The sequence below is a fragment of the Papaver somniferum genome, chromosome 5 (genome assembly GCF_003573695.1).
Source record: "Papaver somniferum cultivar HN1 chromosome 5, ASM357369v1, whole genome shotgun sequence".
NCBI classification, from domain to species: Eukaryota; Viridiplantae; Streptophyta; class Magnoliopsida; order Ranunculales; family Papaveraceae; genus Papaver; species Papaver somniferum.
Genome location: NC_039362.1, coordinates 190233278 through 190305366, shown reverse-complemented (window position 1 = coordinate 190305366; position 72089 = coordinate 190233278). Strand labels below are relative to the sequence as shown.

Below are 72089 nucleotides of genomic sequence, written 5' to 3'. Positions count from 1 at the left end.
CTTGGAAGGCACTAAAGAATCTCCTTGGTTGGCATACTTATTGACTACAGGAAGAAGTACCCTGATGCGAAATTCCAATTGTTGTACACGAGTTTGCACTCAAGCATACTAAAATTCATATAAAGTGACAGAGCTCTACTCAGATAGTTGCACTTTGGACATCATATTCGGAGTCAAACTAATCACATGGAAAGATTAAGAGATGGATATAGAAAAACATAGATGGTTTTGATGTTTACTAAGTGAACGGCGTTTCCCATATCTGTCTGAAGGCCTCCGCCAAAATGAACCTATCCTAATGGATTGAGATACTAGTCTGACTAATATCAACACACTGGCATATACAAGGGTACCAGTGGTCGATAACCTAACTCTAGGTCAACACAACTGGCATATACAAGGGTACCAGTGGTCGACTTTATTGAATTTATTCCTTTTGGTCAAATGGTCTGGTCTCAATTTCTTTTTTTTTTTTTTTTTTTTTTTTTTTTTTTTTTTTTTTTTTTTTTTTTTTTTTTTTTTTTTTTTTTTTTTTTTTTTTTTTTTTTTTTTTTTTTTTTTTTTTTTTTTTTTTTTTTTTTTTTTTTTTTTCATGGTATCTCAATCACTCTAATTCACCCTAGCATTGGTAACAACTTGAATCGTGGGCCCCACCTATCACTTAGAGAAACATAGTTTAAAAACAAAATAAAATAAAAATAGAAGTGAAAAGGACTCAACGAGATATGGTGAAACTATCATGTTATTTCTAACACCTGAGCTCTGTGCTTTTATGAATAGACTCTTTAGATGTTTCCATCTAATCAGATTGGTTCCTCAAACTTCTACAATCAAAATGCTTCCATCCACTTAGATTAGTTAGTGTAATCCTCAATAAGCATAATTTCTAAGCTCTGGAGTTTATTTATTGCAACTAAAAAGTTTCTCCCATACCCCCAAACTTAAATCTAACATTGTCCTCAATGTTTCTCATGAAAGAACAGTACCAAGAATATAAGTAACATGAGGAAATAGTAAAGAGAGAGTTCGGAAAGATAGTACCTGAGTGAAGTGAAACCAAAAACTGAATAGAAATTATACAACATACAAATCGCCTCGATGGTCAATCAAGGGTAAACAGGGTCCTCCAGAGGGACCTCCTCAACATCACCTGTAGGAAAAGGCTCTAAAAAGGGCTTCAATCGCTGACCGTTAACCTTTGAAGAACTACTACCATCCAGTGTCTCGATCTCAACAGCTCCATGAGGAAAAACAGTACGGACCACAAAAGGACCGGTCCACCGAGAGCGCAGTTTCCCGGGGAATAGATGCAAACGAGTGTCATACAGAAGAACTTTTTGACCTGGAGAAAATGACTTCCGTAATATGTTTCTATCATGCACAAGTTTCATTTTGTTCTTATACTCCTTCGCACTATCGTAAGCATCTATACGAATCTCGTCCAACTCATTGAGCTGGAGTTTCCTATGGGCTCCTGCCTTGTCAAGTGAAAAATTTAGCTGCTTAACAGCCCAATAAGCTCTGTGTTCTAACTCAACAGGTAAGTGACATGCCTTGCCATAAACAAGCCGATAAGGCGACATTCCAATGGGGGTCTTAAACGCAGTACGGTAAGCCCATAAGGCATCAGTAAGCCTAGACGACCAGTCTTTCCGATTAGGATTAACTGTTTTCTCTAATATACGTTTTATCTCCCTATTGGAAACCTCTACCTGACCACTAGTCTGTGGATGATACGGGGTAGCTACTTATGTGTAATACCATATTTCTTCATCAGAAGTCTAAAAGTCCCATTACAAAAGTGCGACCCTCCATCACTAATTATAGCTCGCGGTGTACCAAAACGTGTAAGTATATTATTTTTCAAGAACTCAATCACAACCCTATGGTCATTGGTTTTACACGCAACCGCCTCAATCCACTTAGAGACATAGTCTACGGCGACAAGGATGTATAGGTTACCAAAAGAATTAGGAAACGGACCCATAAAGTCAATACCCCACACATCAAAGACCTCAACAATTAAAATAGGGTTCAAGGGCATCATGTTCCTACGGGAAATGGTTCCTAATTTCTGGCATCGTTCACAAGTAACGCAGTAACTGTGGGAGTCTTTAAACAACGAAGGCCAATAGAATCCACACTGCAATATCTTAGCAGCAGTTTTCTTAGCACTAAAGTGACCCCCACAAGCATGATCATGACAAAAGGAAATAATACTGGACTGGTCACTCTCAGGTATACATCTCCTAATAATCTGGTCTGGAATACTTAAACAAATAAGGATCATCCCAAAAGAAGTGCTTAACCTCAGCTAAAAATCTAGAACGATCTTGTTTACCCCAATGTTGGGGCATTCGACCAGTAACAAGATAGTTCACTATATTCGCATACCAAGGTAATTGGGTAACAAAGAACAATTGTTCATCAGGAAAGCTATCCCTTATAGGAAGGGAATCATCTGGGGAACTAACAACTAGCCTAGACAAGTGATCTGCTACAACATTTTCGGCACCCTTTTTGTCTCTAATGTCTGGAGAAAACTCTTGCAACAACAGAATCCACCTAATCAATCTAGGTTTAGTATCCTTCTTAGACAAAAGATATTTTAAAGCAGCATGATCAGTATATATGATGATCTTAGAACCTAAGAGATAGGGTCTAAACTTGTCTAAGGCAAACACAATGGCTAATAGTTCCTTCTCGGTAGTGGTATAGTTCAACTGGGCATCATTCAGAGTTTTGCTAGCATAGTAAATCACATGAAGTAACTTATTTTCTCGCTGACCTAGCACAACACCAATAGCATAATCTGAAGCATCACACATGATCTCAAAGGGTAGGTTCCAGTTGGGTGCCTGGACTATGGGGGCGGTAGTGAGTAATGACTTAAGCTTCTCAAAAGCCTCTAAACAAGCATCATCAAAAACAAACTTAACATCTTTTGCAAGCAAATTGCAAAGAGGTCTAGACATCAAGCTAAAATCCTTAATGAAACGACGATAAAAACCAGCATGTCCTAAGAATGACCTAATATCTCTTACGGTTTTTGGGACCGGTAAAGTTTTAATAAGGTCAACTTTTGCTCTATCCACCTCTATACCCTTTGAAGATACAATATGCCCTAGAACAATTCCTGAACGAACCATAAAGTGACATTTCTCCCAATTAAGCACTAAATTCTTTTCCTTACACCTAGTCAAAACTAATGACAAATGATGCAAGCACTCATCGAAAGACGAACCAAACACTGAAAAATCATCCATAAAGACCTCTAAGAACCGTTCTACCATGTCAGAAAATATGCTCATCATGCAACGCTGAAAAGTCGCAGGGGCATTACATAGCCCGAAAGGCATGCGTCTATACGCAAAGGTACCAAAGGGACAGGTAAAAGTGGTTTTCTCCTGGTCTTCTGGGGCAATAACGATCTGATTATATCCAGAGTAGCCATCTAAAAAGCAGTAGTGACTATGTCCAGCTAATCTCTCTAGCATCTGGTCGATGAAGGGAAGGGGAAAGTGGTCCTTCCTAGTGACCTTGTTCAATTTCCTATAGTCGATACAAACACGCCAACCCGTGGTCATTCGGGTCGGGATTAACTCATTGTTATTATTCTGGACTACAGTAATACCAGATTTCTTGGGAACAACCTGAACGGGGCTAACCCACTTACTGTCTGAAATAGGGTAGATAATTCCTGCATCTAATAGCTTAAGAACCTCAGTTCGAACTACTTCTTTCATATTGGGGTTTAGTCGACGTTGCATCTCCCTAGAAGGTTTGGTGTCTTCCTCTAAATAAATCTGATGCATACAAACAGTAGGACTTATAACCTTAATGTCTGCTATGGTCCACCCTAAAGCTTCCTTGTTGTTTTGAATGACGGTTACTAGCCTACTTTCTTGATCTCTATCCAAGTCGGAAGAAACAATCACAGGTAAAGTCTCAGACGGGCCTAAAAACACATACTTCAGGGTATCTGGCAATGGTTTTAGGTCCAACTTAGGAGGCTTTTCTAAAGAAGGAACTAGGGTAGACTTAGAAACTGGTAGTGGTTCGAACTTAGGTTTCCATCCATTACTAGTATCTAACAAAGGGGTTGAATCTAACAAAGCATTCACCTCATTAATTACATTATCATCATCAAAATCAATCCCAAAGTGAGCTAGGCATTTTTCTAATGGATCTTCTAACAAAGTGTTTGGTAATGACTCCTCGACTAATGTTCCTATCATGTTCACCTCTTCTATATTCGAGTCATCTAGTTCAGAGGGTAGCTTACTAATATTAAAAATATTCAGCTCAATAGTCATATTACCAAAATACAAATTCATAATACCATTTCGACAGTTAATGATCGCATTGGATGTAGCTAAAAACGGGCGACCTAAAATCACTGGTATTTGGTTCTCTGGGTCAGGGACAGGTTGGGTATCTAGGATAACAAAATCCACTGGATAAATAAACTTGTCAACCTCTATGAGAACATCCTCGATCACACCACGAGGGATTTTAACGGACCTATCAGCTAACTGAAGTGTCATCTGGGTAGGTTTCATCTCACCAAGTCCTAGCTTAAGGTACACATGATATGGAAGTAAATTTACACTGGCTCCTAAGTCAAGCAAAGCTTTCTCAACACGGTACTTACCTATTGTACAAGCAATGGTAGGGGACCCTGGGTCTTTATACTTAGGAGTAGTGGTATTCTGAATAATAGAACTCACATGACTAGCTATGAAGGCTTTCTTCTGGACACTGAGCTTACGCTTTCGCGTACACAAGTCCTTAAGGAACTTGGCATAAGAGGGAATCTGCCTAATTGCATCTAATAATGGAAGGTTGATATTAACCTGCTTAAAAACCTCCAATATATCATTAAAGTTGGACTCCCTCTTAGTCGGAACTAGCAGCTGTGGGAATGGGGCTCTGGGAACAAAGCCGGGCTCAACAGGACCCTCATTGGTCTCCTTGGAGACTCTATCAGTCTCCTCATTTTCTGGCTCAGCAGGGTGAACTACAGCATGTTCACTATCAGGCATGGCAACCTTGTTGTCAACTTTTTTTCCACTCCTAAGGGTTGTGACAGCATTCACATGATTGTACGATTTCTCTCCTTTTGGGTTGGGATCAGTACGACTAGGGAACCTTCCATCTTCTCTCTCACTTATGAACTTAGCTATTTGTCCTACTTGAAGTTCTAATTTGGCAAGACTCTGGGAATTATTCTTCAATTCTTGCCTAGTTTCTTGTTGAAAGCTCATGTGGTTCTTTGTTAGCATTTCATGGTTATTTGCTAACATAGTGAGAGTATCCTCTAAGGTAGAGATCTTTTTCTCGGAAGTGTTTTGAAACTGGGTTTGACCTGAAGAGTTCTTAAAACCAAAACCTGGGGGAGGCTGAGAATTGCTAGACTGGCCTTGACTCTGGCCCTTAGACCAAGAGAAATTAGGATGGTTTCTCCAACCAGGGTTGTAGGTTTCTGAGTATGGGTCAAACTTCTGACGGTTCTCAAACCTAGCATTGTTATATACAGCATGGGCTTGCTCTTCACTAACCTGACCTTCCCAAAATGAATTATCGGGCTCTATTCCACAACTAGAGACTTGAGAGGCTCTATTAGGTTCAACAAGGGACCTATTTTTAGACTGGCCCATTTCCAAAGCTTCTAACCTTCTGGACAAAGCAACAAACTTAGCATCTGACGCAAAACTCGTATCTACCATATTGGTGCTACTTCTATTGACCAAGAGTCTTTTAGGGGGTTCAACACAAGATTCCCACTGTTGGGATTTTTCAGCGATAGCTCCTAAGAAGGTAAAAGCATCATCAGCATTTTTACTAGTGAACTCACCAGCGCACATAGACTCAACCATGGCTTTGGTCGAATAGTCTAATACATCATAAATAATCTGTACAAGTTTCATATTATCAAATCCATGGTGAGGACACTGAGATAGGAGATCATTGAATCGCTCTAAAAACCTATAAAGAGACTCTCCCTCTTGTTGCACACTAGCACTAATTTTTTGCCTAACAGCTGCAGTTTTATGCTTAGGGTAGAATTTCATATAGAAGGCAGCGATAAGTTCCTGCCATGTTTCTATGGATTCAGACGGTAGGTTGTTAAGCCAGGTCTTGGCTTTATCTCTCAAGGAAAAGGGAAACATTTTAAGTTTCAAGACTTCATCAGTAAGGTCTTTTATTCTAATTGTCCCACAGATTTCCTCAAAGTCCCTAATATGGAAATAAGGGTTCTCATCATCTTTTCCTAAGAATATAGGGATCATCTGAAGAATACTAGGTTTTATCTCAAAATTAGCCGTAGTGGCTGGAAATTTAATGCATGAAGCTCGGTTGGTCCTAGTTGGGAACATGTAATCTTTCAAAGTTGCCATCGCTGGCACAACAGAAGTACTAGGGGTACTTTCCTCACGAAGAGACAGATTCTCAAAACTAAAGTTTCCAAAAACAGGGCTCTCCAAAGAAGAGTCTTCGAGCTCCCTGCTTAAATCAGAAGAACTACTAGGTTTTTCGCTAATCAATCGACCTAGAGTATCTCTTTTCCAAGCCCTAACAAAATCGGGCATACACTAAAAAAATTCAAAAAGAAATAAAAATCCTAACAAGAAGGTTCTAGCAATCACACAGCAGGCTGACTCGACTTTACCACAGCAAACCTAAAGATTTCTAGCAAACAACAAGCATGATGGCTCCACTTAGATTGTTTCTAGACCAGCTTCTAATCCTTCGAAAGGGAATTCGTTACAATTTGAGCAAACCCCTCTGGAATCAATCCGAGTTAAAGCAAGTTGAATCGAGGTGAGGGAAGTTCAGTGGAGCTTTGATACCCAAAACCTCACCGATCCAATGCGGCGCAGTCACGCATTCAACTCGCAGAAACCGTCAAGAACTTCGAGGTGTGCTTAAAGAGTAACCAATATTTTTCGAATGATTGTCCTGTTAAGCTCGATACCCTATAGGTCTCTTTCTAGTCCAAATTTTAGGCTTAGGTTCGCTTTAGGTTTCGTTTTCCTAAGGCGGGCAAGAAGGGAGCGGTGATGAAATCCGAACCCTTATCTTATATGGTCCAGTCCTTTCCCTTTACTAGGAATTTAAAAACAGTCCATATTCAAGTCCTCAGCATATATTCACCTTAAGGAGTCCAGTAACCCGCTTGCAGGAGATTCGCGGGTGTTTAGAATTTTACCTCCCGTACCAGACGGGCGAAGAACCGCTGAAGTCGACTCGGGCCACGACTCCTATGCCGTGTGCGAACCCGAGGGGCCGAGACGAAATCGTAATCGTCGTCCTTCCCTGCAAACAGTTTATATTTAAGGGTACCCTTCCGTAGGGTTTAAAAATAAAAATAAAAATGTCCCAAAATTAATGTCCAAAGTCCATAAAAAAAATACAAAAGAAAAGAAAGTCTAATAAAAATTACAAAAAAAAAATGTCTCTCTTTTTTTTTCTCTCTTTTTATCAAAATAAAAAAAAATTCTTCTTCTTTCGCTCCTTTAGCTTTGCTTTTCGCTCCCAAACTTTAAGTAAATCACCACAAGCTTTGGCAAAATTGTCTTTCGCTCCAATCTTCAAAAATCTGCAAGGAAACAAAAAAACCAAAAACGTAAAGAAGAACAAAAATAATAAAAAAAAAAATCTAAAAAAAATGCTAACTAAACACAGGTCCGCGTCGGCGGCGCCAAAAATTTGATGGTTTATCAAAAGTGATTGTAGTAGTGGTAAAAACAGGGTCTTTTCAGACTTGTGAAGAAAACAATTTTTCTAGATTTAAATTAAACAGGCAAATAAATAAAATAGTTCAAACCTTTAGAGAAAATACCAAGACTAGGATTCCACCATTAACCAATTAAATAGTAAATTCTAAATAATATTCATGCAATTCTATCTTTAAAAATAATTCTAATATTTGCCTCAAATATATTTTTGAAGTAATAATTGTAATCACAAAGTATAAAACATCAAAAGTTTTTAAAACCCAGCATGCTTCATCAAAATAATTCACAACTATTCAATAAAAACTAATATTTTAAATTCAATTCCATGCAAATAATCAAATAATAATATTGCAAATAAATAATAAAATTAGAATTATACCAATCAATATGGACCAACGGCTTCCTCCGTCGTCTCGGCTAATGGGTTTAGCTTCTCATCCCAAAGACACACTCACAAGATGAATTCATGGCTAAAATAGGTGTTTTTATTGATGAATATAAGATGAAACAGAAATTTGCAACGCTGTAATGGTGTTACAGCGCCACTGTTACAAAGGGGTATGGTAATTTAAGACTGCTGTAAACGATAACTATCTACTGCTGTGAAACAACAACAGTGGTATGAAAATAAGTCTGCTGAAGAACGACGGACTCTGCGAGTCTGTTCTTCGTGTTCTTCAGAAGCTTTAATGGCAGCAGCAGCGTTGTCTCCTCTATAATTGCTTCTCCTAGGCTCTCATCGACTCTAAACTCTCTCCTAAAGGTTTCTTCCTAAACTCTTCTCAAACTTTTTATGACTTGAAACCACTCTTATATATCCCACAGACCCCAAATATCTCGTATAAATTCCGACTTTTTCTTTTCTTTTTCTTCTCTGCGCTGTTGAGAGAATAATCGCTTCTGTTGAGCTTCTTCACGTGCTGTTAGCTATAAAATAGCTACCAAACTCTTCCCTAGACTTGAATAAGACCATGTACATGTTAATCCAGCGTCAAAGTCCTCCAGAAATCTCTCAAAAATCTTTGAAAGTGCACAACAGGACACGTCTCTCTGTTTTAACTTTGATTGCTTCTCCCGGATATTCTAGCCCAATTAATCCCATGAAATCATCCATACTAGAATTCTATATCCATATCACCTCCAGCCCAATCAATTTCCGGTGTTTAATCTCCCTAAAACAGCTCCAACAATCGGATCAAAATTCAACAGCGATATGCATGGCCTTTCCCGCCAAAAGCCAGTATTTGAAATTTGAAGAAGACCTCCCCCTATCCAGTTCTGGTGTCCCTTTAGCAGCTGCCTGGAAATGGGTCACCCCTTAGTAATTAGGTTACCCCTTATCCAAAGTGAGAGTCCGTATAGTAATTTTCTCCCACGAGCGCAAAAACCACTTTTTTAGCCGATTTCGCCGCAAAAGCTAATTTCTCCGGAAATACCTACAGGGACATAAAAAGCCATAATAAGTACAAAAAATGGGTACTAACACAATATACAATTGGGCTATATTAGACACATAAATGCGTCTATCATCTTCCACTATGTAAACTCCTATATATAGGACCAACCACCAATGTATTGAGAGAGAGATCTTTTTGAGATTTTAGACAAGATATTTAGGAGATAAAAAGATTATTTGCTTCCCAAGTTAGGGTTTTCTCATAACTTTGTACCTTGCTTGAAGATTTTAATGAAAGTTCTTATGATTCTTATGATGATTACTTAGATTGTTCTATAGATTTTACTAAGGGTGTAGTTGTAGGATTTCCTGCAACTACATTTTGGCGCTAGAAATCAGCTCGGAATGATGTACCCTGTTGGTGAATCTACTTAAAAAACAAACTTAAAATTGTTCATAGTTTTTCGTCACCTTGTTAGGAATCTTTGAAAGTTTAGAAGTTTAGATCTCAAAAATTCAATCAAAAGTTTCAATCTCAGAAAAATAATCTTCATTGTTTAAGTTTTAAGTTCTTTGAAGAGAAAATTTTCTTTTATTGTTACAAGAAAGTAAAAGTGGTAAGACAATCATCTACGACAGAACAAGCAATAGCAACTAGAAGGAGTAGAAGGATCGCGTGAAGAAGAAGAAGCGAAATCGCTGAATCATCAAGGATGGGAGAAAGAAAGAATCGAGGAAATCAAGTCCAAACTCCGATTCAACGCGAACCAGTGCAGAATAACACCATCGACTACGATAGAGTAAGTGTTCATACTACACATACAGATTCAACAGAAGAAGATGAGCAAAGAACTGGAGACGCAAGATTAATAGAAGGGAATGAAGAGAATATGACAATCGAGGAACTTCGACAAAGGTTGGTTGCAGAAAGAAAGAGAGAAGACGAAGAACGTGCGAATTTGACGCGTCAAAATAATGAGCTAAGAGAAGAGAACATAAGATTACAGGAGAAAAGATCAAGAAGCACAACACGTGCAAGCTCAAGGTAAAGGACAAGCAGGAGTACGTCAAGACGTATCCAATCTAGTCGAAGAGATACCAGACAAGAACAACCTTTAGATAACATTGTTGACAATTTTCAGGAAGATGATAATATACAGGGCCAACGCGGTGGACATCGCATAGAGCGACAACCAGTTGATGATCGGTACATACAGCAGGGGGATAATTACCGCATGCAAGAGGGTCATAGATGCAATAGACGTGAATAACAAAGTGAACATTATCCCACACACAATAACCAGGATGATGAAGATGATGAAGAACAGGGAAGAATTATATTGCAAGGAAGAGAAATGTTAAGCAATCAACATGATCGCGCAGAGGAAAATGAAAGGAATAATGCCGCTGATTAAATTTTTTGAGAGTCGTTGTTGTAAATAGGATTCGTTTCAGACTTGTGAAGGAAATGGAATTTTTAGATTTAATAAAATTATATATACAAAAATATTAACAATGGGTGAGAGGTACTAGGACTAAGGATTTGGCTGAATTCACTACACAAGGTTCATTTATATATTCTTTGACAATTAAAACTCAATAAAATTAACATGGAATCTGATTTTGCCAAGATAGATTCTTAAAACATTGATTGTAAATCCTAAGCATGATGTATCAAAACACCTAATCTAAGCATACATCATCAAATTAAATAACAACCAATTAGTTCAAATCATATTTCAATTTTAAATTAATGCAAAAGTCATAAAAAAAGAATAAAATAAATTTACCCGTGTATGAAATTCACCCTCCTCCGTCGTCCCAGTGTTGGGTTTAGCTCATCATGATAAAAACACGCTCAAAATATTTATTTATTGCTCAAATGGTGTTTACAATGAAAATAAGAAGAGAAAATGGTGTAAACCGGGTGTTTGCAACGTTTATAATCGTTGCATAATCCGTTACAAAGAACGATACATATGAAATGATGTAGTCTTTGGGAAACTATGACCCACACTCCACTATCGTTGTCCTTGTTGAAGAACGACAGTCTCTTACAGTCTATTGTTCTTCGTGTTCATCTTCATGCAGCAGCAGGAACAGAGTTTTGTTAAACTCTGATTTCGTCTTCTCTAGCTCTCCCTAGCTCCCAAAACTCTCGACACCCCGTCTAGGACTCCCAGGGAACCTATTTAAACCAAAAACACGCGTTGAATCTCCTCCATTAATCCCAAATAATCTTCTTTTACTCGGGATATTTTCTTTCCTTTTTCAAAGAAATACGGGATTTTCTTTCCTTTAATTTCTCTTCCGCGCTTATGTTGATGTGGAACACACTCCAAACAAGTTTCTACAGCATCCCAACTCCATCCAAACACGTACAAACACGCTGAATCCCGTGAACAACTCTTCCATGCACGTATTCCCCTTTTTCCAGCTCGTGGATTGCCTAGCCAATTCAAGCCAATTATGGTCGAACCAAACACCCATACCATCTTTATTATGATATATCACATCTTTCCACAAAGTTTCAGCGATTGAATCGCACAAAATCACGTCCAAATGCAATCGAGAAAATCTTCCAGTGAAGAGCAAATATTTTCCCGCCAAAATATTTTTTTGAATTTGTGAAGAAGGTCACCCCTTATCCAGTGGTCGCCCCCTTATCCGTTGCTGGAGTCCGAATAACACATGTCCCTTGGGGTGCCTTTAGTAGTTTTTCTGGGTTCCTCCGGTGCATTTCTGGGGTGTCTTTAGTACTTTATCCTAGGGTGTAAAACACCACTTTTCGAGCCAATTTCGCCGCAAGAGCTTATTTTTCCAAAAACATCTACAAAAACATAAAATAACACAATAAGTATTTAATCGAGTCTAACAATACAGAACATTGAGAACAAAATAGACACATAAATGCGTCTATCAAATACCCCCAAACTCATTATTTGCTAGTCCTCGAGCAAAACTAATAAAAAATAAATAAAACCGAGTTAATCTCAGGAGGGTTTACCAGAGGTGTGCCCACAAAACCATTACTCCAGACCCTAGATATCTATGCAGAACCTTGAAAGGCACTAAAGAATCTCCTTGGTTGGCATACTTATTGACTACAGGAGGAAGTACCCTGATGCGAAATTCCAATTGTTGTACACGAGTTTGCACTCAAGCATACTCAAATTCATATATAAGTGACAGAGCTCTACTTAGATAGTTTCTGGACATCATAACCGGAGTCAACCAATCACGTGGATTTTTTTCATCTCAGTCACTCTATTTCACCCTAGTAATGGTAAAAAAAAAAAAAAAAGAAGTGATCAGGATTCTTTCGATGTTTCCATCACGAGGATATGGCGAAACTACCATGTTTTATTTTTCTAACACCTGAGCTCTGTGCTTTTATGAATAGACTCTTTAGATGTTTCCATCTAATCAGATTGGTTCCTCAAATCCTACAACCAAAATGCTTCCATCCACTTAGATTAGTTAGTGCCAACCTTAATAAGCATAAATTTCTAGTCTCTGGAGCTTATTTATTGCAACTAAGAACTTTCTCCCATACCCCCAAACTTAAATCTAACATTGTCCTTAAATTTCTAAAGATGAAATTAAAAGCATGAACAAGGAGAAACTGTTACCAATGAAGCAAAAGAGATAAGGAAAGATATTACCGTGTCACATGAATATTGGGTTACCTCCCAAGAAGTGCTAAGTTTAAAGTCTTCAGCCAGACTAAGCAAGGATTAGTCACCACGTAGAATCATATAGTAGTAGCCGGAATAACTATGGGTCATCTGGATCAAAAAGTGTTACCCACAAGAAGAGGAAACTGCAACATACCAAGAAGATACCGAACATACCCTTGCTTAAGACAACTACATCTAGTTGTGGTTCAGGTTCAGGCTCTATAAAAGGGTCTAAATAAAAAGTTTTCATCGGTTGGATTTCCTCAAAGCTAAGATCCGGTTCAGGTATTAGAGTCTGGAAAACTCAACTAAGAACTTAGAAGCACATAACAACAACCTGAATAATTGGGGATCCTCTAAGTCAATTATATTTGACTCACAAAGTTGACCATAATGAGAGTAGTGGTCATTCTTAAGCAAATGTGTCGATTCTAATTTCCTAAAGCATTTAGGTTTAGTCTCACAACTTAATATTCGACACATTTGGAATATAAACGTTCCCACAGTTGGAAGAAAACTATTTGGTGGGAAAACAAAGTCAATTTGGGGATCATAGCCTGGGCAAACCACATCAACCATAGGATGGGTTTCTAACGACTGAACTTCTTCCTGGACAACATTAGGTTCGGGAAAACGAGTATGAAGGTAATTTTGTAAAATTGTCGAGGCAGAGATATCAAGTCCTAAGTGAAGGGACTTTCTGAGAGTTAAAGGTAAGGCACTAGGAAGGTGATAATCACCCCCAAACTTAGAGTTTTCAGTGTCTCTAGATAGACTAGTTACAATCTCCCTAATTTCTGGATCATTAGATTCTTGAAAATGGTCAATTGATTCTTCTAATTTATTATCAGGTAGTGCATCTTTACTCATCTCTACGGGTATATCTTCTTCATCTAATACTATTGTTTCTAAGTCGCTAGAATCTAAAACAGCATTTATGGAATAAACCCATTTCTCTAAACCACTATCGGCTTCGTAATCAAAAGGAAAAACTACATCATCTAAAACGGTGGTATCCCTAATCAAATCCTCGTCCTTTTGAATAGGTGAATAATCATAAAAATTATTTGGATTTGAACTAAAAATAATATAATCATTATAAAGCTCAATTGGATTAATAGATTCCTGATCACTATGCCTACATATTTCAGATTCTTCATTACTACTATCCTCATCATCATAATAGTACAAAGATGATTGAACCTTATCTAAATAAGTAGTGTCTTTTATTCTAGCCTCGTCCTCTAAATTAGGCAAATATTCACTATTGATATCAAGGGTAGAATTAGAAACCCTATTTTGGAAATTTAGATTATTTCGAGCAGCATTAGCCAACTGTTCATTTTCTGCCTCTAGACGTGCCTGAATTTCACTGAGCATAACACTTATACGTTCACCACTCTCGTTTATCATCTCAGAATATCGTGTACACTCTTTTTTTGAACTATTCATTGCAACTAAACATTTATACGTCCTTTCAATCCGTTGTTGGGTCTCTTCTAGAGATGGAACAGGTTCAGAAAAATCATAATCAGGACTAGTTTCCAAAAACGAGTAACCAGTACTACAATGTTCCTGATTTTCTTGCTCGTAAGACCAATTCGCGTGTGGATAGTAATTGGGCTCACCATGGTATGAACCATAACCGTTAAAAGGTTGGCGTTCCCAACTACTATTCCCACCATGGTCATAAAAATGATGATGTCCATATCAAATTCAGATCGATACTCATTGTATTGTCTTCTGTCATACCAGTTCGACATTCTTAATTACAAGGGAATTCTATACAATCACAAATAAGGATGACTCGACCAAATCAAACCTACTGATTTCTAGCAAACAAAAAGCATGATGGCTCCACTTAGATTGTTTTCTAGACCAGCTTCTATTCCTTCGAAAAGGAAGTCGTTACAATTTGAGCACACCCCTCTGGAATCAATCCGAGCTAATGTAAGTTGAATCGAGGCGAGGGAAGCTCAGTGGAGCTTTGATACCCAAAGCCTCACCGGTATTACAAGGCGGCGCAGTCACGCATTCAACTTACAGAAACCATCAAGAACTTTGAAGTATGCTTAAAAAAGTAACCAATATTTTTCGAAAGATTTTCCTACCAAGCTCGTTACCCTATCGGTCTCGTTCTAATCAAAATTTAATCTTGGGTTTGCGTTAGGTTTCGTTTTCCTAAGGTGGGCAAGAAGGGAACGGTGATGAAATCCGAACCCTTATCTTATATGGCCAGTTCTTGCCCTTTACTAGGAAATTAAAGCAGCCGGTTCAGTCCTCAACATATAATCACCTTAAGGCAGACAGTAAACCCGCTGACAGGAGATTCGCGGGTGTTTAGAAGTTTACCTCCCGTACCAGACGGGCGAAGAACCGCTGTAGTCGACTCGGGCCACTGACTCCGGTGTCAGTGTGCGAACCCGAGGGGCCGAGACGATATTGTAATCGTCGTCCTTCCCTGCAAACAGTTTATATTTAAATTTTTTTTTATATAACCCTTCCGTAGGGTTTAAAAATAAAATAAATTGTCCAAAGTCCAGTCCAATGAAAACAAATACAAAAAATAATAATAATAATTACAAAAAAAAATGGAAAGTCTCTTAAAAAAAAAATTCTCTCACTTTATTTTTTTTCTCTCTTTTTTCTTTATTTTTTTGCTTTGTATTTTTTCCTTCTCTTTTAGTTTTAAGCTTTGATTCCAAGGTCTTCAGTATCCAACTTCAAACCTCTAATACAAAGACACAATAAAAGAGACGTAAAAAGAACAAATGGAATAATAAAAAATAATAAAAACCTAAAAATTCTACCTAAGCACAAATCCGCGTCGGCGGCGCCAAAATTTGATAATATTTTTTAATGATGTTGTAGTAATGAGGTTCAAACTCTCGGACTTGTGAAGATTAAATTTAAATATTTGATAAAATTATATATACAAAAATATTAACAAGATGAAGAGAGTTACTGGCACTCGGGATTCCACCAATTCTCACATTCATGCAGTTCAATACTTAATTCCGGACAATTAAAGCTCATAAAATAACAAACATCGACTCTATATCTTTGCCAAGGTTGATTTTATAAAGAATTATATGTAAATCACAAGCATGACGCATCAAAAGTACCTAAGACTAAGCATGCGACATCAAACGAAATCACGAATAATCAAGAAGAAACATAAATCAATTATAATAGTGCAAATGGTCATAAAGAAATTAAATAAAATTACCACATGGGTGAAAAACAGCTTCCTCCGTCGTCCCAGTGATGGGTTCTAGCTCTGCATATTGAAAACACGCTCAAAATTCATTTTTATTGCTCAAATGGTGTTTATAATGAAAAGAAGAAGAGAAAATGGTGTAAATAGGGTGTTTGCAACGTTTATAATCGTTGCATAATCCGTTACAAAGAACGATACATATGAAATGCTGTAGTCTTTGGGAAACTACGACCCACACTCCACTGTCGCTGTCCTTGATGAAGAACGACAGTCTCTTATAGTCTATTGTTCTTCGTGTTCATCTTCATGCAGCAGCAGAAACAGAGTTTTGTTAAACTCTGATTTCGTCTTCTCTAGGTCTCCCTAGTTCCCAAAACTCTCGACACCCCCTCTAGGACTCCCAGGGAACCTATTTAAACCAAAAACACGCGTTGAATCTCCTCCATTAATCCCAAATAATCTTCTTTTACTCGGGATATTTTCTTTCCTTTTTCAAAGAAATACGGGATTTTCTTTCCTTTAATTCCTCTTCCGCGCTTATGTTGATGTGGAACACACTCCAAACAAGTTTCTACAGCATCCCAACTCCATCCAACACGTACAAACACGCTGAATCCCGTGAACAACTCTTCCCTGCACGTATTCCCCTTTTTCCAGCTCGTGGATTGCCTAGCCAATTCAAGCCAATTGTGGTCGAACCAAACACCCATACCATCTTTATTATGATATATCACATCTTTCCACAAAGTTTCAGCGATTGAATCGCACAAAATCACGTCCACATGCAATCGATAAAATCTACCAGTGAAGAGCAAATATTTTCCCGCCAAAATATTTTTTTGAATTTGTGAAGAAGGTCACCCCTTATCCAGTGGTCGCCCCCTTATCCGTTGCTGGAGTCCGAATAACACATGTCCCTTGGGGTGCCTTTAGTAATTTTTCTGGGTTCCTCCGGTGCATTTCTGGGGTGTCTTTAGTACTCTATCCTAGGGTGTAAAACACCACTTTTCGAGCCAATTTCGCCGCAAGAGCTTATTTTTCCAAAAACATCTACAAAAACATAAAATAACATAATAAGTATTTAATCGAGTCTAACAATACAAAACATTGAGAACAAAATAGACACATAAATGCGTCTATCAGCCGCACATATGCATGCAAGGGATGAAAGAGAAAGACGCAGACGAAGAAGAGATGATGCTGAAGTGAGAGAGAGATATAAGAGGCTATGCGTCAAAATAGACATGACAACAGAGTAAGTCAAGCAAGGTTGAAAAGACCCATGCGGCAAGATGCAGACCAAATCATGAGTGGAGAAATCCTTAGAGAATTGGCGGAGGTGAGAGAAATGATGAAAACGCGAAGAGATGGTGGTAGGCGACAATTGGATGAAGCAATAGAGGAAGCGGGAAAAACACCATTCGCTAGACAGATACAACTCGCATTAGTACCGCCTAAATGCAGCCTACCTGTATTTACTAATATCTTTGATGGAAGCACATGTGCAGTGCAGCATATAAGGGCGTATGGTCGATCCCTATTACAGTGGGAGGAAAATGACGCGGTGTTATGTAAATATTTCCCGGCGAGCCTGACAGGGGAATCCTTGCGATGGTTTGAAGGATTGCCAGTAGGAATCATTCGATCATTTCCTCACTTACAAAATATCTTCTTATGACAATACATCAACAATGACATGCTAAGACCAGGTATCGAAAAAGTGTTCAGCTTACGCAGAAGAATAAATGAGAGCTTGCGCAATTTAATCACGCGTTGGAGGAGCATGTGTAGTGAAATGGACGGACGAGTAGACGAGAGAAACCTTATACTAGCCTTCATAAATGCACTTTTTCCTACAGATTTATTGTATATGCAGATCTTCAGAACAAAAGATACAATAACCATGGCGGAGTTACGCGAGTTCCAGGAAGAATACATAGCTCTTGAAGAAAAACAACGAGAAATGGAGTCTTACCCAGTTGCGATAACAAACGCAAATGAAGGGAATGTCAGCCTACTTCCAAGAACAACAAACACTGTTGCAAGTACAGCCTAAGGGAGTCAAGGAAAGAAAGTAATGGAAGAAGAGAAAAAGCTAGTAGCCATGGGCAGTAGAGATCAAGAAGATTTTGAAAGAGAGTATAGAGAAATACATGTCAATAATCGTGGAGGAAATAACAAGATTCAAAGGCTTGATAACCAAACAGAAGTTTATGGAGGGAAAAAGAAATATTATAAGCAAGGCCCAGGAGGCAAAAAAGTGGTTTGGGAGAAGATAAAGATGCCGCATCTAAACACCGCGTTAGACAAAATTTGAGAAGACATCCCAGAGCCACCAAATATGGGAAATGAGCCACCACCAGGGAGAAGAAGTAGAGGTGGAGAACCGCACGAGAGACCATTAGTGGTCAAGTTGGAAATCAACCCAAAAGCAAAAGCTGATGAAGATGCGGAGGATGACGCGAACACATGGGCTATAAATAGAATACTGATAGATCCTGGTAGTTCAGTCGATATACTGTTCTATCACACATACAAGACTATGGGTGGTAGAGATGAGGACCTCATCTCATCTACCTACAAGATTTACGGTTTCAATGGATCGGCCAATAAGCCAAAGGGGGAAATAACGATGCGAATTCCTATAAAGAGTATATCCACAGAAATAGTATTCTACGTTGTAGATGTAGAATCTCCATGTAATGCTTTGATAGGCAGACCATGGTTACATGGTATTCTGGGAGTGGCCTCAACTTTCCACCAATGCATCAAGTTCCCCTTACCTCAAGGTATTGGAGTAATAAGAGGAGATCCAAATGAAGGAAGAACCTGTCATGAGATTGATGTTGACAAATGTGAAGAACGTGTAAACAAGCGAAGAGATTGGAAAAATCAGATACAAAAAGGCAAACAAGGGGAGAGGTTAATGGTAAATGATGTGAACAAAGAAAATGAAATAAGGGAAGCTTCAGTCAAGGAGGCAACAACCACACGAGAGAATAAACACAACAAGTCTGTCAAGAAGAGCGAATTTCAGGAAAGAGAATTACTGCTAAGGCAGAAACCACCATACCAGAGAAATGGTAAAGGAAGCTTGGAGGACGCATGGGATGGACCATATAGGGTCAAGAAATTTGCGGGAAATGGAATGTATGAATTAATAGATGAAAAAGAAGGAAAGCAATCTGGTCAACTTTGGAACCAAGTGTATTTGAAGAAATATGGTCCATGCGGCAGTCATAGCACACCCGAAGAAATAGAATGTATACGAGCAAAGATATTGGAAAGCTTACGCAAACTCAATGAAGCATAGAAGGAGAAATAAATAAACAAGTTATCTCAAATATAAAGTTCTTTAAGAGGTAGTTATTATGTAGGAGAATAAATAAATAAAGAAGATATCAGAATTGTACTAATCAAGAGTATGAACGCAAATGAAAACTTTCTTCTTCTTTATGAAAATCAATTATATCATATCAGAAAAAGGTAAAAATAAGACCTTATAATAAGACCTTAATAGAAGGCAACAGAAGTAACGATTCTAATTAGGGAGGCTAGGCATCCAATTGTGGCGTGCACCCTAGTTCGCATATACAGCAAGAGGCAATGATAATACCTAATGCACGTCATAATTGGGGAAAACCTAGTTAGCATGACTCGGTGGAAAGCTACACCGACCTTGAAACCCGGGTCATGGAGATTTGGGGTGAAACGAAAGACCATCCAGGAGAGGCGCCTTAATCGCGAGATTAAGGTGACAAGGTCTCTTCTAAGGAGTGCAGAAACTCGATCAGGGTGTCGGGGTACACGGTTGAGTCAAGAGTGCCTGGAGCGTCTGGAGCGTACCTGGCCACTCTTGGAAAGTCTTGAATATGATGCACTCGGTCCTCAAGAAACCCCATTTAGGGTGCGGTATCGTAACCACAAACCATATCGGTGGAGGGATAAGAGTCCGCGAAAACAACTGATTGTTGCATCACTGGATGGAAAGAGCCCACCCTAACCCGGTAGGGGTAAGCTTCCTTGAAGGGGCAGTCAGGGGGAATATAAGGACGACACCCTCCATTAGGGAGGTGAATTCTGTCAAAAGATGCAAATATCATGAGGCTTTTTACTCACGGGGGTAATAAGACTTGTCGTATTTGCGTGTTAATACATCCTGAAGAGGCAATGATACAAGAAGATGATAAGGAAAGATCAATGAGTCATTACATGAAAATGTAAAGACCGCCTGCGATTTCGCCGCACATAAGCAAAATCATATCTTAGGAAAAATAAGACCTTTATTTAGGAAGGACAAATAAGACCTCATGAGAAAAATAAAATTGAAACTAATATTGTTTTACAGGAAATAATGAGAGAGCAAGTAACGCACGGATATAATCGCACAATGAAAAAACAAAGGATATTTCTCACAAGGAGAAATAAGAGGATCTATAGACGCGAAATAATAAAACAGAATATAAGTGAGGCAGAAAACAAAGACACATTCGTAAGGCAAGGTAAATAAAAGGTAGTTCAGACATGATATTAAATTATTGAGTTATATAATCGAAGTATGTGAATAAATAAATGATAGATCACCGCATAATGAAATACCCCACAAGGAAGATACACGCATACATGACAAATTTACATATATCCATTTCTATGCATAAATGAAAATTCATACATAGTACTACATAGTATCTGCATAACTCAATCATCCTGTGGCGACTAACAGAGGCAAGAATGGGAATGCAAGCATATAAAGGAGTGTTATTCAACCCCATATGATAGACTCACGCACATGTTATATATTACTATTAATGAATACTGTTATGTAATACCAGATTAACTCCAACTGTTGGAAAGAACAATACTTTGTCTCTTATAAATGCAGGTGTTACCCAAGGAGAATTTAAAAAAAAGAAACCTCAAATACTTAAAGAGTTTACATTGAAGAAAAATTTTCAAAGACTAGGAAGTATTCGATATACAAAGAACTGACAAAGAATTTACAAGCGCGACAAGATAGAAAAGATCTTCAGAAAAAATAGCTATATCCCACCCATGTCATCTTCATTAACCTCCTCAGCTTCAGAACCACTGCCTTCTTCATCAGTCTCTTCATACTCTTCATATTCTCCTTCACTATCGGAGATATCAGAGCTTTCTTCATTAGGAGAAACTTCAGTAAAATTATAATTTGACAGAGGAATGTTATTATCAACGCAGACTTTCTTGACAGCCGTGTCACGGACGCGAACAACATCCTTTCTCAAATTGGAAACATTGACAGTCAGCTTTTTCTTGAGTCTGTGGTACTTAGAATCATGAGCGGAACATCTCGCCTCTAGATTCTCAATTTTCTCAAGATACTTCTTCTCATCGCCTGCGAAAAATAATCAGAAGGTTAACATCACATAAGAATGTCTTTCAGGAAATAAAAAATGGATAAGAGTAATAAACGACCTTCTTTTTTAGAAATAATATCCTTAACCAATGCGACATGATCAGCCTATAAGCTAGCGTTTATGGCTAAATCCTTTCTAGCATTATCAATAACCCTAGCAGACCAATCAAATTCAATATCATTTTCTATAAGTAAACGAGAGCGAAGTGTATTATCTAGCTCTATCAAAGCATTCCTCTCACTGATAGCCTGATCTCTCTCAACTTGGATTTGAAGTTTAACATCATGGAACTCTTTTAAAGCTTTCGCACCCCTAGTGATAGCTTGATCCTTCTCAATAATTAACGCATTCTTTTTCGCCTCCAAGATTCTAATTCTCTCTTTATCCTCCCGAGCACGACGTTGAAAGGTATTATTGGAGGACAACATGGATCTGTGCTCACAGATAAGGATTTCATATTTTGATCTCAACTCTTCAAGGCTAAGGTACTCTACACCACGAGTGGGAAAATTATTTAGAGAAGCATTGAGGTGCTCTAATATAACCTCATTATTAACAAGGAGATTAGACGCCCCGTCAGTTAAGTTTTAAATTTCTGCAAGAGCGGAAATTTAAAAAAAGAACGAAAAGGATGAAAAATAAAGTAGGAGGAAAAGGTACATACCAATTAATTGTTCATTTCTATTGCAAAGTTCTTCCACGCGGCTGGAGTAAGAAGAGTAATCGCCCTTGAGCTTAGTATTTTCTTCTTCCAGAATGCGAATCTTCCTTTGGAGATCAGAAGTGACAGCATGAGACATACGGGCGTACTGCAATAATAAAAGGAAAATGAAAGAATCAATAAAATATACATACCCATATTAAATTAGTAGCGAAGAATGACGCACAGGAAGAAAACTAACCAAAGATCCAAATGAAAAATGAAAATTTGGACTCAATGCAGAGGGAACTCCCCGAAGAGATTCGTGACTCAAACAAGGAGCGTCACATATCTTGACCACCGCTTCATAAGCACGACCCAATGAGGTATTACCAACTCCGTGCAACGTGTCGGAGAAGACACTTGACAACTGTCCCATAGAGGACTCAGACTCGGGGCTATCAGGGAGAAGGAGAGTATCATCTTCAGAATAAGAAGAAGAGGGAGAAGGAGCCTTTCGCTTCTTGGAAGGATTCTTGGAAGAAGATTTAGAAGTGGTCTTCTTGGAGATAATTTTATTCTTACCCTTAGCGCCTCCAGCTGCCACCTACGCGAATAATGAGAGATAAGAAACAGAGGCAACAATATTTTTAAAATTAAACAAAGAGTATTTCTTACTTCATTATCACGCGAAGATGACGCATGAGGCAAATTTTTATTATACTTCTTTGTATGCTTGGCAATCTGAAACCAAAAGAAGTGATAAGAGAAACAAAGAACAAAGGAAGGAGGTAAATAGATAAACAAAGTCAAAGGTAGCATACCACATCAGCTTTCTCAGGCATTTAAACTCCCAAGGATTGTAAGCGGGAAAACCTGCAGGTAAGGGAAGAGTTGAACCATCTTCGTTTCTTCCAGTTATGTAGGGACCCGCCAAAACAATAGGATGCTCCGCCCAACGAGTATCGTGTGATTTACGAGCGGAATTATTAGTAGAATCATGAAAATTGACATCACGCATGATTCTTTCGTCTTCTGCGATACCGTATTTTCACGACAAACGAATACCCCAATTAAATGACTCATTCTTCATAATGACAACATCATAATGATTGAAGAAGTTCTCAACTGTGTAATCCGCAGGGTTGATCTCCCTATGGGCATATTTTGGTTTTCTTACTTCTACTGGATAAATAGATTCTAATCCCGCCGCACGACGAGCATATTCCATAACTATCCTGACACTGTCACCACTCAACTGGAATATGTCGCGCGAGAATCTCGCATCGGATAGAATCTCATAGAATAGAGGAGTTTGAGGATTATAGAGGGGAACAGGAAGACCAGCAAGAAGTTGTCCCACTGAAATAATGATTTTCTGATCGTTCCACTGATCAAGCAAAAACCATTCAGGACCAAGTGTAAAAGAAGGTTCTGATCCAGAAGGGATGGATAGTGAGAAACCGCTTTGACCAAATTCGGCCCTTAATCTTTTGAAGTCTCTATCATTCTTCCAACCAGCTTTAAGAGACATTTTCAGTATGGGAATGAAAGATAATGAAAGATTACTCAAAATGATCAAATCAATTAAGATCAGGATGATCGAGATGATGATAGTGAGGAAAAAGAGTATGAGAACGAAGAAAGTAAAGGAAATATTATGATAAGAATAATGAAAAGAGAAAGCGAAGTAAAAAGCAATAACCAGGTCAAAGTTTCAATAAAAATAGAAGAAACTCATCAGAAGAAGATAAAGGTTACAGAGAAAGAAACAAGAGTAAAAAGAAGAAAGAAGAAGACGTTTAACAGTAAATAAGAGATTTACTCCTGATTCCCAAGAGATCTTTTCTCATTAATGTGTCGATTAAAAATGGACGAACATGAAGAGGTGGTTGTTAGAGACGTGTCAGATAGTAAGCGGTTGAAAAGACACGCGTAAATTGTCATGCCAAAATCACGGGAATGTGTCGGCAGATAAGAACATGAAAAGATGAACGGGTGCGACAAAACAACCTGCTAAGATTTCTCTTGCCGCTCCTTCTTTCATAAAGAACGCAAGAAAAGAGGAAAAATGTAGGGGTAAAATATCGCACACTTGGTTATTAAGAGAAATAGTCTCCTCATTATAATGCGAACGTGATCACACGCAACATAGTCCAGATGACGTCACAAAGTCACGAGTAAGGTGTGAAGAACCATGCAGTGTTAGAAAGCACGTACGAAAAGAGTCGATGTAAGCGTGCGTCAGTGACACACGTCAGATCCGAAAATATGGGCTTTATTAGCTGTCTTCCACTATGTAAACTCCTATATATAGGACCAACCACCATTGTATTAAGAGAGAGATCTTTTTGAAAGTTTAGACAAGAAATTTAGAAGAGAGAAAGATTATTTGCTTCCCAAGTTAGGGTCTTCTCATAACTTTGTACCTTGCTTGAAGATTTTAAAAAAAGTTCTTATGATTTTTATGATGATTACTTAGATTGTTCTATAGATTTTACTAAGGGTATAGTTGTAGGATTTCGTGCGACTACTGGAATTATATATGATTGAAGGTGTCAAAAGGAAAAAAAACAGCCGGGAAGCTACATCTGAATAATTGTGGTATTCAAGCATACTCGAAAATTAAGAAACTATTAGGAAATAATATATGAGAGTCTATATTTAGGAGATATGCACATTAAGTTGTGAGAGTTATATTAGGAAAGTGTCTATGTTTAGAGTTTGATCTTAGTTAGGAAAGTACCTTGAGTGGTCGTCAAGTTTGTGAACAATATAAATAGGTCGTTGAGCCATGAAAGTTAAGACACCGAATTATTATCAATGTAGTCGTTTATGCTTCCGCGTTTATACTCTCCTCTCTCTTGCTCGATCCTTAAAATGGTATCAGAGCAAGGTGAGAGGTAGAGAGAGGAGAGGAAGAAAAGTAGAGAGTTTTCGGTTGAGGGTTTAAATAATGAGTTAAATAAGAAGAAGAAAAAAAAATTGAATAAGCGAGACTATCATCAGAAGAGGAAAAGAATCGTGTTATGTTTGATGATAAGAAGAAGGCGTAACTCTTGGTCTTATGCTGCTGCTGAAGAGTATGTTGCCTGTCAAACCTCTTACAAAATCGTGTGGTTCACCAAATCAGGGGAACGAAACCTTGAGGAGTTTGGGTTTGTTTGAAGCTGTGGTTATGGCCGCGAAAATAGCTAACAAGAAAAGCATGATGCCGTTTAAATTCGAGATGAAAATTGAGTTTAGGGCATGATATTGATGCCGAAAAACATGGCAGATGATTATACTTAGCAGTCTATGGGTTGAAACACAAGATGCTGTCATCAAAAAGTGATGATTGCTGTTGATATAAGAAGAATTCGAAGCCAAAATTGTCACAAAGTTCAGTTCGAGGTTGTTTGGTTTTGAGATCGAGTTCGTGGAGTTGTTTGTTTCCAAGTGGGAACTGAAAAAAGAGGGAGAACCATGCAACCGAGGACGATAAAGAAGTGAAGAAACGGATGAATATGGGTGATGGTTAGCAACAGATGGAAACTCGAAATGGTGCGAGATCAAAGAGGTGTGTGACAAGAATTAGAAGAAGAACTGTTGCTTCTGTGTGATATGAAGAGAATAGAGCTGTGACCGATGGTGATTCATGGGGTTCGAATCTGTTTTGAGAATGCAGAGAAGAACCCTAGTGAAACAACTAAAGAAAATGTTGTGTTGTTGTGGACTCGAGAAGGAGTTTTGGGTCTGATTTTGAAAGCTCTAACATATAGAGAAGTTGATTGCCTCTGTTAGAATTCAGTGATGACTAATGGTTAGAAGATGGATTTCGAAACAAAGAAGAAGTTGAAGGTGATCTGAAGACGGGCTGAAAGCCTGAAAGAAAATATAGAAGAAGAAGACAAGGTGTTTGTTTAAATGCAAACAAGTGTGACAATTATGTCGTAGAGTTGCAAAATATGTCACATATTCAGAAGTGTGGCAAATATGATAGCGCGAAAAATTTGTAACAACAAAATAACAAGAAACAATAGTTACAGCTTGTGGCAGAAGCGTGACGAGAAGAAAGATTGTGAGAGAATCTTGAAAACCAAAGAAGTGTAACAGTTTTCGCAACAAAAGCATGATTGGAACAAAGAAGAATAAAAGAAGAAACAACAAAAATGTTGTGAAGAAAAAAAATCATTAAGATGTGATGAGAGAAAGAACAACAATAGTATGTTAAAATCCTATGAGTTGTAGAGAATAACAAAAATGGGTTAAATTCTAAGGAGTACAGAAGTATTCTACCCAAGAAATCGAAGGGGACCGCAATGTCCTTAAACTACAATTGGGACCGAAATCGTCCTTAAACTACGAAGATGGGACCGAAATGTCCTAAAACTACGAAGAGGACCGAAATGTCCCTAAACTACGAAGATGGGACCGAAATGTCCTAAAACTACGAAGAGGACCGAAATGTCCCTAAACTACGAAGAGGACCGCAATGTCCTTAAATTTCCGAAGAGGACCGAAATGTCCCTAAACTACGAAGGGGACGAAACGTCCTTAAACTACGAAGGGGACCGAAATGTCCTAAAACTACGAAGGGGACCGGAATGTCCTTAAACTTCCATTGGGACCGTAATGTCCTTAAACTTCCGAAGAGCACCATAATGTCCTAAAACTATGATTGGGACCGTAATGTCTTAAAACTTCCGAAGGGGACCGAGATGTCCTAAAACTATGAAGATGGGACCTAGATGTCCTAAAACTACGAAGGGGACCGAGATGTCCTAAAACTATGAAAATGGGACCGAAATGTCCAAAAACTACGAAGAGGACCGTAATGTCCCTAAACTTCCGTAGAGGACCGAAATGTCCCTAAACTACGAAGAGGACCGTAATGTCCTTAAACTTCCGAAGTGGACCGAAATGTCCCTAAACTACGAAGGGGACGAAACGTCCTTAAAATACGAAGGGGACCGAAATGTCCAAAAACTATGATGAGGACCGAAGTTGGAAGATTTTTTTTAAGTGTTAGCAAAAGCTAAGTTTAAATTTCTTTTGTCCAAGATGGGCATTCGTGATCTACATGCTCCATCTTGAGGGAGGGTATTAGGAAATAATATATGAGAGTCTATATTTAGGAGATATGCACATTAAGTTGTGAGAGTTATATTAGGAAAGTGTCTATGTTTAGAGTTTGATCTTAGTTAGGAAAGTACCTTGAGTGGTCGTCAAGTTTGTGAACAATATAAATAGGTCGTTGAGCCATGAAAGTTAAGACACCGAATTATTATCAATGTAGTCGTTTATGCTTCCGCGTTTATACTCTCCTCTCTCTTGCTCGATCCTTAACATGGTATCAGAGCAAGGTGAGAGGTAGAGAGAGGAGAGGAAGAAAAGTAGAGAGTTTTCGGTTTAGGGTTTAAATAATGAGTTAAAGAAGAAGAAGAAAAAAAAAATTGAATAAGCGAGAGGAAGCGAGACTATCATCAGAAGAGGAAGATAATCGTGTTATGTTTGATGATAAGAAGAAGGCGTAACTCTTGGTCTTATGCTGCTGCTGCTGAAGAGTATGTTGCCTGTCAAACCTCTTACAAAATCGTGTGGTTCACCAAATCAGGGGAACGAAACCTTGAGGAGTTTGGGTTTGTTTGAAGCTGTGGTTATGGCCGCGAAAATAGCTAACAAGAGAAGCATGCTGCCGTTTAAATTCGAGATGAAAATTGAGTTTAGGGCATGATATTGATGCCGAAAAACATGGCAGATGATTATACTTAGCAGTCTATGGGTTGAAACACAAGATGCTGTCATCAAAAAGTGATGATTGCTGTTGATATAAGAAGAATTCGAAGCCAAAATTGTCACAAAGTTCAGTTCGAGGTTGTTTGGTTTTGAGATCGAGTTCGTGGAGTTGTTTGTTTCCAAGTGGGAACTGAAAAAAGAGGGAGAACCATGCAACCGAGGACGATAAAGAAGTGAAGAAACGGATGAATATGGGTGATGGTTAGCAACAGATGGAAACTCGAAATGGTGCGAGATCAAAGAGGTGTGTGACAAGAATTAGAAGAAGAACTGTTGCTTCTGTGTGATATGAAGAGAATAGAGCTGTGACCGATGGTGATTCATGGGGTTCGAATCTGTTTTGAGAATGCAGAGAAGAACCCTAGTGAAACAACTAAAGAAAATGTTGTGTTGTTGTGGACTCGAGAAGGAGTTTTGGGTCTGATTTTGAAAGCTCTAACATATAGAGAAGTTGATTGCCTCTGTTAGAATTCAGTGATGACTAATGGTTAGAAGATGGATTTCGAAACAAAGAAGAAGTTGAAGGTGATCTGAAGACGGGCTGAAAGCCTGAAAGAAAATATAGAAGAAGAAGACAAGGTGTTTGTTTAAATGCAAACAAGTGTGACAATTATGTCGTAGAGTTGCAAAATCTGTCACATATTCAGAAGTGTGGCAAATATGATAGCGCGAAAAATTTGTAACAACAAAATAACAAGAAACAATAGTTACAGCTTGTGGCAGAAGCGTGACGAGAAGAAAGATTGTGAGAGAATCTTGAAAACCAAAGAAGTGTAACAGTTTTCGCAACAAAAGCATGATTGGAACAAAGAAGAATAAAAGAAGAAACAACAAAAATGTTGTGAAGAAAAAAAATCATTAAGATGTGATGAGAGAAAGAACAACAATAGTATGTTAAAATCCTATGAGTTGTAGAGAATAACAAAAATGGGTTAAATTCTAAGGAGTACAGAAGTATTCTACCCAAGAAATCGAAGGGGACCGCAATGTCCTTAAACTACAATTGGGACCGAAATCGTCCTTAAACTACGAAGATGGGACCGAAATGTCCTAAAACTACGAAGAGGACCGAAATGTCCCTAAACTACGAAGATGGGACCGAAATGTCCTAAAACTACAAAGAGGACCGAAATGTCCCTAAACTACGAAGAGGACCGCAATGTCCTTACATTTCCGAAGAGGACCGAAATGTCCCTAAACTACGAAGGGGACGAAACGTCCTTAAACTACGAAGAGGACCGAAATGTCCTAAAACTACGAAGGGGACCGGAATGTCCTTAAACTTCCATTGGGACCGTAATGTCCTTAAACTTCCGAAGAGCACCATAATGTCCTAAAACTATGATTGGGACCGTAATGTCTTAAAACTTCCGAAGGGGACCGAGATGTCCTAAAACTATGAAGATGGGACCGAGATGTCCTAAAACTACGAAGGGGACCGAGATGTCCTAAAACTATGAAAATGGGACCGAAATGTCCAAAAACTACGAAGAGGACCGTAATGTCCCTAAACTTCCGTAGAGGACCGAAATGTCCCTAAACTACGAAGAGGACCGTAATGTCCTTAAACTTCCGAACTGGACCGAAATGTCCCTAAACTACGAAGGGGACGAAACGTCCTTAAAATACGAAGGGGACCGAAATGTCCAAAAACTATGATGAGGACCGAAGTTGGAAGATTTTTTTTAAGTGTTAGCAAAAGCTAAGTTTAAATTTCTTTTGTCCAAGATGGGCATTCGTGATCTACATGCTCCATCTTGAGGGAGGGTATTAGGAAATAATATATGAGAGTCTATATTTAGGAGATATGCACATTATGTTGTGAGAGTTATATTAGGAAAGTGTCTATGTTTAGAGTTTGATCTTACTTAGGAAAGTACCTTGAGTGGTCGTCAAGTTTGTGAACAATATAAATAGGTCGTTGAGCCATGAAAGTTAAGACACCGAATTATTATCAATGTAGTCTTTTATGCTTCCGCGTTTATATTCTCCTCTCTCTTGCTCGATTCTTAACAGAAACCAAAAAAATTACAACAATTTTCTATTTATACAAAAAAATAACCAAAATTTTCTGACTAAAATTCATCAGGAAATAGTTCTTCTTTCAACGAAGGAGCTATCCATTGTATCTGAACATGTGTAATATCCCACAACTCATTTTCTTCAGTGTGCACTAAAATTTCCTTCTCTTTCATTTCTGTTATAATCTTCTTCAGCAGTTCCGGTATCAATGCCTGCAACCCAGTTTCATCGTCGTCTCCTAACTCCGTTTTCATACATGTATCCATCCTTCTCAACACTCCTAACCAAAACGTACGAAACCCCGAACTCTGAGATAACGGTGTCAAGAACTGCAAGAAGACTTCTTTCAGTAGCTCCATTGCTAGCTTTAATGTAGCTGCCATACTTTTCATCTCCTTTGTTGCATTATCTCTTCTCGAATACTCTACTAGCTTTTCATGTAAATCATCAACCATTGCAAAGATTACTAAGTTGAAACAGTTGATGCAGTTATTCGATGTGAACCCGAGTTGTTCTGCTAATATGAAGCTCTTCTGTAATGCTAACACTGCATGGTTTCTTATATCTTCTCTTCTGACTAAACTAGTTTTTCTAAGTGATTCTACTAGTTTAATGAATAGATTCATCGTCGAGTTATACGAGTTCGGATTCTTGTCCTCGAATGATGAACCGCTATTGTTACTAGTATTGCTCCCTGGATCTGAGTAATCATTTCTGTACCACTGAATTAACAGGTTTACTGAATCTGCCATTAAGTCTAATATCTTCCAACTCTTCTCCAGAGGACTAATCTTGAGTGCAGCAAACCCGAATGCGCAATCTATGCAGTATGCGTAATTGATCTTTGAAACATGGATACCATCTGACATCAACATAATCAGTGCTTCAACTCCTTGATCATAAGTTTCCGGGTGTCTGCCTGAGATTGATAACAAATGTAGGATTGATTTCCAACCAAGTTGTGTCTGGATATTTGCAGGGAACTCGATCAGCATCTTACTCACTGCCTGCGTAATGGTTCCACTGCATGTGTCTAGAATTTCTTTATCAAGCTTCCACATTAAGTTTATGGATTTGAAGATGTTTTCTTCTGACACTTTTTCGGTTCGGTACGAATTAAGGAGCTTGAGGCAGATTTTGAAAAGACTTAAAATAGCCTTCTCTGCAAATGGACATGGTGAAAAGAGAGGAAACTGAGCTACTAAAATCAGGTAATCATTGAATAAAGGCCAGAACTTGGAGAATCTGTGAAGGTTGGCTAAAGTAAGCGTAACGATCAAATCCCAACAGAATCCAACAGTTTCTTCTTCTTCGACCGGGGTGCTGAACTTCTGGCCTTTTCCAGCTGCTGCAAATATCAAGGATCTGCCTAGACTTTCTAATGAATCTTCAGGCAATATTGGGCTATTACTAAAGATGCTATCAATGTGACATTGTTGTATGATTTTCAAATTATGCTCGAAATCATTACCAGACGCCGCTTGGAGTAATGCATCTTCAGTGCAGTCAAGTGACAGGAAGTGTGAGAATCTCCCAGTGCCTCCTAAACCAGATGCCTGCCTGCTAGAACCATGGCCTAAATCGAACGACGTGAAACTTACGCCTGACTCGGATTTGGAGTCCCTTTGAATGTCAGATGATGATGTTGAATCCGGCTCAAGTAGGGATTGAGGAAGTAACTTAAGTCTCTTGAGTTTCAATAAGCAATCCACTATATTTCTCCATCCACCTCGAACGGAATCTCCAAACTTATTAATGATAGAAAACACCCCGAGAGTCGCCATTCTAGGCTTCATGTCGTTGCTGAAAGCATATATGGTTTCTTCTGCAGTCGAGTACGGATTAAGAAGCATGGTAAACTTGCAGAAGGATGCAATTAGCTCATCAAGTGTGTCTTCTAGCCCGAACCGCGCAATCCTGGATACTGAAAATAACCCTTCAATGCATTCATGCAGAGTTTCATCTTCACTTGCATGTTCAAATATTGCAGACAATGCCGCAACAGAAGGTCCTGCAATGGATGCAAACATATCTCTGCCTAAACAGTTGGTATAGCTGCAGAGGATGAAGGGTTCAGTGACCTTAGATCTATTTATTATATCAATCCATCTATTTGGGTTCATAAGTACCGGCGCACCGGACTGCCCGAATATCGTAATGGCGTTGTTAGAAATGGACTGAAAAAGTTCTGACAGATATTTCCTAGGAAGATCTTTGCCTCCATTAATAGCTCTATTGTTCCTGATAAACTCGTCTTCGGTCATCTTCTTTTTCACTTGCGGATTATGTTGATCTGTATTGAGCATAATGAGTGAATAGCACAGAATGAACACTGCATCTTTGCTGACAAATATCTCTGACGACTGCTGATCATAGAATTTCTCAGAGAATGCTTCAAGAATTCTTTGAATCTTCTGAGACTCTCCAGGCAACCGAAATGTCTCCAGGTAAGTTCGAAGCCCTGTGTCGAGAATCATTCCGTTAAAACTAAATGTGTCAGTGAATTCTTCAAGTACTTGCAAGTAAAATTCGTCAGGGTCACCAAGGAAGTCACCAATCTTGCTCTTATCTAAACCAGGTGTGAATCTGAAAAACAAAGCTAGAGCTTTCGCTTCCGGTGGCTCTGGAGTCAAATGAGTGATTCTCAGATAATCCAACCCCTTCTTCTCATCTCTATTGAAGTGATTAGCTGCTATCAATAGCTTTCTCTTTTGTGCTTTCCTGAACCGAAGAGATTCAATCCACGCTTCCGTATTCCCATTGCTTTTGCTCTCCCCTATCCAGAATGGCTTATATTCAGAAACAACAACTGGATAACTCGGAACCGAGGTTGGATTTGCATCTTCGTCGATGTTATCCGCAATGTTGTTAAGTACTATAAGTAGACCTTCAAAAGCTTGCATCTGCAAACTGGTTAGCGGGGTCGATGGCACAGGGAAAGCAAGTTTGCACAGCAACTTCCCAATCTCTTCAAATAAATTCCGAAACGCTGGATCGCAGTCGTAATTTACGTACATCTCGATTACAAATGTTGGCTGCCTGCAAAAACTTATAACTCCTTCTAATGCCACTTCTTGCAGTTGAGGTGAACTGCCTCCATTTGCAACTTTTAGCAACACAAATGAGAAGAAAGCTTCCAGTTGGAGTCTAACATACCTGCAAAACATCAATATCGATTTCTCATTTAGACATAATCCAGCAAGTATCATCGAATTTCGCTTAGTTTCATGAATTTAAGGCACAATTAGAAGTGACCTATGTTGTGAAAGGCGAGCTAGGCGCTCGCCTAGGCGCCCTAAATCGCAAATTAGTGAGCCATTATGCGTTTTTGGTTGCCTAGGCGCCTCGCCTAGCGCCTAACATAACATAGAAATTTGGAACATTACCTACGTAGAAAATGGTAGATGTTGAGAACAGTACTGCAAATCATGGATAACAAAAGTGGGCTAGAACAACTCCCATAGTGAATCAAATGGTGAAAGAGGTCATTCTGAATCATCTTCAGAAGCCTTGGGTGCGCTCGTATTTCTTCGCCACTTAACTCAATTGCTGAGTTAATCAATATAAGAGCGAAAACCTGAACATCCTCGTCAGAAGTGGTTGATGTGGATCCATCTGTATCTACAACTTCCACAACATTCAACAATGAACACAAGAAATGGAATATATCTATTGCACAGCGTGCACCGTATCCATTATCATGAGCATTTGAAAGTTGTTCATCATCGTCAGATTCCGAATTCTCGCGAACATTATCGATTTCAGGAAAGCGAGCAAATATTATCTGCACTAATTCATGCATTGTGTGCCTAGCATTACATTGCAGCAAATCACCTTTGCTTGCAGACTGCTGCACTACCTGGAAACAAGTATTCACTAAGGTGCAAACAGAGTGATCCGTCAAATATATAGACGCGCCATTCCTCATAATACCAATCAACACCTGCAGCACCTTCATTAACACAGCGTCTTCGGCTGTAGAATCCGTCTTCTCCAACCGGCAACTTGTTACACCGGTTACAATCGAATTGATCGCATCTTGAACACCGGGTGTTTTTTCGTTGAATATATCGAGTTTTAGAATCTTGAGAATTGCGGACAATGCAACACCAGTTGCAGATGCAGGGATTTCGTCGCTTTGAATAACATCTAGAAATGGACCTAAATATACTGAAGGATCTATCTTGTGCCATTCTTGTTGCGGATTGAATATTAATGCGCGTAATGCTTTTAAAGATGTTAGCAATGTGGAATCGTAATTGTCTTCTGTTAAGAATTGTGAATTACTATCCGGTATTCGCCGAATCACAGCAAGAACAGCTCCAACTTCTGTATTTAACATACAAGATATTCCAAGTTCTTTTTTCCTTAATTTTGAAAATCTCTTGTTCTTCTGTACACCTGTTGAACCATTTTCTTCGTCGGAATCTTCTTCGATTGCTCTCGCCATTGTTGATAGCTTAATTTTAGGTACAGATTCAGGGTAAACAAAAAAAAAAAAAAATGTTCCAATTTTTTTTTGAAAAACAGTTGGATTGAAACTGGTGGACATAAGTTTGTTTAGGAAAATACAGTTATATTGCAATGACAAATTTGCCACTATGATTGCTAGCAAATAACACGATAAATATAGAATTTTCAACATTAGTAACCGAGTAAAAGGGAAATGAAAAAAAAAAAATACACAAAATCTTTTTTCAAGACGATTTACAATAACAACTCCATAGCGTATGTGTAATATTTAAATAAAATCACAAAGAAATTTTAGGGGTTTTACGGTATTTGTGTGTCCACCTTGGGTCTAAGTTCCATACCTTGGACAATAATGCCATACTTGGATCCTAACCTCTCAGTCTCAAGCACAGACATATGCACATCCCCGCCCTCGTCTTCTTCTAATTCTTCGTTATAGAAATGACCCATCTCAACCTCCATCCATCCATCTCCTCTCTCCCGTGCAACATATTGACCCGCCAACGTTGGGTCCAGTGGAGAATGTTCGCCACCATTGTCCACTAAGTAGACGTGTCTCTCTTCGCTGCACACCTCATTGTTACCAGCAGCTCTTCCAACGAGTTCGACTTTGGCTTTTACAGGTTGATCAAATCCGTAAACTACATCTTTAAACTTCAGCACAAGGTAAGCTGCATAGAAGGTCTTAGGTGACAGCAATCTAGTATCGAGCTTCCCGCGGATTTCAATCCAGCGTATCCACTTCAGTTCGGCCACCTTAGCAAGCCTGGAGCCAGGGTAACCTCGCCAATACCAGTGCTGAGGATTGTCTCCGTGAGCAATTGCAAGCTCCTTTGCTCCAAGCATGATAAATTTCTTCCCACTAGATTTTTCCAGCTGAAAGCTCTTAAGACCACCATCAATGAGAAGTGGGTAATCGGATAGTCGATAATATAACTCTTTCTTAGATGAGGCAGCTGACAGAAAAGGATAAAATGCTCTAGAAATGATGTCTTGATAATCGGGGGGCATAAATTTCTCCCAAACAACATCTGAATCAGCTGCAGATTTAAAAAGAGTTGAAACCAGACAAGACCTACATGCATCTGCAGGCGTTGTCAGAGCTAGGATGTCAGATATGCATCCTTCTGGTAGTCTTTCGATATTGTTAATAATATCTTCTGATATTTCCACCAGTACCTCTTCTTTCTCTGCTCTTTCCATCGTTGACTTTACCTCGGATTCTGTATCTAGATTGTTTCTGCAAAATGGGGAAAAGAACGAAGAAACAAGAGAAATTTAACATCGCCAACCCAAATAACAACATTTGTACTTGTCAAACAAATCCACTAGCATTTTATGCCAAGTTAGGCTATTCAAGGGGGTTTTAATTTCATATTACATACTCATTCGAGTCATTTCATTAGCTTAATTGGAGTTTGGGATTACATGAAAATTATTATCTACGTAAGAAAGAAAAGATCCAACTATAAAGAGTGGTGTGATTATACAGATATACCAAGGTAACAAGATTAGAGCAAACATTAGAAATCAAAGGTACCAACCACCAATTTCAGGGAAGAAGCTCCAAAAGTCAGACCAGAGATAGACCAAATTATTTGTTTTAACATAGGAGGACTCGTATATACACGAGACTGAGTCTAGCAGAGGCAGTACTTCACTTTGGACCTGTCAACTGTGTTTAGGTTGTGTTGAACCCGTCTGACTCTCACCTTCATTATACTGGTAGCCAAAATGAAGGAGTTGAGTTGATTCCCAAACATAAATCAAAATCCTAACACCTTCCTCCTTCGAAAGCACACCCAAATTCCACCTTTGAAGACTTTGGCTTTATAATTAATTGAAAGAGAACCAACAACAAAGTCGTTGTAGTATAGTGGTAAGTATTCCCGCCTGTCACGCGGGTGACCCGGGTTCGATCCCCGGCAACGGCGTCTTTTTTTACTTTTTTTTTTTTTTTTTTTTTTTTCCTTCAACTCTCTGGCTTTACACCAAATTGTTCAACAGATATACCCAAAGCAGCTGCTTTCACTAACAAAATTCACACGCTAGACATATTTCATAGATCATAAATCAAGACATTTTACATTACATTAACAATCCATAGCATGTTTGTAATATTTATTCAACAGAAGTATAAATATAGTGGTATCAACCTTACAAAGAAATTTTAGGGGTTGTACAGTATTTATGTGTCCAGCTTGGGTCTAAGTTCCATACCTTGGACAATTAGGCAATACTTGCCTAGTAACCTCTCAGTCTCAAGCACGGACATATGCACCTCCCCACCCTCGTTGTCTCGTCCACCTTCATTATAGAAATGACCCATGTCAACCTCCATCCATCCATCTCCTCTCTCATGTGCAACATACTGACTCTCCAACACTGGATCTGATGGAGAATGTTCGCCACTAGAATCAAAATAGACAAGTCTCTCTTCGCTACACACACTATCGTTACCACCAGCTACTTCGATTTTGGCCTTTATAGGTTCATCCTCAAATCCATTATCACCTTCCTTGAACTTTAGAACAATGTAAGCTCCGTAGACGGTATTTGGTGATAGCAATCTGGTATCAAGCTTCCCACGGGTTTCAAGCCAGCATACCCATTGAAGTTCGGCCACCTTGGGAAACCTGGAGCCAGGGTAACCTTCCCAGCGCCAGTGGTTAGGATTGTCTCCCCAAGCAATTCCAAGCTCCTTTGCTCCAAGCATGATACATTTCTTTCCACTAGATTTTTCCAACTGAAAGCTCTTAGAACCACCATCAATGAGAAGTGGGTCATCACTTAGTCTTTCTTAGATGTGGCAGCAGCTGGCGGAAAAGGATGCAATGCTCTAGAAATGATGTCTTGATAATCTGCCGGAAGGAATTTCTCCCAAACAGCATCAGAATCAGCAGCAGATTTAAAAAGAGTTGAAACAAGACTGGATCTACACACGTCTGCAGGTGTTGTTAGAGATAGGATGTCAGATATACATCCTTCTGGTAATCTTTCTAGATTGTTAATATCTGCTTTTGCCACCAATTCTTCTTTCTCTGCTCTTTCCATTGTTGACTGACTTTACCTTGGATTCTGTATCTAGATTGTTTCTGCAAAAGGGGGAAAAACAAAGAAAGATACCCCAAATTACAACACTCGTACTTGTCAAACAAATTCAATAACATTAGAAAATTTTCTAAATCAATGGATATGAAAAAAGAGAAAGAACAAAGTCCCAGAAAACTCAAAAACCCAATTTCTTTTCACCACAGTTCCTGTTTGCAATCATGATACGTAGTTTGGGTATTCAAGGGGTTTCAATTTCATACTACTGATCTCATATTCTCATTATTGAATTAGGGATTTCATGAAAAATGATGATCCACCTAAGGAAAAAATAAATTTTAACAATGAAAGAGTAGCGTGATTATATACCAAGATTTGAGCAAACACTAAAGGGAGCAAGAAATTACTAACCACCAATTTCAGGGAAGAAAGAAGATCCGAAGCATACAGAATGTCCGCAAAACCTAATTCTAAAATATTCTTTCCCACACAAACTATTGTTTTCACCGAGAACTCGCATGGACAAGTTATTGTGTCACACTGTCACTTAATAACACCTACTATTCTTCTTTGAAGCATATTACACGTATATTACGCCCCCGAAATTTAGCTCAAAATTCTGGCCGGCCACCGGCATATAAAAGCAAGTCTTACGGTGAAATTCATCCATCTTCCATCTTCCACGCCTCCTCATCATTTGGAAGTGTGGATGGAAACGCAAATGTAATGGTGAATAGTAGAAACGCTATTCTTAATAGCATTTTACGCTAATTTTAATAGCGCTCAAAAAACACTATTAAGAATAGAGCTTTTTTATCAATCGTTAGATTCTCAACAACTCAGTTTAAATCTATGAATAAAAAAAAAAACGCTATTCTTAATGGAGCTAAGCTCTATTCTTAATAGCGTTTTTTGTCTTTTAGCGCGTTATTCTTAATAGCGTTTTACGCTATTCTTATTAGCGTTTCCATGGATTCCACGGACCATTCCACCAAATCATGGAACCCTGCTTGGATTTTCTGTGGAAGAGCCCAACTTGGAAGCCATTAGACTTGACATTCCATGGATTTTCCACACTTGGAATAGGTTGGATTCCACCATAAGACTTGCTCTAAACAAGTTAGTGTCCACCTTTTTCTTCTTCTTCCCGAAAAGAAGGATCGGATCCTTAATCATTCATTTAACTATTTTCCCTCTGAGAACCCTGCTGTAAAACAGGATTGGGATATGGGTTACATTGATAGTTTCAAAAATGAAACTGTAAATTATTTTAGGATTTTAAAGTTTTCACCAGACCATGTCTTCTTGAGACCATAACGATTAAAGAAATTAGATAAGTGAGCTGCCTTAATTTTATGGTATCTACTTCTTAAAATGAAGCCTTGCACTTTAAAGTTTATGCAAGTTTTGGAGTCTACATTGTAGTCTTCACTTTAAAGTCTACATTGTAGCCTGAAATTAAGCCGCCAATAATACCAACTCTACTGCAAAAGAAAATTCAGAAAGCTAAGTGACTTAATTACTAGTTCTCGTACTTTGGATATTGAAAAATTGGCACCTTGTTTTGATCAAAACACAATTGAGAAAATACTGAAAATCCCAATCCCAATTAATAATACTTTGGATGAAGTTATTTGGACCCTAATAAATTTACTGTTAAGTCTTTATACAACTCTTTAAACTTTTCTAATAGAGAAAATCAAGATTGGAACAAAATTTGGGATATGCAAACTACTCCATCTATTAAAATGTTCATTTGGAAAGCATCTTACTCTATTTTACCAACTAATATGAGAGTTGCAACCATCTTACCTAATATTCAAACTTCTTGTCCTCTGTGCAATTTTGGTGAGGAATCTCTGTCATCTTTTATTACTTGTAATTTTGTTTCTCAGGTTTGGATGCATTTAAATTTTGACATGTCTTATCTTACTAACATACTAATAAACTTTCATGATTGGCTCAATACTTGGTTTACAGAGCATGATAGAAATGGCCTTGCAATGGACTGGCCGGTCCTCTGCAGTATAGTAAACTTGCATGTTTGGAAGGCAAGATGTAATGTAGTATTTAAAAAAAAATTAAACTAGATAGCATGGAAACAACCAAAAAAAAATAGCTAGGTTCATAAATAGTTTAATGAACATAACCAAAATGGACTATAATATTATGCAAAACCTTTACTACAAACCTATGAATGATGAACTATTGTTTTCACCTAGGACTCGCATAGACAAACTATTGTGTCACTTAATAACACCTACTATTCTTCTTTGAAGCCTATTACACGTATATTATGCCCCCGAAGTTTAGCTAAAAATTCTGGCCGGCCGACGGCATAAAAACATGTTAGTTTCCATTTCCTAACCAAATGTTTTCCATCCAAATGGGAGATAGGAGCAATGTTACTAGTTTCGGATTCCAGACTCGTGTTGGTAGGGTTGGGGTTGGTCGGGACCCGAACACATTGACAATGTTATATCTTGGGGAGGTACTCTAAATCTTTAAGTTACTTTTTGTTTCCAGATATGGGAGAAATAATCGTGTTTTCTTTGACACAAGGCTCAATGTTCAGGAGTGGTTAACAAATCAATATACTATATTTTCTTTTGAGCTCTTGCTTTTAAGGATTATGAAGTTATTAATTCTTCTGATGTAATGATAAAGTGGTGTAATATTTATTTTCAGCATAACTGAGTTTTGGTAGCATGTTACCAATCATCTCTATTTATTTATTTTCTACTCTGTTAGGGTGGTATAATCCTGTTATATCCTCTCCTTTATGATCAATCTAATCTTTTCTTTATCGATAAAAAAATAAAATCCTTTATACTTCCTAAGACTTAGCGTATGCAGTAAAAAAGTTGCAAGGTGTTGAGATTGGTCTTAGACTTGTCATTACACATGGTTTGTAGAATGTTCATGTTAGTTCGGACTCTTTGATTGTTTAAGTGTAAGAGCAAATCTTATGGTAGAATTCAAGCTTTTTTAAGTGCGGAAACAATATGAAATGCCAATTCTATGGCTTCTAAACTGGGTTATTGCACATTTTTTCCACAACATGTTCCATGGTTTCATGGAATGATTGGTGGAGTCCAAATGAAAACGGTATTTTGACTAGCGTTCAACACGGTTCGCGTACAAAAAGATAAAAGATGATATCCGAATAACGTTTGGTGCTATTCAAAAGCGCGCCCATAAAAAGTGGCGAAGTAAATCTTTTATAGAATAAAAGTGGTATAAAACTAAAAAAAATAAATCCACGTGACGGATTTAATTGTTGATTTTTTGACCAAATTAACAAACTAACGTATTATATTTTGAAAAAGAACAAACGTAACTAGTATTGACCACGTGAACCGATGAGTGTAAAATAATTAAAAAAAAAAAGTTTGACGCAAATCCAAATAACGTCCGACATTATCTCTTCTTGCGTTTGTTTTTTTACACTCTTCAGTTATAAGATTTGAGCTTTCCTGATCAATTCCAAATGCTGAGGTGTCACAGAGGATGAAATTCTTCCACCATGAGACTTCATATAAGAAACTGAAACCACCCAGAAATGTGCTGCAAATTTGAAGAATGGTAAAGTAAATGCTGCAAATCTCAATTCTGTCAAGTCTAGTCATTGTCTCAAAGTAAATAATTGTGTTGCTAATTCTTATTAGTTAGTGAGCATCCTAAGTATAAGTTTTCAGGATGGGATAGAGGTCAATTGACAATTTATGTTATGAGTTTGAGCAGATATTGATGGAGGACAGTACTAGAGAGATTTATTTTATATAGTCTTGTGCTACTGTTAGGCATGAGCATTTGGCAAAAAATCCGTGGATTCGATCTAGATCAACCGTATTTTTGCGTGTGGGTGCCCAAAATGTTCACTAACAGATTGGATGTAGATGTAATTTTTGAAATCCAAGGGATATTGTATTGGGTGTTGGGGCAGTCTAAAAAATTCGTTAGACATCAGTATCCATTAGATTAGAAATATTTATGGTACTTTTATAAAATATGGGGTTAGTTTAGTATTTTTATAGTCCACTATATAACAAACTTATCTCCTCATCATTTTCTTTCGTCAAACATTTAGGGCATGAGATTTAGATGCAAATTCAAGTTTTTTTTTTCCTTATTGGTCATTGTATTTAAGTCATTTTTGTGTTTTTTTTCTCAAATTTATAGTTATAATACTAACCGGGCCTTAAAACTAGGCAAATGCACGTCCATTTTCCCTTGTAAACATGCCCCATAAGCATGATGCAGCTTATTTAGCTTCCACGTCGTTCCAAAAATTCCCTTGTTCTGCTCAGGGTTTTAAGCCATTAAGGCTTATGCTGATGCATTATTTCATGCATATCTAGCTTTGGAGTCCTTCCTTAGGCATGAAACATGCCTTGTGTTATGCATAGGCCGTTGTAGCCTATATCCACCTCTTTACCTAGCTTAGGCATTGCTGAGAGCATGCACTTGTCTTTCTCGTGCCAAGAGTGCATCAATCAGGCTCATGTCGTACTTTCCCTAGGATTATGCAAGCTCCGCTAACTTGCATATTGTTGTATCTTACTTTCTGGTCATACCCAATGCGTCATTGGTGCATGTATACGTCGAACACCTTGATAATCCAAGGAATGGAATGCAACTTTCCTCATCAAGTTTGGCCACCATTCATCTCTTGTATCTCCATACTGGGTCAGATGATATGAAAGGCCAATATGTCGCAACCATCTCTCAGTTAGATGATATGAGCGACAACGTGCTGGACCGGCAATGCTGCAACTCATTACGGATGCCTAACTACCTTCCCTACTATGAAAGGATCAAGCACAAACCATAGTTCATCTTCGAACGCACCGCAACTTAAGCCAACTCGTTTGCAAGGTCGTGGCCAAGCAATAATGGTAATGACCTAGTCGGTGTAGGACGTTACGTCAAAATGCACAAAGGTTGTGCATTACTGAGTCTGTGGCATGGCATATATAACAATGCCCATGCTTAATATGCTCCATTGGAAAGGCTACACAACTATAAATGAGTCCTTAGCATCATTTATGCTCTTTCGGCTAAGCTATAAAGCTTACTTGGTGCATGGTCCTCATATGCACATTCAACAAACTACCCCTCCCTATATATGTTTTATTGACATTTCTACAACTGAAAGTTCGGGAGGAAAATGACATTCACCAAGCACCACTTTTGAGGTGCTTGCTTTACTATTCATGGTCGTTATCATTTATTTCTGAATAACCCTCTATGATGGTTGTACATTCAATTCTGTCCCATAAGCCAATTTCAATGTCCGGCCATGATGGCCGAACATTTCCTAAACCAGCCGGCTCTGGCCTGATGCAACGCAGTGATGTTATATTGTCCCTAAGACAATTACATGGTAATGTGCTATGTTAGCACTAACTTTGCTCAAGGACATCTACCCAACTGGACAAATGCATCATTTGATGCGAGATTGACCTTTGGATAATATAGCTTACATCTTACACCCTCTTGGTGCCATATTGGCCTTGACCAATATTCACAACATAATGCGTCATTTTGGCACCGTATTGGTCGAGGCCAATATTCCTTTTAGTATGCAACTGAAATTGAGCTTCATTTCATACCATGACGCATCTTTTAGCATGCGCCATGCTAAATACACGTGGTGTTACAAATCTGTCCATCCGCACATCAATTAGATGCAAATCCATTGGATGCTGGATTGGATGCAGAAGCTAAATTTGATACTCACAATGAATTAGATTGAATGCGGATGAAATGAAGTTTGGTCCATGCCGACCCATGGTCACTCCTTGTTGTTGTTTTGTTGTGCTTTATTTTATTTTATTTTTCTTGGTTTTGGGATTTTAGCCCAACTAATTCTGTCAAAAAATAAAATAATTAAAATGTATGAACCAACTGTGTGTCAAACTGAGGAGGAGGATGAAAATCCAGAAATTTAAATTGTGAAAATATTTTCTAATAAAGACGAGTATTGAAAGATATTATAAGTAATTTTGATAAGATTTTAAGTTTTTCTTGGATGTTAGAAACAAATTTCGGGTTGGATTACTGTTTAAAGTGGTTGTAACTCAGATTTAGTCGATGGTTGTAATGTAGCACTATAGCTTGCACACAAGCAATTAAAATTTCTATGTCCAAAGCACGGCTAATCCCAAAAATATATGGAATTTGATTAAGGACTAAAATAGAGATCAACGATATAAGAGTAAGCAAGAAATTATATCCCACTAGCCTCTCTACAATCACACGAGCATTAGTTCCTTATCCATCTTCGTCAGTTCCTGAAATTATCATCAAGACATCATGAAAAACAAACACTTATTATAATCCCCTGCGTTGTGAAAGATTGAATTCTATAACTCTCCTGATTCTTTCTCAGAATTTTGAAGGTTAAAAAAAATTATGTTTCCTCTCTAGAAAAGTAGATTTTTCATATTACTTGACAAATCAACTTTAAATAATGAAATTTATTTATGGGTATTAATTTCCCTGAAATCCTCAACGGTCGGAAAACGTCAATTTTGTTTATAGAGAACAAATAATATAAATGGAGTTTGAAACAAGCTCCTAAGAGATGTCATGAAAAGTTTGAAAATTTGATGATCGAAAAAGTAGTTCCAGAATTAATGAAAGTGACAATGCATATATTATAAGTTTGAGAATGTATATGCATTATCATTTACCGTGGAAGACTTGTCGAGTTTTTTTTCAAACTTTTCTGTAGCTAATGAAACTAAGAATGTGCTCTAACTTTGACATGAAAGACTTGTGGGGAAAGGAGTGTAATTCTTGGAATTAAAAGTACTGGATTTGATGATGATATTTCTATAGATCAATCTCATTACGTTGAAAAGATTTTTAAGAAGTATAACTATTTTGATCGTAAACTTGTTTGTACTCCCGTTGATTTTAGTTTTAAATTTTTTAAGAATACTAGAAATAACATTGTACATAACTAATATTCTAGTATAACAAGTAGTACTCTTTTTTATATAATTGATTGTACTAGACAATAATGCATATGCGATGGTTTTTTTTATGCAGGTTTACTAGTAATCAAGGTATGGAGCACAGGTTGGCAGTTGAGAGGGTTATGTGGCATCTGAAAATAACCTTTAACCTAGAATTGCGCTATGAAAATTTTTCGTAGTCCTTGAAGGATAATGTTATGTTGATTGGAATACACTTTTATATGACTATAAAGCCACAGGTAAATATTTATTCAATATTGTTGAAGGCGGTTTCGCTTGGAAATCCAAGAAACAAGTTATGTTAGCTCAGTATATAATAGAGTCTGAATTGGTAGTACTAGCAGTAGCTAGTGAAGAGGCAGGCTGGTTGAAAAACCTACTACCGCAAATCCATATATGGGATAGACCGGTACCAGCCATTTTGATCCACTGCGATAGTAAGGTAGATAATGTAAGAGTTCAAAATTACTATTAAAATCATAAGAGCCAACAAATTCTTCAAAAATACAACATATTTAAAAAAGTTCCCACAACTGCTAACGGCATGAGACTTATACACATTAGTATTGAGTCGTTTGTAATGGATAATCTACCTATAAATTGGAGATCCCAAAAAATAAGTTAAAAAGTAAAAATAATTGAGAAGTGATATAGATATAGTCATAGGTTTCAAATGGCATAATTTCCTAAAACGAGTGGAGGTTGAGTTTTTTTCAAAATCTATATGAGGCCTACAACTCTCTTTAGAGTGGGTACGAAGGTACATGAGTACTCTTGATAAATTCACCTATATGAATTTGAAGGTGTGGTGGCGTCATATGAGAACTTAGGCATTCCTCTGGAACGTTCATTTAAATTGGGATATAAGCACAAGGTCGTAACTTGATGTCTTTTGGACTTAAATCTTAGTATATATTTGTATGTTGGACCTTTTTATCTCATATGATTGGATTTCAAGACATATGTCATTCTATATACTGACATTAGAAAGTCTAACACTATGAAAAGGTTCAAATCGAATGACACCTATATATGTTTACGGACACACACATATATATATATATAATTGTTGCTAATGCTTTAAGAAAATATAAGTGGGAGATTGTTGGAAAATATTTATCAAAAGGATTTATCTTAATATTCTTATCAAAATTTAATTGTTAGCCCAGTGGTTAAGTAAATTGGGCTTTGAGGGTGAGGTCTTAGGATCAAGTCTCTTCCCTTACTGATTAGGTGTATACATGACCAAGGCCCATACTACTGTGAAACAAATACATTTACATGCATATATACACCCAATAGGAGAAGCAGTTTGATCCCAAAACCACATGTGCAAAGCCCAAAATACTTAACTACTAGTTTACTAATTAAAGTTTTGTGATAATTTATCTCTCCACTCTCTCCATAAAAAGAAAAACAAAGAAACTAACTTTTTCTAAGAACCTATTTTGCTCATATCTAGTCTTTTTTTCTTTCTGATAACAAAGTGAATTTTATTTTATTTAATGAAAGTCAGGCATAGAATGCCTTCTCATAACACATGAAATCCAAGGAGAGTAATCTACAAGCAGTTTGTCTCTCCTTACTTTTTTAGAGATGCAGTCTGCTAAGTTATTTAGGTCTCTCTTAACATGAGAAACTTTGCAGAATTTAAAAGATGAAACTATAGTTTTAATACTTGAAATTAAATTGTTATTCTCACATCTAACTTGAGATGCGTCTGACATGATTGAATTCAACACCGTCTCAGCATCAACAATCAGATGAATCTCTTCAATATTTTGTGCTTTAATCAAACTCATAGCTTCTAAGACATCCATGCATTCTCCGGCTTCTGGGTCGATTATTCCATCTGCATAAGATCCTTTGATCCCTTCATATTCACCTGCAGTAGAAACGAGCACCATACCAGTGTCAATGGAATTAGTAAGATAATCAAAAGAAGCATCCACATAAACTTTTGCTATATTGTTAAGTTGTTGTTCAATAATCTTAGTTTGTGTCTTCATAGTAATACTATGTTGATCTTCCAGCAGAAAATTATGTAAATGCATATTAATTCTAGAGACAGTAAGAGAAGGGTTGAGAGATTTGTCCTGAAAGATATATTCACATCGTTCTTTCCAAATGATCCAATAACCAACCATGAGTGTCACCCTCCATTTATCTTGATCTTCTGCTCAATTCGTGGCATTACTATCAAACCAGGAAATAACCCATTCTTTGATACTGCTACAATTCGCTGCAACTTGATCAATATTAATATTAAGGAGACTCCAAACTGCTCTGGAATGTATGCATTGGAGTAGCAAATGGAAGAGAGTTTCTTCTTGACGATTACATATGTTGCAGTGAGGACCGATGTCATTATTGAATCCAGCGGTTTTATCATTTGTCTGAATAATTTCCTTGAGACACTTCCAGATAAAAAACTTGACTCTGTGTGGCAGTTACATTTTCCAGAGGGATTTCCAAACTTCCTTAGAGACTGTGTTGTTAGCTTCATAGAAATGGAATATGTATTCCACTAATTTATTATATGCACTCTTCACAGTGAATAAACCATCTCTTGTATGTGACCATCTTGTTATATCTTCTTCATCAATTATGATCTGCATTCTAGAAATCTTGTCCACAACCTCAGGAGAAAAGAGTGTTTGGAGCAGATTGATATTCCAAGTTGAAGTATAAGGAAGTATTAATTCTGAAACATATATATAGCCCATATGGCTTAGAGAAGATGGTGTAGGCTTGTAATTCAAATTTATAATCCAAGTGTCATACAAATACGAGTTTTCCTGCCATTTTTTACTTCCATACTTACATTTTGTTGAAGATTCTTAAGTCCAACCTCAACCCCCTTCCAGATCCAAGATGAATTGCCTTTATCCTGATGAATATGTAGAAATTATTCATGTTTGAAATATTTAGCCTTGAGCAGTTGAGAACTTAATAAATCAGGATGCATATGAATTCTCCATGCCAGTTTGCAGAGAAGGGCATGATTCAACGTTTCCAATTACCTAAATCCCAATTCTTTTGGAATCCATAAGTTATTCCAAGATATTGGATTATTACCTTTGTTAGCCTTATAACCCTAGAAGAACTTTCTTTGCAGTGTGTCTAGCTTTTTGATTAATTTCTTGGGGATTTTGAATTTGCTCATTTGATATTGTGGGACTGCATTCAGAACTGCTTTAACCATTGTGCCTACCATCCTGACACATATTACTTCCTTTCCATGTAGAGAGTCTTCTTTCAAATGCAGAATTAATATCTTCAAAAGATTTAACTTTAGACGTACCAATGAGAGTAGGGGAATGATGGTTTTCAAATAGTGATTGTAGTTGTAGTGGTAAAAAGGGGTCTTTTCAGACTTGTGAAGAAAACAATTTTTTTTTTAGATTTAATTTAAAAAGGAAAATAAACAAAATAATTCAAGTTTAGAGAAAATTACCAAGACTAGGATTCCACCAATGACCAAATAAATAGTAAACTCTAAACAGTTTTTATGCAATTCTATCTTTAAAATCAATTCTAATATTTGCCTCAAATATGTTTTTGAAGTAATAATTGTAATTAAGAAGTATGAAACATCAAAAGTTATTAAAACCCAGCATGCTTCATCAAGTCAATTCACAATTATTCAATAAAAACCATTAATTCAAACTCAATTCATGCAAATAATTAAATAATAATATTGCAAATAAATAGAAAAATTAGAATTATACCAATAAATCTGTGCCAATGGCTTCCTCCGTCGTCTCGGCTAATGGGTTTAGCTCCTCATCCCAAAAACACACTCACAAGATAAATTCATGGCCAAAATAGGTGTTTTTATTGATGAAATAGGAATTAGCAACGCTGTAGAAGTGTTACAGCGTCACTGTTACAAAGGGTGTAAGCTGCTGGAAAGAACGATACAAATCGTGTGCTGTAGATAAACGACAGTTTTCTTTCGCTGTAAGCACTGTGGAAAAACGACTGACTCTGCGAGTCCGTTCTTCCTTCTTCGTCTTCCTCCTCGAGCAGCAGCAGCAGGTATGATTTCTGTTCTTTGTTTCGGCTCTGAACTCTCTCCTCTTTCTCTCTAAACTTTTTCTAACCATTCTTCTGACTCGAAACAACACTTATATAGCTATCAAACCCCCAAAAATCTCGAGTGAATCCGACTTCTTCTTTCTTCTCTTCTCTGCGCTGTTGAGAGAATATCTCTCCTGTCATCTCCCTGTACGCGTTTGTTGGCTATAAACTTTCCCCAAGACTCTCCCAGGACTTGAATAATACTATATAGAGTCTATCCAGCGTGAGACTCGCCCAAAACTCTCTCAAAAAATCTTTGAAACTTCAACAGAAAGTACGTGTCCCTGTTTGGACTTCGTGTGATTTTTCCGACTTATCCAGCCCAATTGGCTGGGTCTAGACGATTTAAACAGGCCCCTTATGTCTTGTAGAGTCCATACATACCAAATACACCCATTGAATCACTCTAAAACAACTCCAAGATCGAACACAAAATCTGCCAGTTCTTGCATGCATTTTCCCGCCATTTTTTAGTTTGAAACTATGAAGATGACCTCCCCTTATCCAGTTCTGGTGTCCCTTTAGCAGCTGCCTGGAAATGGGTCACCCCTTAGTAATTAGGTTACCCCTTATCCAAAGTGAGAGTCCGTATAGTAATTTTCTCCCACGAGCGCAAAAACCACTTTTTAGCCAATTTCGCCGCAAAAGCTTATTTCTCCAGAAATACCTACAGGGACATAAAAAGCCATAATAAGTACAGAAATGAGTACTAACACAATATACAATTGGGCTATATTAGACACATAAATGCGTCTATCAAATACCCCCAAACTTATTATTTGCTAGTCCCGAGCAAATCAAAACTACAAAATAAAATCCTAACTCACTGTCGCAGGCATCGTCGATTGCATTTAGCGTATGCAATAAGCCTTTAAACCCCTAGATGGCCCTAGTGGCGGAGTTATAGTCTCGGGTGGGATTACAAGAGGTATACCCACAAAACCTGTACTCCAGACCTTAGCTATCTACGCAGAACCTTGGAAGGCACTAAAGGATCTCCTTGGTTGGCATACTTACTGACTACAGGAAGAAGTACCCTGATGCGAAATTCCAATTGTTGTACACGAGTTTGCACTCAAGCATACTAAAATTCATATAAAGTGACAGAGCTCTACTCAGATAGTTGCACTATGGACATCATATTCGGAGTCAAAACTAATCACATGGATAGATCAAGAAGATGGATATAGAAAAACATAGATGGTTTTGATGTTTACTAAGTGAACGACGTTTCCCATATCTGTCTGAAGGCCTCCGCCAAAATGAACCTATCCTAATGGATTGAGATACTAGTCTGACTAATATCAACACACTGGCATATACAAGGGTACCAGTGGTCGATAACCTAACTCTAGGTCAACACAACTGGCATATACAAGGGTACCAGTGGTCGACTTTATTGAATTTATTCCTTTTGGTCAAATGGTCTGGTCTCAATTTCTTTCTTTCTTTTTTTTTTTTCTTTTTTAACTCATTTTTTTTTCATCTTTTTTTTTTCATCTTTTTCTTTTTCAACTTTTTTTTTTTCATGGTATCTCAATCACTCTAATTCACCCTAGCATTGGTAACAACTTGAATCGTGGGCCCCACCTATCACTTAGAGAAACATAGTTTAAAAACAAAATAAAATAAAAATAGAAGTGAAAAGGACTCAACGAGATATGGTGAAACTATCATGTTATTTCTAACACTGAGCTCTGTGCTTTTATGAATAGACTCTTTAGATGTTTCCATCTAATCAGATTGGTTCCTCAAACTCCTACAATCAAAATGCTTCCATCCACTTAGATTAGTTAGTGCAATCCTCAATAGGCATAAATTTCTAGGCTCTGGAGTTTATTTATTGCAAAAAGGTGACAAAAAGTGTTTCTTCCCCACCCCAAACTTAAATCTTACATTGTCCTCAATGTTCTAAGATGAAATAAAAGCATGAACAAGGAGAAACTATTACCACTGGAGGGAAAAGAAATAAGGAAGGATATTACCGTATCACATGAACGCGGGAGCCTCCCAGTAAATGCTAAATTTATAGTCATTAGCTAGACATCAAATACCTCAAAAAGAATTTTCACCTTCCAAAGTCGTATACCAATAGTCGAAAATTGTGGGTCCATAAGACCAAATAGAACTGCCACAATAGGAGACAAATGCTCAAGATCAGAAAAATGAGCAGATAGAGCACAACCTGATCTAAAGTTTCTCGCAAGACAACTGGATTTATCTGAGGTGCCCACTTGGGCTTCATATGAGTGTCTCGGCAAACAGATTCATCCGAAAAACGGGTCTCTAACATTGGATTTTCTCCTGGACATTATCAGGCGGATCAGGTTGTGGAGTCTGAATACACTCAAGCGATACCTCAGATGCACTAGGCTTGAGTCCCAAGTTAGGGACTTCTATTGGGGATAATTGACAATCTCTACCCCCAAACTTAGAATTTTGGGTGCCTCTACAATGACTAGTCACAATGTTCCTAATTTCTAGACCATCGGGTTCTTGAAAAAGGTCAATTGCTTTCTCTAAGTCATAATCAGGTGGTTCATCCTCAGCTTGCTTCATATCTTCTATGGTCCACTCTAAGGCTTCCTTATTTTCTTGAAGCACGGTCTCTGGACTACTTTCCTGATCACTATCCAAATCGGAGGCTATAATCACAGGGAAAGACTCGGGTGGGCCTAAAAATGTATAATTAGACTCCAACTCAGGAGGCTCTTTTAAATAAGGTATTAAGATAGACTCAGAAGCTAGTAATGGTTCGAACCTATCTTTCCATATATCAATATCTAACATAGGAACAGAATCCAACAGAGCATTTACTTGTTCAATGTTACTATCATCGTCGAAATCCAGGCTAAAATGGGATAAACAACTCTCCAATGTATTTTCCGGTACGATGTTTGGTAATGACTCCTGAACTAAGGTTCCTATCATGTTCACCTCTTCAATACATGTGCTATCTAGCTCAGAATGTAGCTTGTTTACATTAAAAATATTCAGCTCAATAGTCATATTACCAAAAGATAGATTCATAATACCATTTCGACAGTTTATGATCGCATTAGACGTAGCTAAGAATGGGCGACCTAAAATCACAGGTATTTGGTTCTCTGGGTCGGGGACAGGTTGGGTATCTAGGACCACGAAATCCACTGGATAAATAAACTTGTCGACCTCAATAAGAACATCCTCGATCACACCACGAGGGATTTTAACGGACCTATCAGCTAACTGGAGTGTTATCTGGGTAGGTTTCATCTCACCAAGTCCTAGCTTAAGGTACACATGGTATGGCAGTAAGTTCACACTGGCTCCTAAGTCAAGCAACGCTTTCTCAACACGGTACTTACCTATTGTACAAGAAATGGTAGGGGACCCTGGGTCTTTATACTTAGGAGTAGTGGTATTCTGAATAATAGAACTCACATGACTAGCTATGAAGGCTTTCTTCTGGACACTGAGCTTACGCTTTCGCGTACACAAGTCTTTAAGGAACTTGGCATAAGAGGGAATCTGCCTAATTGCATCTAATAATGGAAGGTTGATATTAACCTGCTTAAAAACCTCCAATATATCATTAAAGTTGGACTCCCTCTTAGTCGGAACTAGCAGCTGGGGAAATGGGGCTCTGGGAACAAAGCCGGGCTCAACAGGACCCTCATTGGTCTCCTTGGAGACTCTATCAGTCTCCTCATTTTCTGGCTCAGCAGGGTGAACTACAGCATGTTCACTATCAGACATGGCAACCTTGTTGTCAACTTTCTTTCCACTCCTTAGGGTTGTGACAGCATTCACATGATTGTACGATTTCTCTCCTTTGGGGTTAGGATCAGTATGACTAGGGAACCTTCCTTCTTCTCTCTCATTGATAAACTTAGCTATTTGGCCGACTTGAAGCTCTAATTTAGCAAAGACTGGGACTATTCTTAATTCTGTTTGTTTCTTGAAATTACCCTGTCTTTTTCTAACATTTCCTGGCTTTGTGATAGCATCTGGCTCTTCCTATATACTAAGGTTCCTCTAAGGTAGCTATTCTTTCTCAGATGGGTTCTGGGTTTGACCTGAAGAGTTCTTAGTAAACCAAAACCTGGGGGAGGCTGAGAATTACTAGACTGGCCTTGATTGGCCCTTAGACCAAGAGAAATTAGGATGGTTTCTCCAACCAGGGTTGTAGGTTTCTGAGTATGGGTCAAACTTCTGACGGTTCTCAAACCTAGAGTTGTTATAGACAGCATGGGCTTGTTCTTCACTAACTTGACCTTCCCAAAATGAATTATCGGGCTCTATTCCACAACTAGAGACTTGAGAGGCTCTATTAGGTTCAACAAGGGACCTATTTTTAGACTGACCCATTTCCAAAGCTTCTAACCTTCTGATAAAGCAGCAAACTTAGCATCTGACCAAAACTCGTATCTACCATATTGGTGCTACTTCTATTGACCAAGAGTCTTTTAGGGGGTTCAACACAAGATTCCCACTGTTGGGATTTTTCAGCGATAGCTCCTAAGAAGGTAAAAGCATCATCAGCATTTTTACTAGTGAACTCACCAGCGCACATAGACTCAACCATGGCTTTGGTCGAATAGTCTAAACCATCATAAATAATCTGTACAAGTTTCATATTATCAAATCCATGGTGAGGACACTGAGATAGGAGATCATTGAATCGCTCTAAAAACCTATAAAGAGACTCTCCCTCTTGTTGCACACTAGCACTAATTTTCTGCCTAACAGCTGCAGTTTTATGCTTAGGGTAGAATTTCATATAGAAGGCAGCGATAAGTTCCTGCCATGTTTCTATGGATTCAGACGGTAGGTTGTTCAGCCAGGTCTTGGCTTTGTCTCTCAAAGAAAAAGGAAACATCTTAAGTTTCAAGACTTCATCGGTAAGGTCCTTTATCCTAATTGTCCCACAGATTTCCTCAAAGTCCCTAATATGAAAATAAGGGTTCTCATCATCTTTTCCTAAGAATATAGGGATCATTTGAAGAATACTAGGTTTTATCTCGAAATTAGCCGTAGTGGCTGGCAATTTAATGCATGAAGCTCGGTTGGTCCTAGTTGGGAACATGTAATCTTTCAAAGTTGCCATCGTTGGCTCAACTGGAGTACTAGGGGTACTTTTGTCACTCAGAGATAAATTCTCAAAACTGAAGTTTCCAAAAACAGGGCTCTCCAAAGAAGAGTCTTCGAGCTCCCTGCTTAAATCAGAAGAACTACTAGGTTTTTCGCTAATCAATCGACCTAGAGTATCTCTTTTCCAAGCCCTATTAACAAAATCGGGCATACACTAAAAAGAATTCAAAAAGAAATAAAAATCCTAACATGAAGGTTCTAGCAATCACACAGCAGGATGACTCGAATTTACCACAACAAACCTAAAGATTTCTAGCAAACAACAAGCATGATGGCTCCACTTAGATTGTTTCTAGACCAGCTTCTAATCCTTCGAAAGGGAATTCGTTACAATTTGAGCAAACCCCTCTGGAATCAATCCGAGTTTAAGCAAGTTGAATCGAGGCGAGGGAAGCTCAGTGGAGCTTTGATACCCAAAACCTCACCGATCCAATGCGGCGCAGTCACGCATTCAACTTGCAGAAACCGTCAAGAACTTCGAGGTGTGCTTAAAAGAGTAACCAATATTTTTCGAATGATTATCCTGTTAAGCTCGATACCCTATAGGTCTCTTTCTAGTCCAAATTTTAGGCTTAGGTTCGCTTTAGGTTTCGTTTTCCTAAGGCGGGCAAGAAGGGAGCGGTGATGAAATCCGAACCCTTATCTTATATGGTCCAGTCCTTGCCCTTTACTAGGAATTTAAAAACAGTCCATATTCAAGTCCTCAGCATATATTCACCTTAAGGAGTCCAGTAACCCGCTTGCAGGAGATTCGCGGGTGTTTAGAATTTTACCTCCCGTACCAGACGGGCGAAGAACCGCTGAAGTCGACTCGGGCCACGACTCCTATGCCGTGTGCGAACCCGAGGGGCCGAGACGATATCGTAATCGTCGTCCTTCCCTGCAAACAATTTATATTTAAGGGTACCCTTCCGTAGGGTTTAAAAATAAAAATAAAAATAAAAATGTCCCAAAATTAATGTCCAAAGTCCATAAAAAAAAATTACAAAAATAAAAATGCCTCTCTTTTTTTTTTCTCTCTTTTACAAAATAAAGAAAATCTTCTTCTTTCGCTCCTTTAGCTTTGCTTTTCGCTCCCAAACTTTAAGTAAATCACCACAAGCTTTGGCAAAATTGTCTTTCGCTCCAATCTTCAAAAATCTGCAAGGAAACAAAAAAAAAACCCAAAAAACGTAAAGAAGAACAAAAATAATAAAAATAAAAAAAATCTAAAAAAAATGCTAACTAAACACAGGTCCCCGGCAACGGCGCCAAAAATTTGATGGTTTTCAAATAGTGATTGTAGTTGTAGTGGTAAAAAGGGGTCTTTTCAGACTTGTGAAGAAAACAAATTTTTTTTTTAGATTTAATTTAAAAAGGAAAATAAACAAAATAATTCAAGTTTAGAGAAAATTACCAAGACTAGGATTCCACCAATGACCAAATAAATAGTAAACTCTAAACAGTTTTTATGCAATTCTATCTTTAAAATCAATTCTAATATTTGCCTTAAATATGTTTTTGAAGTAATAATTGAAATTAAGAAGTATGAAACATCAAAAGTTATTAAAACCCAGCATGCTTCATCAAGTCAATTCACAATTATTCAATAAAAACCATTAATTCAAACTCAATTCATGCAAATAATTAAATAATAATATTGCAAATAAATAGAAAAATTAGAATTATACCAATAAATCTGTGCCAATGGCTTCCTCCGTCGTCTCGGCTAATGGGTTTAGCTCCTCATCCCAAAAACACACTCACAAGATAAATTCATGGCCAAAATAGGTGTTTTTATTGATGAAATAGGAATTAGCAACGCTGTAGAAGTGTTACAGCGTCACTGTTACAAAGGGTGTAAGCTGCTGGAAAGAACGATACAAATCGTGTGCTGTAGATAAACGACAGTTTTCTTTCGCTGTAAGCACTGTGGAAAAACGACTGACTCTGCGAGTCCGTTCTTCCTTCTTCGTCTTCCTCCTCGAGCAGCAGCAGCAGGTATGATTTCTGTTCTTTGTTTCGGCTCTGAACTCTCTCCTCTTTCTCTCTAAACTTTTTCTAACCATTCTTCTGACTCGAAACAACACTTATATAGCTATCAAACCCCCAAAAATCTCGAGTGAATCCGACTTCTTCTTTCTTCTCTCTTCTCTGCGCTGTTGAGAGAATATCTCTCCTGTCATCTCCCTGTACGCGTTTGTTGGCTATAAACTTTCCCCAAGACTCTCCCAGGACTTGAATAATACTATATAGAGTCTATCCAGCGTGAGACTCGCCCAAAACTCTCTCAAAAAATCTTTGAAACTTCAACAGAAAGTATGTGTCCCTGTTTGGACTTCGTGTGATTTTTCCGACTTATCCAGCCCAATTGGCTGGGTCTAGACGATTTAAACAGGCCCCTTATGTCTTGTAGAGTCCATACATACCAAATACACCCATTGAATCACTCTAAAACAACTCCAAGATCGAACACAAAATCTGCCAGTTCTTGCATGCATTTTCCCGCCATTTTTTAGTTTGAAACTATGAAGATGACCTCCCCTTATCCAGTTCTGGTGTCCCTTTAGCAGCTGCCTGGAAATGGGTCACCCCTTAGTAATTAGGTCACCCCTTATCCAAAGTGAGAGTCTGTATAGTAATTTTCTCCCACGAGCGCAAAAACCACTTTTTAGCCAATTTCGCCGCAAAAGCTTATTTCTCCAGAAATACCTACAGGGACATAAAAAGCCATAATAAGTACAGAAATGAGTACTAACACAATATACAATTGGGCTATATTAGACACATAAATGCGTCTATCAGGGAACCTAGATACTTTTCCTTGCTATCCATACTCTTAATACCAAGTATATGACTAAGAGTGTCACACACTGAAGGACCCAAATTGTTGCTAAATGAAATGGATAATTTGTCAAAATTTATGACTTGACCAGATTGTGAGCTGAAATCTTCTAAAATTTGAAGAATATTGTTCACACTGGTTAAATTGGCATGAGTAAAGATAAGACAATCATCTGCAAAGAGCAAATGATTTATAGGAGGTGCACCTCTAGCTGCTTTGATTCCTTGCACTTCTTTGGTAATATGAGCTGTGGAAAGTATTATGGAAAACCATTTCATGGATAAGATGAATAGATAAGGAGATAGAGGATCTCCTTGCCTAATGCCTCTTGAAGAACTTCCAAGATACCTTGAACAACAACACAAGCCATAGAAGAAAGCAAAACCTTAATGACCAACTCTGCAAACGCAACTATCACTTCATACACAAAGGCAAAAGCCATGATAGATAAGTCAAGATGTAAACACATTATGGAGAAACCAAAAAAGTTAGCAACTCATTAGAAAAATCAAAAGATTAAAGTTGGATTGTAAAATCAAGATTAATTGTAATCATAAGACAAAAAGAGAGGGATTAACAGAAAATAAAGAGAAAATTAAAGCATTGGTCGAATACTGAGCAAGATTAGATTGCCATCAAAGGAAAGAAAATGGAAAATTCTGTAAAAATAATTACTGAGTCACAAACTCAAAAAATCCGATTCGCAGAGACTCTCTTTCCTCGAAAAACTAGGTGCTCATATCTAATCTGAGCGATGATTTTTTATTTTTAACAATTTAATCATAAGATTTTATTTATTTGGTTATTTTTCCTTTAGTTTTTAGTTTTATGGTGTACTTTTATTATCCGCATATTAAGTGCTTCTAGCCCTCACCATTGTTGGTGATTCTTGCCCTTCGTTTTAATGGTGATTCTATTTTACTTTGGTAGCCTTTGGACCGTGGATTTTTCTAGTACGTGGATTTTTCAAGTACGAGACAATCTTCGATCATTGGACGAATCTTCAAATCGCCGGTCAAGATGTTGAGCAAATTGCTCATGTTTGAATGGAGCAACTCTTAATAGGTAAAAGGAACCTATCAAATATCGAGTTATCCTATCTCCAAATTAATAGGTTTTATCATGCTTGTCCTAGATAGTTCTTTTGATTTTCTTCACTTTTCCTTGTTGGATTATTCAGTTTTGTACTTGATGTTGTTCTTGTTACTATGTATTCCTTGATGCACTTGATCCAGGGAAGGCCTAGGAAGGAACTAACCTAGGCTATATCCCGTCCGTACTTCTTCCCTAACATAATTTTTGTATTGTCCGTACTTCTTCCCAAACATAATTTTTGTATTAAAATTTTCGAAATATTTTATTTTAGCCCCTTCGTATTAAGTATTCTAGCCCGTTAAACATATTTTTAGCCCAGTTTGAGATAACATTTACCTACTTAATAGAGATTCTAATTTATGAACAAAAATGTAACTTCTTTATCTCATTTGTCGTCGTAAAAAAATTGCTGCGTCCTTTGGCTGTAAATCAATGATCCAACCCCACTCTTGACTTGATCTGCACTTCTCTATGTAACATTCATTTTATGTTATTAATGGAAAAAAATGAAATGTAAAAAGAAAATTAGCGATTAAATGGTGATAAGGATATTAAAAAAATTCCTTTTAATAACTATATATACTTCAACACCAACCAATATATGTACCATTCCTAGCAAATGCACGGCAAAATGAAGGAGCTGAACTATGTAAATTAACTGAAACTTTTGACCAACAAAGTCGTTGTAGTATAGTGGTAAGTATTCCCGCCTGTCACGCGGGTGACCCGGGTTCGATCCCCGGCAACGGCGTTTATTTTTGGTTGCAACCTTTGACTGGACTGTTTCTACTTTCTACAAGTATAAGAATATCCTCAGCAATATCTCAACTGTTTTAAGGGTCTAAAATAAATTTCCGGTGGCTTTTTAGGAATACGCAGTCTCAGTTACTAGGTGATCAATTCATAACAGCAACACATCCAAGACTGACGGAGGGGGGCCATATCTGGTCCTCCATCCCACCCATATATTGATTTCCCTCTGCCGGGTCATTGTGTCTACTTACTGGAGAAAGTCTGAAGTCTTTGTATTGAGAAGTTTCAGTTCTTCATGTAACCGGATGAAGCCAACAAGTACAGGTAAAACCCAGCCTCAGTCTAAGTCAATGCACAATATTAATTACTAGTAATGGAAAAGAAAGAAGAGATGCAAATGTGTGCAAGATTAAATCTATAATATAAATACCTCTGATTGCAGTCGAGTTTTCTCATCTTCATCACACCCACTACTCCTTTACTTTCTTTCCTCCTCTAGATAAAAATGGCTGCTCTTAACTACACAAATCTTGTTCTGGTAATTGCAGCTCTTGCTGGTGTTATTGCAACTCCTCCTACTGATGGTGCCACTGTTGCTAGCATTGTGACACCAGCTTTTTTTAATGGGATCATTAGTAAAGCTGGTGCAGGTTGTGCTGGGAAGACTTTCTATACTCGTAACGCTTTTCTAGAGGCCGCTAAGTCGTATCCTAGATTTGGTACTGGAAATCTCGAGGTTTCTAAACGTGAAATCGCTGCATTCTTCGCTCATGTTACACATGAAACCGGACGTAAGCTATTTTACAACTGTTGCAAACAAAATGCAAATGCTAGTATATGCGTTCATAGAAGCCTGATGATTTAAATGCTATAAATTCTTGTTGCAGATTTCTGTTACAAAGAAGAAATAAACGGACCAAAGAAAAACTACTGTCAGCAAGGAAACAAGCAATATCCATGTGTTCCTGGAAAAGGATACCATGGCCGAGGACCCATACAACTATCATGGAACTACAATTATGGACCAGCCGGTAAAGCCATTGGATTTGATGGTCTGAATGCTCCAGAAACTGTCTCAAAGAACCCTGTCATCTCGTTTAAGACAGCATTCTGGTTCTGGATGAATAACGTTCATTCCATCATAACTACGAATAAAGGGTTTGGTCCAACAATTCGTGCAATCAATGGCATGGAATGCAATGGTGGAAACACTAATGCCGTCCAGGCAAGAATCAGATATTTCAAGGCTTACTGCAGTCAACTTGGTGTTGCACCAGGGGCTAATCTTGCTTGCTGAAAACTTATGTTTTCCTAATTTCTAAGTATGTAATGAATAATGATGCTCAATAATGATGAGTTAAATAAAGAGAATATACGAATATCCATATATGCCAAGTTAATAAAATAACAATAATACAACTTTATTAAATGCTGATAGCAACATTAGAAGTGATCTAGGTGCACGAGAAACTTAAGCAAACAGACTACAGCAGGACACATTACGGACTTATGAAATATATCAAAATCTGAGCGTACCTATTAAGCTTCCCATGTCCTCTTTTAAAAGAAATCCCCATTTCGTTATGCAATAGCTACATCTCTAAGTGCTGCAGCACCTGCAACCTTGCGCATGAACACAACCTAAGAATTTCCAGAAAAATCCTATTTTTGTGAATGATGTTCAAATGAGTAAAACATCTATAGTAAGACAGAGAACTCCATAAACAAAATCAACAGTTAGCAATTTAAGCTGCCAAAAAAGACACGAGTGAAGAAACAATATTCATCTAAATATGTTGAAACTTGATAGAGATTCAGATTTTCGCTGTTACCTAAGCAATTACAATACTAGAGATTTTTTAACTCATCTGCAGAGAGAGTGTTCACTAACAAACAGCTAACAGAATCACTTGGTGCAAATTTTCTTTCACGCATCTTCTGGAAAAATTCCAATGCCTTGACAGTTTCCTTTTCTATAAGAAAACCCTTGATAATGGTATCAAATGCTCTAGCATCTCGTAAGCAACCCTTATCTTTCATTTCAATGATTAATTTGTTAGCCTCGAGTAACATCTTGCTTCGAAAGAGGCCATTGACCATTGTGGTATATGTTACTGCATCAGGCTCTAATCCCTTTTTCGGAATCTCAATAAACATTTTACTTGCATCTTCTAACTTGCCAGCCTTGAACAAACCATGAATAAGAATATTGTATATATGAACATTAGCTAAGATACCAGTATCCTCCATGGATTCAAACAGTTCTATTGCTCTCTCAATGTATCCATTCTTGCAGTACCCGTCCAACATTGCACCGTATGTGACAATATTTGGAGATACACCGAGAGTTTGCATCTCATTAAACAAACTCTTTGCAGTCTTCATTCTTCCGTCTCGGTATAGTCCTGCTAATAATATATTGTAAGTAACTATTTCGGGTTTCAATCCATTTTGTTTCATTTTCTTGAATAGTTGCATAGCTTCATCCAACTTACGATTCTTGTGGTACCCACCAATTAATATATTGCAACTGACAACATCCGGTTGAAGGCCTCTATCCATCATGGAGTCAAACAGTTTCACCGCTTCTTGCAGCCGACCTGTCAAACATAGACCATCGATCATTGAGTTATAGTAATCTGGTCAGCTTTTATGTTTAACTTGTCCATCAGTTTAAATAACCCCCAAGCATCTTCTGTCATCCCATCTTTACAATGTGCATCTATTAATATATTAAAGGTTACTGTATCTGGTGAAACCTCCCGATCCAGCATCTCATCAAAATATCTTCTTGCTTCTTCCCATTGAGCATGCCGGCAATGACCATCAATCATACAATTATATGTAGTTACATCGGCAGAGATTCCTCTACTAACCATCTCGTCAAAGACTCTCTTTGCCTCGTTCTACCGGCCTGAATTGCAAAGTCCATTGATCAAAGAATTGTAAACAGCTACAGTGGGTACCACATTTGAATCTCTATGCATTTCGGAGAAGAGAAGCAAAGCTTTATCAACTAGACCCCCTTTACAAAGAGCATCTATGATGACCAAATAAGAAACAACATTTGGGATGCAGTTCCATTTCACCATGTTGTTTTTGAGCTGAAGAGCATGACCGACTTTACCAATTCTACAAAGCCCTTGTATAAGGGTAGTACACGTAATTGCAGTAGGTTGAATACCTGTGTGAGTCATTTTAGCGAACAGTTCAAATGCTGGTTCAATCTCATCCTTGATACACAAACCTTTGATCAGTGTATTGAAAGTCATAACATTAGGCTGATAACCTCTCTTTATGATCTCTCCAAGCAAACAAAACCCATGATTCACTTGGTCTAATTGACACCAACAATTAATCAAAATATTAAACGTATACAAATCAGGTTTTACTCCAACCAAAATCACCTTTTTATACAACAAAATGACATCTGAATAGCATTTAATCTTCGATAATGATCCCAATACATGATTAAATGTAGAATCAGATGGTAATGGTCTCTCTAAAATCAATTGATCAAAGCATCTCAATCCATCCTCAAGTTTCTGAACCTTTCCCGACTTACACTCATCCCTCACAATTTGCTCAAGTTGTGATATCCTATAACCATAATTACCCGCTGAAGTACCATAACAATAACTTGAGAACATTCTTGTTCTTGTATGCTGCAGCAACATTTTCATATGCCCCAAATTCATCCTTTTTTCCCTTCTTCTTCTATCAAAAGATCTTCAACAGTAACTTCAGTCTTCAGGTACTCTCCACTTGCACAATTTTGTATTTTTAAAAGAAGCTCTTCTCAGATGGACCTTTTCCTTGCAACTATGCCCAGTTTTGTAGTTCCATCTATCGATGAAAAGACTGTGTTGCCAAGTTAATAAATTTATTTTGCGAAGGTTCTTTCACTTTTGTGAATTAGAAGTTGATGGGCAAAATGTTTAACTGCGCAAGGGGGACTAAAGTTCGAGGCAAACTAAGATGGCTGCGATATGATGACCAAGTAATGCTAACTAGGGGACCAAAGCAGTTGACTACTGTTGGCCAAGGTTAATCCAATCGAAAATGATAGATGCACCGTGATTTAAGCACCGTGTGTGTATATATTTCATCATCAAACACGTGTATGTAGGAAGACACGTGGAGAGCATGCGGACCAAGTCATCAAAACATGATGACACACACCCACAGCTAAGAAGCCTATCCCGTTGACGTCGGATCCTTGCCTGGACAAATCCAAGGGCAGAGATTAAAAGATGTACCAAAAGCACGGTATATTGCGAAGCACCAAATAACTCCCGAAGAGTTACTTTATCTCATCCCAAAAGAAGCCAAGATCAACGAGGAAGAGAAGGTTGACTGACATGGACGTGACAGGGGAAGAAGACACTTGTCTGACACGAGCATGCGTCTCAACTACCCGCATTAAACACTCTGAGCAGCGTACGTGTCGATCAACCCGTGGAACGAACGATGGCTGCGATATGATGACCAAAGCAGTTGACTACTGTTGGCCAAGGTTAATCCAATCGAAAATGATAGATGCACCGTGTGAGAGGGGGGCACGCCTGATGCTGAAAACGCAGGATCAGGGATAATCAGATCCCTCAAATCACGGTGTATCTAGCAAAGCCGTAATCCAATAGGGATATCTGTATAAAGCATCCGTTTGATTCTGACCTCTTTGTACTTGTGGGTACAAAAGATCGCATCGCCACGTGGAGTAATCTGAGATCCCTGAGAAGAGTTCGTAGCGAGCATTACTTAGTGAAAGTACTCATCACTTAAGAATTGGACACGTGCGAATCTGACAGCTGTATTTGGAAGGGTAATTGGACATTAAAGGAGCGAGCAGAGTGGTCAGAAAAGTAATGATAGTGACACAAATAGTGATGAGTAATTAAGAATGACGACACAAAGAAATAGCTGGTGAAGATGGATCCGAAGTCAAGAAAGCTACAATGTTGGCGAAGGAGAATCAGATCACGTAAAAGGCATGACTGACGAGCGAAAGAGAAATATGAGCTGTCATCCACTAAACTGGCGAAAGAAATTCAAAATATATGAAAAGTGTGATTACTTGATGAAGGTAGATATTAGTTGTCATCCACTATGTAAATGCATATATAAGGAAAGAGAGAGAGGGGTGAGGGATGGGTTGAAGTTTTTAGGGTTCTTGAGATATTTGTAAGAAAAGTTTCCTTGAGTGTGTTGCGTTGGTGAGGTTATTTACTTGTGATATTTCATCAATCTTATCAATAACATCATCTTAATGAAGTGAAGTTTTAGTGTTTATCATGGCTTGGTTTGATTGTGTATTCTCTTATGTTTTATATAGTGTAGATTTACTTTGTGTCTTGTGATTATTCTTTGGGTGTACCGTGGGTTTCCTGCAGATACATTTTAGCGCTAGAAAAAGTTTGGAGGAATAAAGGATTAATCCTACCTGTTTGATTTGTTCTTAAAATGGTTTCAACTCTTAGATCTCGTCGTGTTTATCCGATGTTTTGTTGTTAGTTTTTCTTTTTATTTTCATTAAAGTTTTGGATCTGAGTTTCCACTATCTTGTGGTTTATGGAAGTGTACTTTCGAACTCTAGAAACAGAGCTTGAAAGTGAGCTTGCATTGTGAGAAAGTCAGAAGGTTGAGCTCGAGAGTCGACGTGCATTATCTGCAGGTTCATAAGGATGAACTTGAGAGCCAAGATGCATTAACCCTCAGCCAAAAGGTTGATCTCGACAGCCAACGTGCATTAACCCTCAGCCAAAAGGTTGAACTCGAGAGCTAGCATGCACTTAACTTGAGACAGATGGCTGAAATTGAGAGTCACAGAGCATTAAACCAGAGTAAGCAAATAGAGCTTGAGGGCCAACGTTTGTTAACTAAGTACAACAAGATGAACTCGAGACCACACATAGAGTTGTTCAGGGCCAAAATCATCTATGTCAGGATCAACAACAATTTCTTAAAGATCAACAAGAACGCCTAAAACATTTTGAGAACTTTTTTACTCAAGTTTCCAGAATAGATCAGTTCTAGATGCAGCTTGCTTCCGCAAAAATTAATTTGACCATATCTTTTACATTTTTAGTTAATTCTTCTAGAAGTCGTTTTGAAATTTGATAGCCAAACTGACTTCTGATTTTTCGGCTTCTAGAAGTCGAAAAGCTACTTCTTATGAGCTAATAAATAGGCTAAACATTATGCAAAGGTTCAAATCAAAGGCTATCCAAACATGTTACTTTTCGAATTAGAAAGCCTAACACTGTGCAAAGATTCAAATCAAATGACACATTTGTTTATGCACATATATGTAGCTGTTTCTCAATGCTTTAGAAATATATAACAGAAAATGGGCTATATAGCCAAAATTGGGTGTTTCCTGGGCCATATGGACAGTTAGGATTCGGCCTGGGTCAAATGGACAGTCAAAACAAATAAATGAAACAGACCTTTATACCCTTATTAGTTTTCTCCTTCACCACTTCGTTATCTTCTCCATCTCCACCATTAGCACCAAAAACCCATCGAAACCAAATCTATTCACCATCGGAAGCTTCTCTTATTCCACCAGCACCACCACTCAGGTTCCCTAAGAATTACCACCGGCACCACCTTCGCAAACTTTCCTCACGGTTACAATCACGATCGTCAACAATTCCAATACCACTATCATCGTTTTCAATAAGCCTAAAGCCCTGATCTCTATCTATTATCTTCATTTGGTTCTCGAATTGCAGATTAGGGTTGTAAATTGATTGATCCATGATTTTATTTGAATTGAAAACACCACCACTGACTTAGAATTTCACCACCATATAATATTTTTAATGCCCTAATTTCGTTAAAGTTTCTCAATTTCATAAGTTCAGGAAGCTAAATTAGGTTTTAAATCCGTCAATTCACAAAATGGGAACTCAAAAATATGGATTGGTTCTTGATAATCCTTGATCACGTAAGCCTCTTAACCCTAATTTTATTTTTACTTCTATTTTCTTAACGACTTGCGTTTCATCTATGTTAAGCTTATGTAAAATCTAGTTTGAAATTTATTGAATTTAAACATTGATAAATGATTCATCATGTTTTGATTGAGCTGAAAAAAATTTCATGAAAGTTTAAACACGGATGAAACTGGTTTTTTTGGGTTGTATTTGGTGGGAAGGATGAAATCAGTTTCATCTAGTGTACACATTGATATACCTTAATTTTCGTTAGAATACTCGGGGTGAAACGAATTTCATCTAGTTATAGACTGTCATATAACTGTATTTTCGTCAAAATATGTATGATGAATCTAGTTTCTTATAGTTTATACATTGATATACCTTAATTTTCGTCAAAATACTCAGCTAGGAGCCAATTTCACCTAGTTGTAGACTGTGCTATAAGTATGTAATTGTATTTTTGTCAAAATATGCAAGATGAAACTAGTTTCATACAGTTTACATATTGATATAACTTAATTTTTGTCAGAATACTCAGGATGAAACCAATTTCATCTAGTTGTAGAGTGTGATATAACTGTAATTTCGTCAAATTATGCATTATGAAACCAATTTCATCTAGTTGTAGACTATGATATAACTGTATTTTTATCGGAATATGTAGGAGGAAATCAGTTTCATCTAGTTTTAAACTTTGATATACCTGGATTTTCGTCACAATATGCAAGATGAAACTAGGTACATCCTGCAAATGAACTAATTAGTGAGCCTATACAACTTCTTGAGAGAACTATGAAGATGAATGGTTTCATTTAGCATATTAAGAGTTTTTTGTTCAATTTAAACATGGATGAAACTAGTATAATCTTGTTTTAGATTGAGCTGAATGTGTTTTCATCTAAAATTAAATTAGGATAAATCCAGTTTCATCTTGTTTTGCATGGAGTTGAATTTTCCTCCATCATAGTTTAACTAGGATAAAACAGGTATCATCGTGTATCAAATTGAGCTGAGTTTTTATTTATCCATGTTTAAACTAAGATGAAACTTTTGCATCAAAAAAAAAAAAAAACTAAGATGAAACAGGTTTCATCCAGGTTTAATTGATATTGAATTATTTGATATTGTTGTAGGAAGCAAAAGTGGGAAGAGTACCGAATTAAAAACAAAGAATAGGCATGATGTGCAGGCCGTTAATGAATTAAGAACGAAGCACATGAATGATTTGAAGGTGGTTGGGAAACTGATGAAAAGTTTACAAAATAAGGTTTGGAAATCACAGCCAAACATGTGGAAAAATGGAAGAAGATAAAATTTTGGAATATGATAAGTGCGCTCAAAGAAGGAAAACTATGCAAGGCGGAATGCAGCAAGACGCCTATAGCCTTATTGATGCAATTATTGATGTTTGTTATAGCCTTATTGATGCACTTATAGCCTTATTGATACAGTTTTAGCCTCAAAATAAAGAAAACTACACAGTAAAGTTATTGATGCAGTTTGTTTAAACTTTTATTTGTATACTCTACTTTTGACTACTTTCCCGATAATCTTATATCAGAATATGTTGGATGAAACCAATTACATCCTGACGAAAAGATATATGTTTTGTTAGAACATAGAAGATGAAACCAGTTACATCCTGATGAAACTTTTCAGAATTTACAGGATGAAACCAGTATCATCGTGAACAAACTTGTTTTTTCGTCAGAATATGTAAGATGAAACTAGTTTCGTCAAGGTATTATTCATGACGCACCTGTATTCATTGAAGTTTGAATATAAAAAATGTAAAGCAATTGAAAAAATAAAAAATACATCAAGATTTATATATCAATCAATACAACCAAATAAATATGTCTTATTACAAAGTTATCAAATATCCCACAAAATGATATATTAAAAATACATTTCCCTTAAAAATGTAGCAGTAGCGTACACATTCCAGTGCGATTGACTGGATTTCATTACTAAATGGAACATCCTCTTCTTGATAGACCAAATGTCGATTATGAGATACATTATCGTCAATGATACCGTAAAAACATTGAGTTAGGCATGACTTAGCAAGCACAAATTCAGCATTTTTGTCAAACAAAATAACGTAGTCCATCCTATGTTGTTGTTCATGCAAAGGAAGAGTTAACTGTTAAATCATGTTGCACACCTTTCCATGTCTGTAATCAGTTATAATAAGATGATCTCTAACATCTGCAAGTGACACAAACAAGTATACGGGCAAGTAAGAACATATTCACATACTAATTAAAATAAGAAGGTTGGGTTAAGGGAATGGTATCCTGGTTTAAGACCAAGTATGGCTTTTAGATGCTTCAAAAACAAAGTATGGCTCTAAGAGATCTGTGATAGTATCTTTAGAAACTGTCAAAAAAGGCTCTTTCATATGAAAAATTAACACCAACCATAAACACATTATCCCCACAAAAAGTTTCGAAGTAGAAATCCACACGAAGAAGAATCAAAGTTCTTATTGTCAAACATCTACTAAATTCACACTCAAGACACACAAAGGTATGCTACTATTCAAATCTTTTTATGAATTAACCTAATAATCTCATTTTTATCTAGGTTTCTTACTCATTCAAACACTGACCACCAGCACATTACACTACCTTCACCACCCACTGCGCACAAATTAACACAATCCACCATCCTCGCCAGCATCTTCCTCCCCAACCACACCAATTATCACCTACCACTTAACACTCAACATCCTTACCGATCAAGACTCACCACTGCATTATCCACCACTTGCACATTTACTGACCTCACCAACATGGGAATCTCCATTCACAACACAAGATGATTTCAAATATATCAATGTTAATAATTTCATTCTTATCTAGGTTTTAGTTACTGATGAGAACACTGACCACCAATAGAATTCACTATCTTCATCACTTACCACTGACTAACAACATCCACTACCACTGATCACTTACCACCCATAAGCACTACCACTCAGAATAAATAAATTAAATAAATAAATTTGTAACAATTGAAAATCATACTATTATTAAACTTAAAATTGATTCAGAATTAAATTACACTAAACAAAGCTAAGGTTGGACAATTAGTCTTAATTTGTTATTGAATTTAGACAACCCTAGAAAATCAACAAAAACCCACATCATCAATAGCTACTGAAACTTCTAATTGTAATGAATCAAAGGATTAAAATTTATATCAAACTTTCAATTAGACGAAACGAAATCAAAATTGGACAAAATCAGTTTTGAATTAAATAAAATTAGAATCAAACTAATCAAATTTTTTTCGAATCATTAGAATAAAACTTACCATGATCGAACAAAGATTAAGAATCTGATAGTAATCCAAACTCGAAAATCGAACGGATAAAGAAGTTGAAGCTCATTTACTTCAGATCTGCATTTTACCATTACGAAATTAGTATGGGTATAACTTATACTGATCGAAGGCAGAGAGATCGACATGAAGAGAGGATCTATTTCACCATGCTTGATCTCTGAAAATTGTTCAAGATCTGAAAACGAAAAATAAAATTGTTCTGGAGAAGAAGAAGGTGATGAGAGAAAAAAGAAGAGAACCTTTCTGTTTTTGGTTGAGTTTAAAGCATGAGGGTTATTTTAGGTAAAACATAATATTTTATTTTATTTTTCCTGGGTGAAATATCCAAATTGGCTAATTGAACAGTATTTTTCTGATTTTGGTCCATATAAACAGTATCAAAAACTAGAAATCTATTTCACCCATGAATTGTTGGTTTTGGTCTTTTTGACCAATTTTGTGAATATATAAATAGGTGATATTGTCGGTGTATATTTATCAAAAGGACTTATCTTTATATTCTTATCAACATTTAATTGCTAGCCTGGTGGTTATGTATTTTGGGCTTCGAGAGTGAAGTCTTAGGACTAAGTCTCTTCCATTCCTGCTAGTGCTTGGGTGTATAATGCCCAAGGCCTCGACTAATGTGAAACACATAAAGTTACATGTATATACACCAATCTTCATCGTCGGATGAATCTTCAAATTGCCGGTCAAAATGTTGAGCAAGTTACTCATATTTCAATGAAAGAAAAAATTCTACCGAATGGTTGGCAATTGGGATATCCGGTCACCGAAATAATCAGTTCTATCATGCATCTCTTAGATAGTTCTTTTGATTTTCCTTCACTTTTTCTTGTTGAATTATTCAACTTTGTACTCGATGTTGTTCTTGGGCACTTTGATCTCTATCTAAGATTCATTTTATGTTATTAACGGGAAAAATTAAAAGAAACAAAACTAGCAATTAAATGTTGATAAGAATATCAAAAAAATTCCTTCTAGTAACTATACTCCAAGACCATCAACTTATGAACAATAAATGCCATATTGTTGCCAGCGGTGGAGCTGAACCTCCCTGCTCAAAAACTCTCAACTATTGACCAAGCAACTAAGTCGTTGTAATATAGTGGTAAGTATTCTCGCATGTCACCTGGGTGACCTGGGAGTTAGGCGATATCTCTAATGTGTTCTAAATGTGTATTTGTCTAAAAACATAACGTTTGAGTGGACTGTTTCTACAAGTATAAGAATCAAATATCCTCACTGTTATAAACATGTAATTAAGTTAAAAATATTTAGGGTGAATCTCGTTTATTAATAGGATGTTATTGTGTCTAGTCCTATAAATAGAGGCTCTAATGTTTGTCTACCATACACATGATAATAAATATTCCTCTCCTCTTTGCTCTTTATTTTCTGTTTCATTCACTATTCACAAGACGTTATCATGCACGTTGCTCCACCAACTGATCGTGGAAACATAAAAGATTCTCCTTTTATATCTAACCTTTATCTTTTTTCTTATCGTTTGATTTTATATTTTTCTTCCTTTATTCATTATTAATCAGACTCTAATTAAGTTTCTTATCGTGTGAATTAGAAGTTGATGAGAAAATTGTAGAATTAGATGGTAATGGTCTCTCTAAAATCAATTGATCAAAGTATCTCAATCCATCCTCAAGTGTCTGAACCTTTCCTGACTTGCACTCATCCCTCACAATTTGTTCAAGTTGACTATAATTACCTCCTGAGCCATAATAACTGGAGAATAGTCTTGTTCTTGAATGCTGCAGCAACAATTTCTTATGCCTTAAATTCATCTTTCGACTCCTTTTCTATTTTCTTCTTCTTCTATCAAATTACTATATCAACACTAACTTCAGTCTATACATATGCCAGTTTTAAAAGGAATGATATTTTAGGGACCATGGTTTTTTTGAGGGGACCATGGTTTTATTAGGCCACCTTCCCTATAGTTATATGGGGTGTCCTAAAGTGTTGAAATGACTAACCTACCCTTAACCTAATTTAATCTAAAACCAACCTAATAACCACCTATATATATATATAACCACCATCGCCGATTACCACAACCACCACCTCCGATTATCAGCACCACCAACCACCGATTACCACCACCACCTCCTCCCACAACCACCTCTCTATATATAGCTTAATTTAAAACATTAACAAAGATATTCTCACAAATCCGTACTTGTCATTCGTTTTTGGTTGAATAAATGAGAAGTAATCATCAAAATGAGTTGAAAATGGAAGTTGCAGAGAGGTTTAATAGAGTATTTTCTTCAGAGAAAAGTTCGGTTACGTCGCAAAAAACAAGTCTCAGCCGAACTTTTAGTTCGGTTACGTCGCAAAAGGTTCGATTTCGTTGCAAAAAGTTCGGTTATCACGAATTTCTTAACCGAACTCAGAGTTCGGTTGATTTGCAAAAATACTTTTAACCGAACTCCTCGTATTAGAACAACACAAGTCCATAAGTTCGGTTCCTTCGCAAAATAAGGATATCACCGAACTTTAAGTTTTGTTGGTAGAGCAATTTGGTATGTAACCGAACACACAAGATGTACCAAATAAATTGTTAAGTTCAAAGTACGGTTACCTACCATTTTATACTAGGTAACCGAATATAGCATTGTAACTTTGGATATTTTTTTTATCGGTGAGTTCCGTTAGATACGCCTTTGGATAAAAGTTTGCGAACCAACCAAACTATGTACAGTTGGTAAAATTTTATTTTCACGTAAAGTTCGGTTAGTTATTGTTTGTAAAGCAACCGAACTTCTAGACCCTAAAGTTTGGTAACATTGCGGGCAAACCGAACATTACACTGTACGATCAAACCTCCATTAACGAGCGAATTCGGTAACCTGCGTGTTTGGAAAACGTAACCGAACTGGCCCAAATCTACATAAAAATTTTCATTTTTTTTGAAAGTTTGGAGCAATTAAACCAACATTATCTAAATTTGAAGCATACCTGATAACCCAAATGCTCTTCCTCCGGTTGTGGTTGGTAAATTTTTTCATGTTTTTCTTCTTCATCTTCTCTAACTTTACTCTCTCAATAATTCTACTTCTTTAGCTTAATCATTTCACTAATGATTTCACTAATCATTACCCAAAATTAATCAGGAGGATAATTTAGGTATTAATATAAATATCTAGATAAGGGGTGACCTAGATTTACTTCTAAATGTCTTACTAAAAATAGAACCATGGTCCCCAAAAAATCGTTCTTTAAAAGAAGCTATTTTCAGATGGACCTTTCGTTCCTTCTAACTAAGCCCAGTTAGTCTCCAAGTCCCATTCATTCTTTCTTTTCTTTTTTCAATATACAATCTCATGGGTCTTTTGTAATGGATTGGTTTCCTACAATGTTTACTCGGCTACAAAATGTTCCTCAATGTTTGAATACAAGCGAGAATATCAATCTACACAACCCATTGCAAAATTCAAGCTGGAACTTTTCAGTACAAATGTAGTAATTTCATTTTACAAATTGAATGTCAAAGTGAAATGT

The 72089-nt window shown here is 37.4% G+C and overlaps 5 protein-coding genes, 2 non-coding genes and 1 pseudogene across 7 annotated transcripts in view; 3 read left to right on the top strand and 5 right to left on the bottom strand.

Moving 5' to 3' along the window:
* Positions 1 to 29843: 29843 nt before the first annotated feature.
* Positions 29844 to 34343, bottom strand: LOC113284062 (ARF guanine-nucleotide exchange factor GNL2-like). Its single transcript, XM_026533460.1, has 2 exons — positions 33261 to 34343; positions 29844 to 33030 (listed from the first exon to the last, which is right to left on the bottom strand). The coding sequence occupies exons 1-2, from the start codon at positions 34322 to 34324 to the stop codon at positions 29928 to 29930; spliced, it is 4167 nt and encodes a 1388-aa protein (XP_026389245.1). The 5' UTR covers positions 34325 to 34343; the 3' UTR covers positions 29844 to 29927.
* A 256-nt stretch (positions 34344 to 34599) lies between these two features.
* On the bottom strand, positions 34600 to 36068 carry LOC113278365 (F-box protein PP2-B10-like). The gene is made up of 2 exons (XM_026527225.1): positions 35892 to 36068; positions 34600 to 35587 (listed from the first exon to the last, which is right to left on the bottom strand). The coding sequence occupies exon 2, from the start codon at positions 35548 to 35550 to the stop codon at positions 34648 to 34650; it is 903 nt and encodes a 300-aa protein (XP_026383010.1). The 5' UTR covers positions 35551 to 35587; positions 35892 to 36068; the 3' UTR covers positions 34600 to 34647.
* A 141-nt stretch (positions 36069 to 36209) lies between these two features.
* TRNAD-GUC lies at positions 36210 to 36281 on the top strand. The gene has a single exon. It is a non-coding gene; the product is annotated as a tRNA-Asp (tRNA).
* Positions 36282 to 36357: 76 nt separating this feature from the next.
* LOC113278364 lies at positions 36358 to 37930 on the bottom strand (annotated as a pseudogene).
* A 20268-nt stretch (positions 37931 to 58198) lies between these two features.
* TRNAD-GUC lies at positions 58199 to 58270 on the top strand. The gene has a single exon. It is a non-coding gene; the product is annotated as a tRNA-Asp (tRNA).
* A 100-nt stretch (positions 58271 to 58370) lies between these two features.
* LOC113278363 (endochitinase EP3-like) lies at positions 58371 to 59884 on the top strand. The gene is made up of 3 exons (XM_026527224.1): positions 58371 to 58596; positions 58821 to 59063; positions 59160 to 59884. Exons 1-3 carry the CDS (start codon positions 58578 to 58580, stop codon positions 59567 to 59569), a joined length of 672 nt encoding a protein of 223 aa, XP_026383009.1. The 5' UTR covers positions 58371 to 58577; the 3' UTR covers positions 59570 to 59884.
* Positions 59885 to 60041: 157 nt separating this feature from the next.
* LOC113280373 (pentatricopeptide repeat-containing protein At3g22470, mitochondrial-like) lies at positions 60042 to 62185 on the bottom strand. The gene is made up of 2 exons (XM_026529006.1): positions 61187 to 62185; positions 60042 to 60911 (listed from the first exon to the last, which is right to left on the bottom strand). Exons 1-2 carry the CDS (start codon positions 61968 to 61970, stop codon positions 60121 to 60123), a joined length of 1575 nt encoding a protein of 524 aa, XP_026384791.1. The 5' UTR covers positions 61971 to 62185; the 3' UTR covers positions 60042 to 60120.
* A 9816-nt stretch (positions 62186 to 72001) lies between these two features.
* The window catches only part of LOC113284061, a 3725-nt gene continuing 3637 nt past the window's right edge, over positions 72002 to 72089 (bottom strand). Inside the window, exon 6 of the mRNA XM_026533459.1 lies at positions 72002 to 72089. This exon is cut by the window's right edge and continues 572 nt beyond it. The gene's annotated coding sequence lies outside the window, so the exon portion shown is untranslated.

Excerpts from the sequence above, each read along its gene's own strand:
- LOC113278365 (XM_026527225.1), bottom strand. The coding sequence starts at position 35,550 with ATGGAAAGAGCAGAGAAAGAAGAGGTACTGGTGGAAATATCAGAAGAT.
- LOC113280373 (XM_026529006.1), bottom strand. The coding sequence starts at position 61,970 with ATGAATTTGGGGCATATGAAAATGTTGCTGCAGCATACAAGAACAAGA. Across the intron at positions 60,912-61,186 it reads CAATGGACTTTGCAATTCAG|ATTACTATAACTCAATGATC; the intron begins GCCGGTAGAACG and ends AAAGCTGACCAG.
- LOC113284062 (XM_026533460.1), bottom strand. The coding sequence starts at position 34,324 with ATGGCGAGAGCAATCGAAGAAGATTCCGACGAAGAAAATGGTTCAACA. Across the intron at positions 33,031-33,260 it reads ATCTACCATTTTCTACGTAG|GTATGTTAGACTCCAACTGG; the intron begins GTAATGTTCCAA and ends GATGTTTTGCAG.
- LOC113278363 (XM_026527224.1), top strand. Across the intron at positions 59,064-59,159 it reads TGTTACACATGAAACCGGAC|ATTTCTGTTACAAAGAAGAA; the intron begins GTAAGCTATTTT and ends TTCTTGTTGCAG.